This window comes from Chlamydotis macqueenii, chromosome 8 (assembly GCF_036417535.1).
Source record: "Chlamydotis macqueenii isolate bChlMac1 chromosome 8, bChlMac1.mat, whole genome shotgun sequence".
Classification (NCBI taxonomy): Eukaryota; Metazoa; Chordata; class Aves; order Otidiformes; family Otididae; genus Chlamydotis; species Chlamydotis macqueenii.
Window position 1 is genome coordinate 14244444 of NC_141563.1, and position 71593 is coordinate 14316036.

Sequence of the window (71593 nt, forward strand, 5' to 3'; positions counted from 1 at the left end):
CCTTTGGCTGTCATGAAACCCCCTCCAGCACACGCCTCTGACAGGACACAGAGAGGAGGTCTGTGTTATTGGTAAAGCCACTGCGTATTGTGGCTGTATGGCTACTGCCATCACAGGTGGCTGTTCTAGCCCCCATATTGTAGTATTTGACAAATACCTTTGTGTCAGCTGGGGGCTGGATTGGGAAACTAATCCCACTTGAAAGAAAAATAAGTATATTTTCCTGAATAAGATTTATTCACTGATCTGTTCACCAACACATTTGCACAGCCATGTAGACTGGAACAGCTCGAGGAGCAGCAAGCCAATGCAGTTAGGTGAGAATGAGTAGTACAGGATGGTAGTGGGAAAACAAGAAAGGCAGTAATACCCAGGGATGGTTTTGCCCCTAAATACTTTAATGAGGAATATCAAAGCAGAGATTCAGAGATTGACTGCTCTAAGGAAGCGAGTCATGTTGGAAAATATGCCTTAATTGATGCATTGCTAAATGCTGCTTAGCATCATTTGTAGCTGGATTACTAGTGATTTTCCTTGGTGGAGGCTGGGTTGTCTTTGTTCTGCTCTCAGAAGCTTCATCAGACATTTGTTGGGAGTTGCAGTACTGCTGAGGACATATGGCAGCCCTTTTGTGTTGGAAACATCCAACTTTCTGATTGTGTGGTGCTGCGTTATAGTGTGCTTACACTGCTGACAGCTGGAATAAACAGCTTGAAAAGGGGAAACCTTATGGATGCAATGTGTGGTCAGTGCAGTCAGTACAAAGCCTCTATCCCCTTGCCGGGTACCTTTGCAACTCAGGAGGCTTGAAGCTGTACCACACCAAGTGCCTGAACTACCAAAGGGCAAACAAGGTTTGAAAGCAGTACCTGTCTCTCCTTGTCCCTTGAGGGCCTGCTCCTCCTCTAGCATGGGACATACTTGTGATATACAACCCTCTTCAGCAGCTTAGCATTCTCCATCCCAGAAGCACTTCAGCTTCTGACCCTGCCCCCCCTCTTCTAGTATTTTGCCCGCTGTAGTGGCCTGAACCACCTTATCTTTTCCAGCTAATGTAAGTCTAAGTTTGTTGATGGGCAGTTTATCTCCTTTTGTTCTTCTGTGTATTTTGTTAGCTAAAGCAAAAAAACTCTTACCCTTCCCTGGCTTACCATTCCTGTGTTCCCAGGCAGCAATTTCTTCCAGCTAGCCTCTCCTGGAGAAATAGTCTGTGCCATTCAAACAGATTAAATTAACTCGGGCAGATTGTAATGCATAGAGAGTGGCTTGCCCTGCCATACACAGTGGCAAATCATGAAGTTGAATCTGTTGCTTTCTCTGTGCTTGCTATAATCACAGTTTATTAGGATACACAGTTTGTGTAGAGGCACATTCATGTTTTGTCTTCTGGCCTTCCTCTTGGGTGCCCCGGACTGAAAAACAAATAGTGAGGGAGAGACAGACAAACAAAATCATCCTGTGAGATATAAAAGAGGGAGATCCTGGATAATATTTGAGTTCCTTTGAAGTGAACGCTGAATAGATTAGGAAAAGTGTAATTGAATTAAAGCGACTCATTTTTGGAGAAGATATACTTTTACCCTGGCTAAGCAATTTCCCAGTTGAGTTTTTTATCACTTTCCAGCACCTGCTCGTTTCAGAGGGCGACACTCCAGGGATTACTCTGAGCCAGTGCCAACAGCCAGCATTTCTCACTCCCCTCTCACACGCCTCCGCCTCCTGCACTGCTCTAGGCACACACCCCGATATAGAATGACAGCACATTGCCACAATTTAAGTGAGGCTGCCTCTGCCTTTTTGGAAGGACAGGTCCTCCAGAGAGCACCAGCCACAGCAACTGTCCACCCTTGCAAAAAAACGCCTTCATCATGGCGTATAAAGCAGCACATTTGGCCTTTAAGTCTCGCTGGCACAAGACAGATGAAGAACTCTGTCGGCACAGTATGTCCTTCGTCTTGCATACAGCGATCCGAAATGACTTCTTTCAGAGTTACCTTTATCTGCTGGAAAAGCTTCCCCTGGGTGAGTAGCTGGTGGGCAGGAGCGTCTGTGTGCGTGTGTGACCGTGCTCTGGAAGGACATATCGTGTTAGACGGTGAAGTGCCGACATGTTAATGACAATAAGTAGTAGTTTTGAGAGGCCCAGCTCGAGAGACTACAGTGCTAGCTGAACCATTTGATAGTCTCTCTCTCAGCTCCCTCTGATTCAGTACCCTGTTGTTTTACCTAAGTACTCCACAGATTGTTAGAGGGGAGCAAGGGAAAGACCACAAGAGTGAACGAAAGTTTGGTGTCTGGCTGATGGTACCTTTTTTTGTCATCATTTAAGTAAAACATGCATTGACCTGTTTGGAACTTGGAAGGACAAATACAAAACTAGCAGAGCTGACAGGCCTTACTTTCTGTTGCCTGATACCTGCTTTATTGTCATTCAGTGTGTCCTTAGCCTTGTCATATGTATGATTTTGGACAAGTGACTGAAAGGTAATGATTTTTTTTTTTTTCAAGAGTCTCTGTAATTCCAATCTCTGCAGCAGGCTGTCTAGCCTACTGTTTGTTATCTGGGAGAAAAATGCTTCCAAAATGTTTATTTATAGACAAATTTCAGTGAAAGCCTCTGGTATAGAATGCCGAGACATTTTTTTTATATGCAGAAAATGAACGTTCCTTTCTTATGAAAATGTGTCACTGAATAAGAACCAAAATTTCTCCAGGGCAGTAGAGCTAAAAAGTAGATTTGACTTGAGTCTGCATTATGTTAGCATGTCAGTTTTTAAGCAGAATTATTCAGCTTCCACTCATTGTTAGAATTGGAGGAGTTTAAAATGGAAAGGATGTGTCTGTGTGACCTGTTAAATGGCTGTTCACAGTGAATTCTTGAGGGCTCCTTCCTAATTGAAAGAGCAGTTTAGACAAGTGGATTGTCTTTCCTGATTGTGTGAAACTATACAGACCTCTGCTCAAAATGCTAGAGTCCTGTAAAAAGAAAAAGAATTTCCATGTCATCTTAGTATTTTGATATGGCTTTTTACATACAGCAATATCTGCAGCTATCTAAAATGAGAGATGGAAGATAAATACTCCTGTCCCTAATGGTAGGTAGCTATGAAGGATAGAAAGGCAGGAAAGATAGAAAGGGAGGAAAGTTAATCATGGGTCAATGTAATCTCAAGAAGTCTGAAAATGTTATTCTTTCATTTGTTGTGAAAATAAACACAACATATTAGAAACTGAGCAGGATTTCCTACAATGTAACTGTTAGTGTAAGTACTAATAGATCATTTTAAGGCTAGAGGCTACCATTATGAACATCTAGCTTAGGATTTCACATAAAAATTCTTGCAGCATGCTTATAACTTAGGACTGGCTCACACTATATATTTATGAAGACAAAAATACCTTGGGTTAAGGGCTGCAAATGGCTGAGAATCCATCAGTCCGTCATTAATCTGTTTCCAGGCATAATTGCTTCACTCTTCTAAAGCTATATTTTATTTTGTGTCTGAATTTTATTTGAATTTCCATTCCCAGCCAACAAGCTTCAAAAAATGTTCCTAACAGACTGAAGATCCCCTCTGCCAGGTTTTTCATTACCTGAATCATTAAAACTTCACTAAAGAGCTTTCAAGCTTATTGCCAGCATATCCAAATTAGTTTGGCTCCACAGAAGAGGTACTGTGAGTCCAGCCTTCATGTGAAGATGCAGTGTGTCTGTTACTCCGTGGTTATTGTCGTGGAGTAAAAGTGTACATAAGGACAGGTGCTGTGGAGTAGCTTGTGCCCTGTGTATACACATCCAAGAAACTTCACAACATGCTAGGATGTCACGGTCTGGATGGGTGGACGATCAGATGGGTAAAAAGTGGCTGCGTGATTGAGCTTACAAAGTCATGGTCGGATCTCGAAGTCAGTGGAGTACCATGAGGGTCTGTCCTGGGACCTATCCTCTTTAACATCTTTATCAATAACCTGGAGGAGGTGAAGGACTGCTTGCTCATCACATTTGCAGATTGCAGCCGACTGGCAGGACTTATCCACAAGTTTTAGGTCAGGACTGCCATCCAGACGCACCTAAGTAGGCTGGAGGAAAGAGACAGTGAGAACTGAGTGAAACTCAAGTTCAGTGAAATTCAAAGGCAAATGCACCTGGAAAGGCAGAACCCCTGGCAACAACAACATGGGCTGGGCAGTGGCTCGCTGGGGAGCAACCCTGGTAGGGTTTTGGTAGACAGCAACTGAACATGAACCAGCAGTGTGTCCTGGCAGCAAAGAATACCAGCAGCATCCTGGGCTGTATTAACAAAAGCATAGGTAATTGTTTGAGGGAGGTGATTCTCCTCTTTTACGCAGCAGTCATTAGACCACATGTGTGGAGTCTTAAACTCCCAATGCAGGAAATGACTTGGAGGGAGTTAGTTGACCTCCAGGGTGGTGAGGGAACTGGAGTACATGCCCTGTGAAGACAGACCAAAGAAATGGGGCATGTTCAGCCAGAAGAGACAGCTTCAAGGAGACCAAATATCAGCCTGCCATTATGTACAAGAAGATCATGAGGAAGATGGAGCTGAGCTCTGCACAGTGGTGTGAGGCAGGAGGACAAGACACAGTGGCCATAAATGGAAACAAAAGAAATTCAGACTGGATGTAAGGGAAAACTCTTCCCTGTGAGGACGATCAGGCATTGGAACAGCTTGCCCAGGGAGATTGTACAGTTCTGCATCACTGGAGGCTTTCAAAACCGATTTGAATAAAGTCCCATTGAATCTCATCTGACCTCATGTCTGTCCCTGGTTTGAGCAGAAGTTTGGGCTAGAGACCTCCTTAGGTCCCTTCCAACCTAGACTGTCCTGTGATCCAGTGCTCTCTGGTGGAGAGGACAGAATGTGGCAGGTCTGAACATCTCTGCAGAATGACATTTTCCAATTCAGTTCAGAGTGGAACTGAGCAGAAATGAACCGAACTTCTCAAGCTTCAAGACTAGATCCAGATATCTCTGTATAAACAGTACTAAAGAACTAAAGCAACGCTAAGACTGTGACCTAGCAGGGTAGTTAAGCGTGTACTTAACCCTAAGCATGAATAATAACACTGAAATCAACCTTTACATTGAGACTTGCAGTGCAGCCCAGGGTCAGCAAGGTAGAAAGTTTACTTCAAGCGATGCTAACTCTACACTCCCCCCACTCCATTGCTAGGTTCAGAGGTGGAGCACTTAGGCATGTTTACCTATGAGCTGCGTGTATCTGGTATCACAGCCTGTTAAGAGAAACATGTCACTTTTACAGACCAGGGTAACATTTATAAATAAAAGACATGAGTAACTTTAGGACCTGATCCAACAATGTACTTAAATGTGTGTGAATGCCCTTAAGACCAGTGGACTTTAATGGAGCTATTCAGATGCTGGAAATTATGCGTGTGTTTACATGGGCTGCGGGACTCAGTGCCAGTGGGGTGAGATCTGCAGCAGAAAACTCAGATGATCAGTCCATAGAGACAAATATTCCCCTATGTGAGGCACGTGTCTGTAAGTAAAATCTGCTTTGGGGATAGGCTGATGTTCATCCTCTATAAAACAGAATTTAAATGGTTCTTGGACCACAGTAGAGAAGTGAATTCTACCCTGCACCCAGATAACTATTTTTTCAACTGATGCACAAAGCAGATGTTGCATTTAAAAGGGAATACTCAGCCAAACTGGAATTAGTTCAATATCTTGCAGAAAGCAGTTGGAGCCACAAAATAATGTTCACAAATAAAAACTTAAAAAAAATTACTTGCAACATTTACTTCTGCCAGGGAAATTTAGCTGAGTAAACCCTGCAACCAAGAACTGTAAGACAGTCTACTGGAGGTTGAGATTGCACCCAATCTTATGTATTAAGTGGTCCCATTTCTCTAGAGATTTAGATCAGATGCAGTGGGAAATCGAATTTTGAACTGATCCATAAGAAAATAGTAGAGATAATGTTTTGGACTTGGCAGGGCAAAAGGGCTTAGGTAGGTGCTCTCAGCCTAGTCCCGGGGTTGGCATTCAGCTGTAGGTCACCACTCTGCATCCAGACTGTATTTGCAGTGACTGAAAATTATTAATGCCTGTGGAGTGAGGGACTTGCCAGCAGATTCAGCTGAGAGACCAAGTGTGCCATTAAATAAGTTTCTTCTTAACTTTACTAGAAATGCATTTCTAACCTTAAACTTTACAAGTCACCTGCCTTAACACTGAGAAACTTGTCTGTGAAAGACAGCTGCCCCTCTCCTGCAATGTCTGAGAGACTTACAGGCTCCATCATCCTATCCTGCTTATGCCCTACTTTACAAAGTTCATTGAAATCAGGCTATGTATCCATAACAGACTTCACAAGTATTTCATTTCCTGATGCACAAGATATTCCCACATGGGTCATGGAAAGGGAGATGCCTCTGGCTAGACAGGTCCTATGATGAGGGGGAGGCGTACTTGGAGCTGAGCTGCAACACTAACTGCCACCAAGGACATGTGTGCCTCCTTGCACTTCTCTTCTGGGATAGATTCCTGCAAGCTGGCAAACCTCCTTCTCCCTCTGGTCCTGCTGCTGGAGCCTGCATGCCAAGCACAGCTGCGAGGCAGATCAGAGGTGAGGTTGATTGGCTGTGTCTGGAAAATTGGGTTGTGCATTGGGAGAGTTGGCAGTGTTGCAAATTCATGAGAGGGGGGAGTAACACTGAGGGAGCAAGGGGTAGAGATCATCTCTATACATCACACACTGCATGAGTGAGACTGTGGGTCTGCAGGAGATTACTTTGGGTATAGTGCCACCCTTTACGTTAGCCTATGTCCTTGCGTGCCCTCAGGTAGGAGACTTGCATAGAAAGATCTTTGCAAAGTCTGATGCATAGAGAAGACCCCACGGATGTTAACCCCAGAGCAGGTTTTGGATGCCAGCACATAAGGCAGGGCTGTGGGGCTCCAGCTGGCGCCGCAGGAGCTGCAGTCAGCTGGTGTATGCATGCAAGTCCCAGCCGGCATTCTGCAAGCCCAATACTGGTTCTGAGTGAGAAATCTGAGAGCACACACTACAGATCTGATGTCCTGAAAAGCATATCGTCCCCATCTGTTGCCTCAGGTCAGGCTCATATTTTGAGTAGGACTCTGAATATTTGTTGTTCGTGCTGCCAGCTGCCTGCAACACCCTCTCCTAGTGTGCAGACAGCCCATAAATGCCTTTCCCATAAGTTTAGCAAAACAGGATAAATCACTGTCCTTTGACAGGTCCATTAAACAAGCCCTAGAAATCATCCCTGGATTCTTATATGGAAGATCTTGCAAAGCCAACATGCAGGGATTCAGTTCTGTTCACCAGACAGGCTGGCATCTGAAATGGAGAAAAAAGAGACACAGAGAAAAAAAGATGGTGCCAGTCCCAGGGAAAGATGGAGATCATTCACTGGAAGAATCACAGCCACTGAGGGAGTCTTTTTCCCAGGCTCTGGGAGCCGCCCTGTCCAAGTTGTGCTGGGGATTGGCTGCTGCCCCCTTCGTATTAATTTTTTCAGCTAACTGGTTTCTTCTGAGTATGTGAATATAATCAGTGGAGTGTGTAAAACTCCCAGATTTGACCCTTGCTGGGCTCAGTGCTTCTTGTGGTATAAATTTCTTAGGCATAACATAAATGTGTAATGGATTAAAGCTTTAATAGTATCCGTTCAGCAGTTGACTTAAGCAGGTGATGACAGGAGGGGCTGGTAATGCTGCTTTTGTTGGATGAAGAATATGCTGGGCATGCTGCTTATGTGTAACCCAATAGCACTATTCTGTTCCGAGTGGTCCTTGGTGGTAATTATTCCCCATCCTACTTCTTTTGTCCCCCCTTCATTTGCCTCCAGAATGTCATTCTCCTGCTGAGGATGGGCAGGCACACACTTATTCCCTGCTGAGCTTGCTTGCCCTCAATAAATACATTCCAGGCTTATATTCAGGGCCTCTGGCCTAGCTCTCATCCTCTGTGTGGAGGGCATAATTACTGTTCCCCGGCCGGCATAAGCAAGGCATGGCCTGTTCAGACCCTTCCCAGCAGCGACCAGCAGTGCTCCCGTGGATGTTTAAAGATGCAGCGACAAAGCACTGCTCCCTGGCCCTTCTGTGTATGCAGCCAGCAGGGAGCTCTCCCTTTCTGTTGTTATTAACCCAGAAGGTGTTTGCTACTGGATCATTTCCAGTTGCTCAATCATGCTAGGAGTCTGCAGCAGAGCTGGGCTCCCACTGCAAGGTGGTGCTCACAAAGACTTGTTCCCAGTGTGACTTCATCCCTCCTATTGCTTAGCTTTCACAGACAGGCTTGTCGTGTTTTTGTTGGAAGGTCTGTCATACACACAGGAAAATGCCTGGACACCTGTTTGTGTGCATGAGATAGTAAGAGGTGCTGTTTTCCGAGCAAACTGTTTATGGCCTTCCTCAATCCAAACTTCTGAGCCACAAAAAGCCCCTACTTTTGATACACCAATGCACATCGAGTATGGAAAAACCCAGGATGCAGAGAATAGACCTCAGTTTTTTACAGAATAGGGGAAAATAGCCCTTTTCCCAGCAAAGCTCACAAGAGCTGATAAAACAGCTTCAAACTTCTGATTGCTGTTTATTACCAGCAAAATAGCCAAGCAATTAAAAGAAACATCCAAGCCTCTGGCACACAGGAACATTCCGGTATATCACCCACTGATTATCTCACTCCTTGATCTGTGACAGATGAAAATTTAGGACTGTCTCTTCTAAATTGTTTCCCCCCCGTATACTCATTTAGGCCTGAGACTACCATCTGCTCTTCGGTTCAGCTTACTTCAGTGCCACAGACTGAACTGTATCACTAAAAATAAACCAGAGCAAGCACCTCATTCATCCACTCTCTTCTTGGTGCACTCTCCGTGCAGCTGTCAATGGCTATAAAGCATATATGGAAATCTGCAGAACAGTTAGGTTTGTGATAGCGGAAATGATGACCCTGCATAACAATAAACGCCACCCACAGCCTTTCTGGGAGCAAATCAAACCCCTTGCTCTCTTTGGTATGCATGTTCACTTCAAACTTGAAATGATTTTTCACTGACATGAAAACGTAGTGTGATGACAAAAACAATATTTGAGCCTGGGAGGCACTGAATTTGTCCAAGGGGGCTGTATCCCATCAAGGTCTTGCAGGATTAAATCCAAAACCTTTCCTTCCACCTTTGCTTTAGAAACAGAGGTTTTGTGATTTGAAGGCTCAACTTAAGTTTATAGATCTTTGCCATCATGCCTCCAGAGCAGTAAACTAAACTAGAAATATTTGTCATTAGCAGTAAAATAGTGATTTATCTGCTTGCAGTGAAACTTTACGCTTTGACAAGCCAAGTTATCAATGGGGAGATGCAGTTCTACGCCAGGGCCAAACACTTCTACCGGGAGGTGCCAGCCACAGAAGAGGGCATGATGGGAGACTACATTGAGCTCTCCAATACAGACATTGAATCCTCCAGGGAGTTTCTCAGGAAGTTTGTTGGGGTGAGTCATTTAATCCCATCTTCTGCAAGAAACAGTGGTGGTGTGTCATAAATGACATGCACTGTGCCCGGTCACATATATTTTAAATGGCACCATGTGTCATATTCGATATGCAGTCACAGGTAATAACTGACTGTCATTGCGCCTAGTAATGTATTCTGCCAGGTCATGCACCATCATGAATACACATTTTGCCTGGCCTTATGGCATAATTTACCTGGTTTGCATCCTTTTCTTATGCTTCAAAGCTGCAAAGAGGATTGTGCAAGGAGTTCTTATAGCTGTGTTTGAGTGGGAGATTAATTCTCAGTGCAAGACTGAGACCTTTCGTGATAAAATCCTTGCTGGCTTCAGAGGCAGATTTCTCTGTGCAAATTCCTGCAGTCCATTTGGGAAAGTAGCTGAGACTAAATGCCAAGTTTCTGTTTTGCCTATTTATAGATATTTCTGAAAATTCTGCAACAAAACCCAGCCCTCCCCCTCCTCCCCCCAACATTAGAAGTTATAGAATAAGCTATGCTTTAGAAAAAATATTTTTTTCTTGAACATTCGAGTGTCACTGGGGACCTTTGCAGGCAGGTCTCTAAAGGTCTGTACATGTCTTCAAAGGTCTGCTTTGACCTGAGATGCAAAGAGATGCCGAGTGGGATTTTAAAAGCACCTACAATAGCAGTATCACTTTGGCACTTAGGTTTCTGAAAATCCTATCGATGCCTAAATGTGTCTTTGGGAATCTGCAAATCTTTAAAAGTGTGGCTTGATGGTTTTCTGACTGCCCTTACCTCTTCCCAGGGAAAAAGCCCACTAAATTAGCTCAACAACAGTATTAAATGCTAAAGAATCCACAAAACTACAGGAAAACAAATTTCTTAAGTTCCCCTGCTCACAGAATGACTAGTTTTATAAAATGCTACCATAGATCTTTCATTTTCTGCTCAAATGTACAGATTTGGGACAGCCAGATGACCTTTTTTTAGTCATAATGATCTACTGTGGGAAAAAGCTCGATAGGTTAATTAGATGTTGTATATAGAAAAGGGCACATTTTAAATGAATTGGAATGGAAAATGAGTGTGGCTTAACAATAGATAAAAATCCTGTATAGCAGTGAAGGACAACCGGTGGCAGAGTTTGCTGTACCTGATAAAGGGAGGCTTTTGGGACAGTGAGTCATCAAAACACCACCAAACAGCTACATTTTTTTTAAATTTACAATCATTTGTATTAATGCTAATGCAAAAAGGCTTCACAACATCTCAAAGGCTTGCTGGATCAGGCTTTCTGCAGATACAAAATAAGAAAATACAAAGGAAGTTCAGCAAGGCAGCTGAACTCGATGGCAAAATGGCATTTTCAGACAAAATGAAATGCAACTATAAGCCTGAAGCCAGCTCAAGGCATATTCCGTAAATTTTATTTAAGTCTCGTTTTAAGGACATCTGTGGAATTTAAGTGGTGCATAAGCGTGTACTCAGGGGAAGATTTCATGCTTCCTAGACATTGTATAGATTCAGTTTCCTGAACGGCAGGTTTGTATCACACTGTTATGCCTTCTCATCTCCAAGACCCAAAAAGGAAAGAAGCACAGTCTGTAGCAGTTTCACATGCCAAAGAGAAATCATACCCAGTGCATCAGGTGTGATGACAGACACAAAATACTCCAGAGTAGAGTTCCTACTCCTATTATTAGCCAGGGATAGAAAGGATACTCTGAATGGCCCAGATCAAACAAGAAAAAGAAAAAAAAAGGAACAGAAAGAAATCTGCACATTTTGCTGGTGCTGATTCAGTTTGTCCTCTGTTGAGATACAGTCAATTGATTATGTTACTTATGGTTCATTTTCCTTTCTTACTATTGCATTTTGAATCCTACTCAACCAGATACAGATATTTACTGGCTTTCTGTAGTAGTGATTTCACTGTAAATCTAATTTGAGTTATGTCTTCCCAAGTTTATGGCTCTATGAATAATTTTGGTTTTTCCAGTAAGGTGATCTAGATGGAAAAAGGCAATTTGCTTCATCCTAATATAAACTATACTTTCTTTTTTAAAGAGAATCAGAAAATAGGAAAATAAGTTTCAAGTCAACTTAACATATTTTAGTTATTTTTTTCTATTGTTTTACCCTCTGAAAAAATTTGCCCTTTGTTTTCAAGATATAAGTCAGTTCCAAAATGAAAAATACTGCTTAGAAATGAAAAGTTGACAAGTTTTTTTTTTCCTTGAAAGTTGTGAAAAAGAAGTATCTTGACATTTTCAACATTCTTTCCCATGTTTTTTGGCTATAACTGTTCTCTAGATTTGAAATATCAATTTCACAGAGAGTTTTATTCCTCCAAAACTTTATTTTCTGGCAAAACTAGTGCTCTTAAAAAAAAAAACAGTTGCCCAGTTCCACTCAAATTACCCCTCTTGAGTCAGTTTGGCTGGTGTGGAAATGCCACACAGTGACATTTCCCTTACATGACTGATGTTGCATACCTTCATGTATGGCATTTCTTAGCATGATTCTTAGCACCACTGTAAACTGAGCTACAGATTTCTTTACCACCAGAGAATTTATCTTGCCTGGGCACATGGAAGGAATTACAGAAAGGACTAAGGACCTCACTTATATTTTAGCCTGTCTCCTCCCCAGGCAAGTCAAACTGAGTTAGAAGTGCCACTGTGCTCAAGTTAAGAGGTTTTATGTGTGTGTGGGCAGAACTCAAACCAAGAGCAACATTACTTGAGCCAACAGTGCTGTACAGACAAGCTATAGGCTGTCTTAGGTGCAGTCAGACTTGAAGGGTTATCAGCAGAGCTACAGCACTGCATATTTATGGCAATGCATTAACGCCGGTTAAAGCCTTGACGTCCACATAGACACAGTGTTTTCAAGTGCCTAATCCGAAGGTAATGTGTAAAAAAGGAGATAAAAAAAACCAAGAAACCATTAATTCAGGAACAGTAGTGAGCTATAGGTGTGTGAAATAATACAGATGGAGACTGTATTAACTTTATAGTTTCCTTTCTGCCCTAAACCCTTTCTCCCTTTCTTGCCCTCAGTTCACTTGCCTGATTGGTTACTTGCTGAATGAAATGCTTCACAAAAGTGATTTTTCTCTTGTTTAATCAGGGGGATTGAGGAGATGTTGTTGAAAACCTGGTTTTATTTTATTTTTTAATTTAGAAAGAAAACCACTGTGATTTTTATCTATTTTTTGAACTCTGATTTCTTTTTATCATACGTATCTACACTGCCTTCCTGCTCTTCCAAGAGCTGAAGTAGTAGCACCAGGAATATATTCCACAGCTCTTTTATCCCTAAGGAAATCTGTAAGTGCCCTGCTTAGCTTTACAGAAGAATTTTTGGGTGTATATGTGTACTACATGATAGCAATTCTGAGTAATGGGAAGCAGGTAATCAGAGGAGCAGTCAGTCTTAAATTTTTAAGCCTGTTCTGGCCTAAAATTTTCACTTATACTATTTTTTTAAATAAGGAGTCTGATTTTTGACTCAATTAGGCTTTTGGGAAAATGATTGCCTTCCAAAGAAAATGTTACTACCTTGTCAAAGCTCTGAGCACTCCTAAACTGAAAATATATTAGCTGAACATGGAATTATGTCAACATTTTCATTACAAACGGAGCCATGGTGCTTCGCAGTGCTTCTCAACTGACTGCCTGATGCTCTTGCTCCCTTTCAGCAAAGTGTGGGATCAAGCTTCATCTCCCATGATTGTTCCCTTTCCTTCTTCTCGATGGCAAATGGAGATGTGTCATCAGAGGTCCTTGCTGTGACGCATCATGGGAGATGAATTCCCTGTTTCGAGTGAGGTACTGTGACTATAGGTTCTCTGAAACACAAATGTCAAAGAAGTTATATGATTCTTTGTCAAATTCTCTCAGTCGTTTTGGTAAATCATCTCAGTTTTCTCACCAGCTTCCTCAAAGATTTTTACTTAATGACATCAGTGTAGGCCTGTATGTATCTGCCAGCAAACAATATGGAAATCTACCTTGTAAAGATCCAAGACACATTTCCTTCTCCTTTCATGAACTCCTTGTTGCAGCTTAGTCTGGTCCTCAGTAGAAGCCACATGCTCCTAAGTGCAGCCTGTGAATGAAGAATGGCTCACATTTTCTGGCTAACTACAAACAGGTAGTCTCCAGAGTCCAATAGGGTTGAAGGCTTGTGGACTCTTGCGCACGTTGGGAGATTAATCTTCCTAGGTATACAAATTGGGACCAGCAGCCCTGGAGACTAGTGAGAGCCCTTGAGGTCCTTGTGCTCTTTCTACACTTACTCCACGTAACCAGATGCTCAGCTGGGCTATTCATAGTCATGTCATTGACAGTGCTGTCCTTTGACCTTAATAATCTACTGAATTACCCACTGAAGCAAGGCCAAAAAAAGCGGTGAGTTACGTGATTTATGCTTGGTCATTACAGAGGAGGTCTCCCAATAAGCAGGAAGAGCAAGACTCTTCCTGAGCTTATTTCCTTTAAGAGCAGTGAAGTTGCAGCAGGGACTTTGGCCCATAGCTTTCACTTCAACACTCAATTCCAGGGGACAGGGAAAGGTGTTTACATTTGTTTTTAATATATTTGTTTAACAGATAACTTTGGCCAGGGGAGCTCCAATCCCACAGTCAGTGCATGTACAGACTTAAAATTTCTGTTTTACAGAACAGCAGCAGGCTCTTAAGAGCCTTTTTATAGCTAGAATGGAAGCTTTAGGGGTGAAATACAGCTTTCATTATAAAGCTCCTTTACAGTGACTCGTTATTTTCTTATAGACATATCCTTTGTGCCTCATTTTTTCATGTCTGATCTCTGTCCAGAGATTATATTTATGAAGAAAAAAAGAAGTTAAGCAAAATCTACTCAATCATCTTTCTTGTCTCTGTACCTGAAAAAAATTCTGTATATGCTCCAGTCCAAACTTTTAGAGTTCTCATAAGTTGCCTCCAACTCCAAGATCCTCATTCAAACACAGCTTGTTTTGAAAACTGCACTCTGATCTCAAGGGTGCTGTGTATCTGCAGAGATGTCCATGGGCACCTTGGGAGTTCTGTGCTGCAGAAGTTACGTCTTGCATGCAGTATTTGGTATATGCTTACTTTTTATTAGGCCTTCACAGCGCTCGGAGTGAGGCTTATCTAGCCATGTTGTTGGCTGTGAGGTGTGACTGTTTGACAGATGAAGATGCAAGGACTTTACAAAGACCAGTGGATCCTCTGAGAAAGCTAGGTACTTGTGAAAGTTTATGTCTCTTATACCAAGCAAGAACTTACTGTATAGCAATAACTGCAGGGCTGGAATGAAGAAATCCCATCAACAGTAGCCCAGGAACATAGCAGCCCAGCTTGGCTCACACTTAGGTACCCAAACCTTCATTGATGCTGTCTCAGGTTCTTATCAGTCTTGCAACAGCCCTGCACAAGTAAGGAGAGAAGACACTAGCCTTGGTAGATTAATGACCATAGCTGATAACACAGTTGCTATGATGTTTCAGGTGGTATTTTTCACATTTCAGATTCTTTTCTTGTATCTCACAGGGAGCAGGGAAAGCTGGCACCAACCGCGCCCTGGACTGCGGCTCTGGGATAGGTCGTATCAGCAAGCATGTCCTGTTACCAGTTTTCAAGAGCGTGGAACTGGTGGATATGATGGAGAATTTCCTGGCTGAGGTCCCGAACTACCTGCAGGGCAAGGAGGACAGAGTAGAGATGTATTATTGCAAAAGCCTCCAGGAATTCACTCCAGCCCCACAAAGATATGATGTCATCTGGATTCAGTGGGTTTCAGGTTAGTTTTGCATGATTCGTCCAGCCCAGCATGTCAGACAACTACACAGCCTGTGCTAAAGTTTATGTTAAAAGAATGGTGCAGCTGTAAAAGGAGGTTCTCAGACCTTCCAGACTGCTTCCTAAAATCTCACAAGAGACTTGTGAGAGTTTCCCCAGCACATGCACAGTGGGTACAAATCAAGTTGGTTTTTTTCAGGTCACATACTGGAGGAAGGTACATGTTCTTGGAGAGCAGCTTGCATGCTAAGGTGCAGCTGAGGAGCAGGCCTTTTATATGGGTTTTCTTGAACATAAATCCTCCTTTGTAGTTGCCAGTGCTGCAGATACATGAGTTTGGCCCTGCCTGTGAGCAGGGATTTCTGAATCTGATGATTATCCAGACTTGGGAATATTTCAGGATACAATCTGAAAAAAGACACAGTGAAATCACCAATACCTATAAACCGGATCATTCTTATACATGCACTGATGCTTATCAAACAGGTTCACTTTAGCTATGTTCCACAGTACCTCCTCATATTAAAAATATTTACTTCTTCTCCTTCAGCTACCCCAGTGAATGCCCTGCAGCATTAAGAGCAGCAGACTGGCAATCAGATAATGTGGGCTGTGTTCCTCATAAAATAAAAAAAGTTCTTAGTTTTTATTTTTTTCTAGGAAACCTGCTGCAGTGCCTAACTATCCTTTCAGAAAGAAGATTTTCTCCTAATCTGTGAACCGAAGTGTCCATGGTGCAGTTTCAGCTGGCAGAAATAATTTTCTAAAGCAGATGAGGAGGCCTAAACAACTCCTCCTCCAAAAACATGGAAATAGTTTATTGCTAGGCAAAAAAAAAAAAAAATAATAAAGGTAGAGAGAGATAGCACAGGAGATTATTTTATTCAGGAGTATTTATTTGTCCTCTACACATAGTCTTAAAAAGTAATGAAACTGGGCTTCTTGGAACAGGTCTTTATAGCTATACAAGCAAATTGCTTCAGAACAGTATCATTTTCCTTTGTATTTTTGCTCTTCTTGAATAACCAGTCATTGCAGTATGTGTGGCTTCTACCTCATCTTTTGAGCAAATCCGAGTCAACATGAGACTGAATGAGCTAAGACTTCTTTGAGGCTGTGCTGATCGACTATGTGGCTGCTAACGAAGGGAGCATATGGCTTTTCTTTAGCATAGACACAGATCTGAATCTTCTTCCTCCATCAATTTCAATGAAATACATAGTTATCTTAAGTATTAATCAAACTTATATCCCTATCTTGAATTTGGCTGAAGTCTGCCAATAAGCTCAATGCTTTTTGGCGGAGCAAGGGCAGGGCTGTCTGGTAGAGAGCAACACTGTGAAGATCTTATTTTCTTGGGAAACTAGGCTAAAATCTAAGATCACAGAACCTTGAGTTCCAAATTAGGTGTTCAAAAGCATCAATGAATCTTGCCAATGCAATTTTGAGACGTCTTATGTATGCATAAGTATATGAGCCCAGGCAGCTATTTTATTGAAAAAAAAAGAAGTTTGTATTTCATATAGAAATTACTATTTTTCCTTCAACTTGAAAGGTATTAAGTTTAGATTTTGAGGCTTTTTTTCTTTTTCTTTTTTTTTCCTAGGGAGTTGTTAAAAAACCTGACTTGCTATGTCAAAATGTGGTTTTGAAATGACAACTTCCATCAAGAAAACTAAATATTTTGACTAGAAAATACAAACAATGATTTTTTTTTCAAGTTTTTCATTCAGTTTCTGACCACCTGTCCTTGTTAATTAATTTTAGATGTTTCACATGTTCTCATTTTGCTCTTCTCTGAGCCCTACACTACTGATCTCAACAAAACAGAAGTATTGGTTTTTGAGAAGGAAGGGTAAAAAACACAATCTAAATAACATATTGAAAAAAGCACTATTTTTAAATGTATATGGTATATGCAAAAATCACAAGAGTATGAGGTAATATGATATTTGGCGATTTGGAAGGTCTTGCATTCCTCACTGGGTCTTTAATCCAGAACTCCATTGATGGGTACATAATGTTATGCAAAGCTATGGAGGTTTGCAGCATTAACAGACAGAAGGAACCGCCAGATTATCTAGTTTGACCTCCTCCCTATCACAAGCTGTTAATATTCATTCCTTTACCCTTGTACTAAGCCAGTAGTTTGTGTTCAATTAAAACCTATCTTGGGAAAGTCAACCACGCTTGATTTGAAGACTTCCAAGAGATGGTAAACACCACTTCTGTTGGTAGTTTCCAGTGGGTAATTACTTACACTGTTAAACAGTTGTCGTTTATTTCCAATATGAATTTGTTTGGCTCCAGTTTCCTGCCACTGATTCTTATTATGACTTTAACCACCAGATTAAAGAACCCTTCAGCACCCAGTATTTTCTCCACTATTCCCATTGACTTCTGTCCACATCTGTTGCTGCTACTAGTATGCATCCTAAATATTGATTTGAGTTTGTAACTGTTGATCTTATTGATTTGCCCAAGATTTCATAATTAAATCTGGCAAGACTAGAACTTCTCCTGCAATAAATAGGGTATGGAGCCTCAGATCAAGGCACCATTCTGATGTGTACAGGGGGAGTCTGTCTGAATGGTTAATAGTGATCTGTTTTACATCTTTTCATCTGTAGGATGTCTAACAGATAAAGATCTCCTGGAATTTCTCATCCGATGCCAGAATGGCTTGAAGGATAATGGTGTTATCATTCTCAAGGACAATGTAGCCAGGGAGGGCTGTATCCTGGATTGTCTGGATAGTAGTGTGATCCGAGACCTGAACATCCTCCACAGCCTCATAGAAATGAGTGGACTCACCATCCTACGAGAGGAGAGGCAGGAGGGATTCCCTGAGCAGTGTGTCCCTGTCTGGATGTTGGCAATGCGGAAAAGCCCTAACCATTCCCGATTGCATAGTGAGACTGCAGAGACTGGACTGTGGATGAACCGCAAGACTGGGAAGGAGAAAAGCATCTGCTAGAATCCGCCTAACCGTGCACTGCCACTATGACAAGTCTGGGGCAGCAACTCCTAGAGAGGATCAGAGAGAATTACAAATGAGCAAGTTTCTCTAGGGAATAGTCTGCTTCTAAATCCTGCCTGCTACATCATTCTCTCTGTTTTTAAAAGCCTTTTTAACAGCTCCTTGTTAGATCTCTCTTTCTTTAAGGAGTCATAATGGACAAAACTCAACTAATAGAAAATAATTAGGTCTGAATTTTCTGTAGTATTTTGGAGTGTTCTGTATTGGGTGTTAACAAATAAGCCTGGTTTTACTATGGCACTTAAATCGTCTTGGAATTTAAGAAGGATTTGTCAGATCACGGAAGCAGGAAATTCAAATAACTTCTGGAAAACCTAACCAAAATTTTGACTGTCATCACTACTTTAAAATATTTAAACCAAAAATGTAAGGAAAGTTTTATCCATTTGTTGGTATCAGCTATGCAGTTTATTTATTTATTTATTTATTTATTTTGCATTTCTGTCAGTTTGGACAATAAGACAACCTGGTTAATTTTCCATTTTTAGGAACTATTTTATCTTCCTGATATTTCTGCCATGGAACAATAGTGGTGCACAAGGGTTTTCACGCCCCAGAGGAAAACTTAGATGACAAATATATGCATGTTTGCATTGAAATCTTGTGAAAAGACTGCCCCACGAACTACACTCTGGAAAATATTTTTTAAAAATGTTCACAGTAAAAACCACTTGAAAGCTTCTCTTTATTATTCGTACCACTGTAAATTTCTTTCTTTCCCACATTCAGAACAAGTCTGGCACCATATGCAGAGCTAATGGGATTTCATGGGGTGTTAATAGTCAGACTGTAAGAAGGACTAATACAGTATTGTATTAATTAACAACTGTACTAAACTACAGAGGGTGTTATTGTAAACCGAAAGCATCTATGATTTATATTCAAACAGCAGCTGTATAAGCCTGGATTTGAAAATACTAACACACATACCATCTCCTTAAGGCTCACAGAAATTACACATTGAGCTTCTTGTCCCCTTCATATAGGCACAGAAAGTGCTGTGGAAGAACAGAAGTTCATTTTGCCAGAAAAATCAGAATTTGAAATTCTGCTTCATCTTGAATCAGGGCAAGAAGGGAGAAGTTTGAAATTCTTTGTGAAGGAAAAGCACACAACCGTAGACTTTTCCAAGTTGATTAAATTTTTTCATTCAGCCAAAATCAAATGTTTGTTTTGAATTTGACTTTTAAAATAATTTGCACTTCAAATATTAAATACGGTAAAAAGCAAATACAATATGGCTTGTTCAAAATTTTATAAATTAATGATGACGATAAAATGGACTGTTCTGACTCTGTCTGAATTTTTATCATGTTTTATTCCCCTGAAATACAATTCTGGCAAAACTTACCAGACTTTTTAAAGATTTGCATTATGACAAACCTCCATGTTCTGATGGAAGAGAATTCTATAAAACATCCTCCACATGACTGTAGGCACAATTGTCTGTGTCAAATACTGTCAACTGTGTTAGATTAAATCACATAGAAGCCTGAAGATAGTGAGATCAGGGAACCTCTCAGCTGGATTTTAGTACTCTTTGCCATCCTTTGATAACAAATCTCCAGTTTTGGTTTTAATTGCTTAACTCATCTTCTCTAGCAATATGGTTGCATATGTTGAGAATTTCCAATTTATGGCAGAGGGCTTCCTGCCATCAAATCTTATCAAGCAATTGTTCTCTTAATGTGCCATCGCTAATGGTAGCATTAAGGAAAACAACACTGGTGATTTGGTGAATACTCTGGCGTGTCATATAACCTAGAAACCTATGGTTCCCATGACACAGATGCCTCTGGAATGTTTTGGCTAATTCTTCCATTCTAATCAACTGGTAATGGACATAAATTTAGTATGTAACATTGTTAAAAACCCTAGGTGAACACTTACATTCTGGAATTGTCCCCAGAACTAAGTGCCTCAAATTCCCTTTAAGCCACTAGAAAGCTTTCATTCTGCTGAGGCTGCTAAAAGCTGGTGTGGTCCTTGCGTGCATATGAGTATGTGCAGGTATCTGAAGGAAACTCAGTCATTTGTTTTATGGGAAAGAGGCATCAATCCTATAGTTAATAACACTCGTTAACAATGACAGGATAATATTTAAAAGGCCTTTGCATGGATTACAAATTAATTCGTTCTTCACCATTTTTTCTTCCAGCCAGAGATGTCTGCCATGGTGCAGAATACTTTGGGACAACTGGAGATCGTAGTACAATCATGTTTGTGCCAGGCATATCTGAATGGTGTTGGTCACTACAATGGTGAGAGAACAGCACTGGTGAAATAGGGAAGTAAACAATTTTATACAAATCTTAAACAGCTGCCACATCTCACAGGGCAGAATATATCAGCTGTTCACTTACACACTAAAGTGGGTGTAGTTCAGTAATGAGAGATGTGGTTCCAAGGTGAATATAGAATGTGAAGTGGTTTAGGATGAAAGGTAGAATATAAACGAATGGTGCTGTTATCAGTGAAATATATTTTTCAGGGTAAAAATGTTCTTCCCATATTTTGCACATCTTTCCTCTTTGAATTTCCAGAATACATATACAAAAACATATAATGAAAATTCGTTCCCTTAACTATGTGAGAACAGAGACAAGTAAAATCTTAATTTAGTAGAAAAACCCATATTTCATGGTTCCTGCATTCCTGGAAATTAATGTTTCATGGATATGTTGCCTCCACAGTAAAATATTAAAGCTTTTCTGGTGACATAATGAACCTCAAGAGTAAAGAAACACAAGCCCTCCAGAGGCTTAAATGAATGAGATTGCTGCAGACTGAATAATATTTTGGTTTCCTCCTTTTCCAAGGTGTATTTTAATTCAAAAACTGCCAGTCAACCAGTGTAGGCTATCCATTAAATGTTCATGTATTTGGGTAAGGGCCATTCTTGGCTTAAAAGTGCAGAGCTCTCTGGACTTTACCATAGTATGTAATAATAATAATGAATCAGAAATTTCAAACATAAGATCTTGCTTAGAAATCATCTATGTTTCAGTTGCTCTTTGGCATTCAAAGACTGGATAATCAACTCAGTTGCTCTACTTCAACTTTCAGGTTATTTAAACCGTGGATTTAAAGAAGTCCTTAGCTCATCGGATTGCAGTGGGAGTTTGAATCCCATTTGTTTGGTCCTCATTTAGGACTCGTCCCTTATCTCAACAATACCAGAAATTTAATCCAAGATCAAGACCTTGGCTGAGGCAAGGTTCACAGAACATTCAGGGTCCTTCAAGCTCCATTCAACACCAACAGGTAATGAGTGAAATACCCAATTAGTCTTTCAATCAGATGTTTCTCCCTGGCAACCACTACTCAAGTAATCACTTAGCCAAAGTGCAGTAAAGCCCACTTCTGCCATGTCACCACCAAAGCTCTTGGGTTATGCCTGGTGCCTCCATATCAGGTCCAGTGTTTCTATTCTGTGTTACTGAAGGCCATGTGTTATCTTTATTGTATGAATGCGAAGTACCTCACAAAAGAGATCCTCAAGCCCTTACAGAAGCCCCTAAATGCTACTGCAACCCAAACAAAATGTAAGGAAGCAATTATTGCAGCAGTCTGAACAGCAATCCCAACTGTGCAGCTCCAGCAACCATCAAAGCTCAAGCTGTTCATGTTCCGAAGGCAACTCAGACATTACAAATGTCCTTTTATTCCTAATTGGAAGAGAAAGTCATCATTTTGAAACATATTCCTGAATTGATGTTCTAAGATGTTTTGTTTCTGAAATATTTAAATGATCATATAAATATTTTTAGTTTTAATTTCTTGTTTGGATATTTACATAATCTAGTCTAAACTGACATGTTATGTGAGATGATAATATAATACATTATATAGTATTATAATAGTTGAAGTGAAACATTAGTTTCCTATAGAATACTCTTAGTCAAATCAGTACATTCCTTGTCCCCAGATGTAGTGAAACAAGTCAGCAGTTTCCAGAGGAAACAGCCATTTCAAGAGGAACGGTCTTGTCAAGAAGTGTTTGCCCAAGCTCTTTTTCTCCAGATATATCCCATCCATTCAGGAAGCTTGCAGTGTGCCTCATCTAAGGAGCAGCCACTTGAGGCTCTTTGACAGACAGGAAGAAGAAACTGGCACCTCTAAAGCAATTCAGACCACCTCAGAGCTGAACTGGCTTGACATAAGAGAGTCTCCCCTCTCCCTGGTGGTTGTACAGTGGGAATGAAAGTGCATCCTTGTTCTAACCAGTTCAGCATCTTCATTGTTAACATCAGTCAGAAGTGCAGTGTGATCTGAGGAGCTGTGACTGTCAAAATCAGAAAAAAAGCATGGACTTGGATAACCAAACACCCATTAAAAATCAGAGTCACGGTAGAGGGGCACTACATTAATGGGAGCAATATATCACAGCATAACACCAACTGACAAAAGCTTTGCCAGTTATTCCATTGAGTGCCCTGAGTACCCTTATGCCATTCACTTGTTTTTTTCCGCTCTCTTAATCCAGGCTCCCCAGAGCATTTACAACAGCATATAGACAGTAGGCCTGTCCAGAGGAACTTGACTGTTATGTGTGATTAAAACCAGTTGTGTTGCATCCCATCCCTCTTCTCTTCCTTTGATGCTTCTTCCAACTTGCCAAGAAAATCCCTCCTCCACTTGCCAAAAATGATTTGTTCTCTGTGGACATCACCGCATCTCACTGAAGTAAAACAGATTACCTTTGATTTTAAGAGGAGGTAATTCTGTTTATCTGAGAGCAATAACAACACGCTGTATTTCAAACATACAGGTTAATACCTGTCTCTTTCAATTGATGTCAAGTAGGCACTCCAGACCTTTGTAATTAACAAAGCTCACGTTCTCATCATCACCATAAATAATATTTGTATGACACTATACATCCCTAGATCTTGAAGCCTGCATTATCTTTGTGTTTGGGATAAGGAAACTGAGGCACAGAAGGGTAATCTGGGCTACATTACAACTTTACATAAGTGGGAGCTGTGAGTGATTAACACCTCCACAAATCAGGCCACTACAGGAACTACAGACTGTTTTGCAGGCAGACATAAACTTACTGTGCTTGTGCTTGGAACAGATTGAAACAGCATGGTTGTGGTTAGCCTGCTTATTAGGCCAACTTGGTATGTCCTGCAAAAAGAGGGCTCAGGCTGAACATTGTGCTCGTGAACATAAACAGCTTCTGTTCCTTTCAAAGCATTGGAAGAACAATCTGGGTATGCCTGCAGCAAAAATAAAGACAGAAAACTGGTAGAAAGTCTCTTTCCTGTATCTCTCTTCCAAAAGTGTTGAATTTGCAGGTATTTCAGCCTGTTCTGGTATTTTCAGGCACCTGAGACTAAGGTTTTTGGAGGCATTTGAAGATGTAGAAGTCCTGAAAGTGCACTGTGGCTTAGCAGATACCTGTTGGTGGCTGTGAATGCCTGTAAGTCTCTGAAGATTTGGCTTGTAGGAACCTCAGCTTCACACAAGACTACATTTTCAGAATTATCTAGGAGACCAAATTTGCAAGCATTTAAGTGCCTGTCAGTGGAGGTAGTCATCTAGAGGAATTTCTAAGTTTAGCATCAGCATGTCTTTGAAAACCCTTCAGGGATATGTAGGCATCTTAGGTACAAATAATCTCACTCGATTTGAGACACCTAAATATAGATGTCTCATCTAAGATAATTGTCTCTTTGCAGTCAGTGGAGAAAAACTGGCTCATGCAGAAGACATTCATGGCACGCCCATGCATTCATCCCATTCTGGACAGATGTATTAGACAGCCAAGCAATAGCAAAGTCCTTCTGAAAGCTCCATTCAACTTTACCACTTTACAGTAACTGAACTGATTTCTGGGTACATTATGTCTGATTGTTCCCCTGTCCCTAACCTCTGACAGTGCCCTGTGAATGTAACATCCTGATTCAGAGACTGTCTTTTCCAGATCTGTAGCAGAGATTCCCAAACAGTGGCACACATGCCACAAGTGCTGACAAATCTCTACAAAGTGGTATGCAACATTTTCTGAGCAGCCTTCTCTGCAGACATGCAGCCTGACACTGCTGGGAACAGCTTCAGTTCTTGCTGCCACTGCTGCTGGGACAATACACCAATGTGGAAGTCCTCCCACATTCCTCCAATAACAGAATAACAAACACATCATTGTCAACTCTGGAAAGTCAAGAATCACAGATTTATCTTCCAAATCTTTGTTTCGAAGATTTCTCTCTGTGTGTACACACACGGTTAACAGTTTTACAGATGTATGCGCATACATGTGGAAAATATGCAGTTTGTGTTAGCCAAGGTGACCTGTGGTCCTTGGAATATGTGTGGCTTGCCAGCTTTTCACAAGGCATCTGCTGCAGTGAAACAGGGGCCGCTGTGTAATCTAGATCCCCGACCACACAAAGAAATGGTACAGCACTGTTTGCCAAAGCAACTGTTGCTGGATCAGCATTGGATGTCATCTGCTTAACCTGGCTCCATCCCAGGACTCCATGGCAGGATCCCTTGCGTGACACCTGGCATGTCTCACTTGTAAAACCCACTCAGATCTGCCCTAGCCTCTTTGAATTATGTTGCTTGTATCTTAAGCCTCTCAGTCATGTGAGGATTTTGTAATGTAGTACATAGGATCAGGTAAGATGCCCTAATGACCTTGTGGCTCCCTTCTCTATGGCTGCATGTAATCACAGGGCACAGCAGGTGTGAGATGCTTCTCACCTAATTTGGACATCTGAGAGACACTTGTCTGAAGTTAAGGTAATTGTCAAGACTTCCCATGATTTAACTGGGAAGAGATCAGCTCCTCCCAGAAAGTTTCTTCCCTCCTGCAATGGTTATCCTGTATACTCAACCGTAGAAGGAGCCGACAGGACTGTCTTAGGATAAGACAGGTCATTCTTAGGTATTTAAGTGAGATGAGATGAATTCCAGCTCCAGTGTATGGGAATTCATAGACCCCACTGTGAGACCAGTGGTCAGTGCATTCAAGTCTCTTCTTTCTCCCACAGATGCGGAACTTGGATCTGCAGCCCCAGCTGTAAAAACCTTACAACTCTGAAAGTCTCTACTGAGGACCAAAGTGAAAGTTGTCTGAAATTACTCCATGCTGGACCGTTTAGCATTTTCCTTTTCAGAAAGTACAGGCACGAATACTCCTGAAAACTCAGTGAAGTACAAAATTGCACTGATGTTTGGCTTGTACCTCCCCCGGCTAGACGTGGTAAGTTTCCTCAGGGATGCTTTTTGCACTCTGGATTGACCGGTTTACCAATGAGCCAGGGCTGACCCTCTGTTGGGTCTTACTAAGTAACACATTAGTTTTATTTATGGATCAGTTCATGTGTGCATTGCTAAATAAACAAGTGGCTTCTGCTAAAATCAGGGTGCCATTGGCAAACTCTTAAAAATCCAACCCATAAAATAAACAGACTCCAGGAGTTACCTGTGACTCCTGCCACTGCAGCAACTTCAAGGTAACAAGAAGTCAATAAACCCCCACCAACAAAATCCCCACTGGGATCCAGCAACTGAGACTCTGAAGCCGCAGTCATCAAGAGAAACTAAGCGATTCAGTAAAACATTAAAGTTCCCAGAGGAACCATATTTGGGCTGCCTTGATTTTGTGAGAGAGGCAGCCCTGACCACTTACCAAAGGCAAAACATAGACCATTGAAGAGGCTCCTGCTTGGATAGTGTCTGTAGAGCCACTCTGCTGTCTGACTAGCTCCCTGCCTGTGATTAGGTTGTGTATCATCCTTGGCTGTCTAGATGCTGTCTGAGCACATGAGTACGTTCTCACCCTACGCTAAGTCATTTCACTGCTCAGGTAGGGTTCAGTCCCTGTCATTCTGTTCTCCTCCATCTTGTAGATCCCCAAGCTAATGTCTGATAGTGCCTTCAGTTTGCAGCATGCAGTAATTCTGATTTCAGCGGGCAAAGCAAACTCTGTCTTTGCCCTAATATAGCTGAGATCAGTAACTAATTATCTCTTTTTCTGGACTCTTTCAGCACAGGTAGCTTTGTCCTGTCTCCCCCAACAGACTGCAGGAAGGAGAGAAATGCCGCGTCACAAAAGATGGCTGAGCACATCATTGTGGTGATCCAAACCAGCCATGCAACAGCCAGGACAGGTGCACATATCAAACAGAAAGAATTTAGGAACCAGTGGACTGCTTTCCATCGATGCCTTCTCAGGTAGATGGATCTACTCACAGTCAGGTTTTTATGGCCTCCAGCATCTCAGCATCAGAGCATGTTGTAATAATTAGTAGCTTGATCCTTTCTACTCCAGTGTCAGTGGGGAGGGACTAGGTAGCTTCACTGCATGTATGGGAACCCCAGAAAGCAGAGTTACATTCATCTCATTTCACTTCAGCTGTTTAGTCCAACTGGTTATTACAACTGCCTAATAATCAGGGAAGCAAGCATTTAACAAAGCAGCTTACAGCACCTCTGCAAGACTTCTCAGTCCCTCTGATGCTAGTGGATAAATCTGACATTAGGAATATCATACCACTGAGCCATTTTCTCTCTTATTTGTGTAAACTGAAGAGATTTGTGTTTCCAGTGTGGTAAACAAAGATTTCAGAATTCCTTCCTCCTCCCAAATAACTTTCCCTGAAATTAACATGGTAAACAGAACCCTCACTCTCAAAAAAAAGCCTTTCTGCTTGGTGTTGTTTTTGTAACTGATCCTCTCCTGGAAAACAAGCAACTCAAATTTCTGCTAAAAATAATCCAAGAGAACTTCTTAACAATAACATTACAAGTAGTCTTGTACTCTGCTCCACTGGGTTCTGTGACAGAAGAGTGGACACACCCATTGATGAATCATGTATGATAAAGAAGTACTAGGGCAGCTGGCGGCACCCAGAGAGAGGCATAGAGTGCCTGGCTCCCCTTTAGCTTTGTCCCCTGCTTGTTCAGACAAGAGTGGACAGAGCAGCATCTAGCACCTGGGACCTGGAGACAGAAAGAAGCTGTGGCCTTGTGCTGGGCATGTGTGAGTTGCAAAGGTGGTGGCACGAAAGGAGAGGGATGTTTGACATAGAAAGCAGGAGACTCGACAGGCTGGAATATTTTCATCCTCAAACACCCCCTTGTGAGAATAATTTTCAAATAATGGCATTTTACGAAATAATAATATTGTGTTTGTAGTTAACACCTTCTAAGGCTTAATGGCACCATGAAGGTTAGAAAGTTGTTCTTTCAAAAAGAAAATTATCACATAACTAGAGAATGTAGAAGTGGATCTGACTTGCCTTTGCAGATTGTGTCCTTCCTTTCTGTCCCACAACAATGAGTGTACACAAATAGCCTGATGTACCCATAGGAGCACAGTGGCAGAAATCAATGATCAAGACAAAGGTCATGAGTAAGAAGGAGGCAGAATAGTAGACAGAGGAAAAAAAACCCAGGGATTGTGCAACTCCTTTTGACTGGAGAAGAAAGTTTGACAAGAGACTTAATGCCTGTCACATAGTCTAGGAATATGTGTTGGAACTGTGCCGTCTAAATGTCTTTATTTAAGGTTTGGCCTAAAAGCACAAAGCAGCTTACAGCACTTTCATTCATAGGTCTCAAAGGGTGCAGCGCAGAGAGAAGCATATGGTGCTCCCTGCTGTAGAGGGAAAACAATGACCCGGAGCATCATATCACTGAGTAGCCGAAGTTAGGATTCCCACCTCAATCAATCCTGTCTCCAGACAAAGGTGCCACTTCCCTATGAGTGCAACATGTAAGGTTTTCACAGGCTGGGGCTTGGTTTTCTTTGGCATGCCACGTACCTTTTCTTCATAAGGGAGCTGAGAACGACAACTAGCAACCAGCCCTCGGCCAGGGCCTCGCTGCTGCTAGAAGCAGAGCAGAGCCTGCAAGAAGAGTATCTTGGTACGGTAGGACAGGAGTTTCAGCCAGGACGGCTGAGGTGAAAATCCTGCACAAATCATATGAGACACCCTTGCAGCTCAAGTCATCTATCAGTTAATCCTCCCTTTGGCAATCTGCCCACTTACCCCTTCCATCAAAGGAGCTTGGATTACAACAGCTGCTGTCTTAATGAGTGAGACTCTGAAGGAAGTTGGTTTCTCCAGGACAAAAAAATAAAGTACTTTGCACTCTTTGGATCACCTTGCCTCTTAAGGGAACTAAGCATTTAACAAACTGTTACTGAGCCTCAGGGGGAGGCAAGTACTAACACGGGGAGCTGGGCACACAGATGAGTTGGGGCCAAGAGAAGCTAAGTGCCTTGTCTCATGCTGCATGACCTAAACTGGGCACAGAATCTGCATGTCCCACCTTGCAGGTTTTTGAGCAGATTGTGAGGCCAAGTCCCTGGCCATTCACTGTCACTACAGACCTAGTGGTGTTTTTTGGCAGAGGAAAGGTGTTAACTCACATTTCCTGGATGCACTTCAACTTGACTGACTATATTCTTGCTTTTTTAAATTCCTGCCCCACCCAACCAACCAATTTTGACTGCTGATTCTCCCAATTGCTTGTTGCTGTTGGTTGTGCAAGGGCCCCTCTTTCACCCTGGAGCTCACTACATTGTGTTGCTTAAATGATCTCAGGTTGTGAGGCTATCTCCCTGTTCTAGAGAAGGATGTTTGCAAGATGAGTTCCTTCTCTTCCTTACCAACCCTTGGAAGTGTGGATGTCACAAGAAGGATGGTGGAGTAGCGTGGTCTCATGTGCTGTTGCAGAGCTGATGTGCTTAGAGAGCACTTTGCAGTTTCTCAGTTCCTCCCACTGCTCTTTCTCCTGTAACTATCGGAACAAACTGCCCATGCCCCTCTAATCAAAGAAATGTGAAGTTAGCAAGAGGCCCCAAGTACATTTCCTGGCAAGAAGACAAAAGTAAGTCTACTGAGAAGTTTATGCAAAGAGACTATTTCTAGTATATACAGTTCTGTCTTGTTCTCAGATGCCCATACCAAAGCAATTACCGTACAGGAGATGCTGACTGGCTGGAAGAACCTGTTCATTCTGGGTCTGTAATGGAGTCTGTGAGGAGCTCAGCTTCCTGGTGTGGAAGAAGGTAAGTGTGTCTGAGGAAGGGAGGCTGGGACATGTTTGGAAGGGTAACCTTTCTGGGCTGGGAGCCTACTTTTTAATTTATTTGGTGGTCCAGGAAAATTCACCACATCACATTCTTCAGCTCCTATTTCCACTGAGGCAATTACATCAACCCGGAGTCTTAGGTAGCTAACAGGGATGCAGCTGTATAAAGCGCAGGCTGGCCACTTCACGATGGCAGCAATGCGATTTGTCCTTAAGACAAACAAAGTTGCACAGGAGAGGCAGAAGTCTGGGTCCAGCCAGGGAAATGCAGATCCAAGGCCAACTCTGAACTTTGAGCCAGCTCACAGATTGTTTTTTCCATGTCTGCTTTTACCCCACCCTTGAGCTTCTCACATCAGATCCAGAGACACATGTGGCCTCTATGTTCCTGTAAGCACAACAGCTGCTGTTTCTAGGTTCCTAGGAGAAATGCCCAGGATGAGTGTCAGGGCTTTCCAAGTGATAACTCCAGTGGTCTGAGAAGCATTTTGATGGTCTGGAGTTGCATCTTGGCTTCTTGACAGCACTGTAATTTCCAAAATAAGGATGAGAGATTAAGGCTTGCAGGAGTTGGGGCAAAGACTGGGACACAGGGTTGTGGCAAAGTGCTGAGAGCTGAGGAAGGTGGAAGGGGAGAGCCCTAGAATGTGGGGTTTCCACAGCAGAGAGTCAGTGGCTCTCCCGCTCACATACTCACTTTTTGGTGTCATCTCACGTGCTAGTGTGAACAGAGGAGAAAACTTAATGTCAGCGGGGTCACAGCCCCTTGCTATAGCGTGCCTGGGTTCAGACACTCGGTATTCAAAGGGACATTGGGGTTTTTACTCACAGAGTGTCACAGCACCTCTGAGAGGTGTCCAAGTACTTTACCACTGTTTTTCTCACAGTAGTGGTAAAGCAGTGAGGGGAATCACATTTCACAGCCAGAGAGTGTGGTAGTGTCAAAGCCAGAAGGAGAAAACTGAGGGCTGCCTGGTGCTCTGCTCACTGCCTTCTTCTCCGGACCCTGCTGCCTTCTCTGAAGAACACTGAATTCTGCTTCTGAACTCCATGTCTCACGTTTCTAGTCTATCTTTACATGAAAATCTTAACAGCAGTTTTAAACTGGCATAATTGGTTTTGATAAAATGCATCTCTAAGCTTTTGCAGGCAGGGATTCTGTTTCCAAAAGCTGAACTCTTCCTCCTGCAATGCAATGCAACCATACTCTAAGAGAGTTAATAAATCCATGCATGCCCTTTAAAAGAAGAAATCAGGAGGATTTTTTAGACATTTTTAGGCAAAGGTTCCTTTTTTTTTATGCAGCCTCCTTGGTAACCAGTTAAAACAAATTCCTTCAGACTGTAAACTAGAGATAATGGAGTTCGCCTTTAATCTCGGTCGCTGCAGATCAAGTTACCTCTTAGAAATTACTTATCCTGGCCAAGCAAATGAATTGGAATTGATGTTCTTAATTGTTTTCTAAATTGCTGTTCCCCACTCCCTTCCTCCCCTTCTCTCCACACAGCTGTTTTGCATCAGAGTCTAGTCTAATGGGTACTGTCACTCACACGAGGGGGTGAAGTCATGTGGTCATAAAAGAGAAAGATTGGGGGAAGAGAGGGAAATACCACCCAGTGCATTATCTGGCTGTGACACACACAAATTGAATAGAAATAATTCCTCCTAGGGGGCTAGTCCCAACAATGGACACAGTTTGGTCTTGGGCTAGAAAAATGTGGAGACCTGCTCCGTTCTCTGATACTCTTTTCTCTCTCGCGGAGGAGGAAGATGATTAAAGTGCTAGTTTGGGACACAGGAAACCTGAGTTGAAACTGCTGACTCTGCTGCAACCTCCTTTGTCTGGTTTTGTGCAAGTTGCTTTGTTTATGCCTTAGTGGCTGCATTTGTAATACATAAATAATAAATTTCCCTTCCTTTCTCCTCAGGGCAACAATGGTCTTTCATTAGCCGTATCTTACAAAACAGCTTAACCTGCTCTCCATCTCCAAAAAATGCTTCAGTACTCCCCATGTTTAGGTGTATTAGTCTCCAGCTCACTTGGAACTTGCATTGCAAAATCTTTGGGCTCTGGGAGCATCGGGCCAGGAATTAACACCAGAATCCCATTCTTCCACATCCTCTAACATGGGGACAGATCTCAAATCTTAAGCAGGAAACATCTTCTGAGGATATCTTGCTCATGTAAAAATCATTCCTGCAGGTGAAATTTATCCAAATAGTTTCACCAACCTCTGTGTTCTGCCACTATGTTCCCTCCCAACCTATAAATGACCAATAATCCCAGTTTTGCTGCCAGCAGTTTTCTAGAACTCGTCTGTTTCCTTTCAGAACCTGTACTTCCATAGACTGGCAAGTGTTTTCTGCTCATCTGTCCATTCAGAATAGAACCTAAAAGAGCAGAGGATGTCCTCTTCTTAACCTTTCCCAGAAGGTCTTTCTTTGCAAAGGTCTATCTTGCCCATCACTTCTTGTTACACTGTCAAGTTAGTTCTCTGAAGGAGACCAGGGAAACTGAGAGTTTGCTGCCCACATAAAATCCTGAAGTGCCTGCTGGAAAAGCAGTACACTCTTGAATACCCGTTTGTAATATTTGAGAACACTATGTAGAATAACTCCAAGAAAAAATCACAGGAAAGAAGGAGATTTATACAAAAAGAGTTTATAAAATCAGACTAAGTGCTGGAAGTGGTGAGGAAAGCAGACACTATCTTAAGTGTGGAGACTATTTCCCTCCTTTTCAGTAAGGAGAACATGGATTGCCTGGGCTCACTGCAGCACTACACACAACTGTCAGGTACCAGATCACTGTTGGCACTAGCAAAATCATGTGCATTTATTCTGCAAATGCTAACCTGCAGGAGCTGTACACTTAGCATTCTTCCTAAATGGAAAGAAACTCTAACACTGGCCTGCCCTTAAAGATACAGCCACTCTGTTTTAAGCAGCCTTGTTTCTAAGGAAGTGTGATGATGATTCATATTAGCATCACAGTGCAAATATCCTTACGTCCCTGGAGAAAGGAGAAGGAAAAGAAAATATCTGTGTGACAAACCTTAATTACATGAATGGGAGGTGACCTGATGTGGTTACGGAGAAAATGGTGTGAGAATTCGGAAGAGATGGATTTTCCTTTGCTTTGCTCTTCTGCAATTAGTAGTCTCAGAAACAGGTAGAGCCAAGAGCTGGGAACTGTCCTGGAAGGAAGAAAATCAAATGTACAGGTGCTGGGTGTTGTGAGTGAGGGTTCTCAAAAGCATGAATGTGAGTTAGGAGCACAACTATGTTTGTTGTCTGAATCAGATGCTCTTAAGAGTCTAAATCTGGGATTCATTCAGCTGTCTAATAGACAAGGTGCCCAGTCCAAAGCTAGTTTTCAGAGATCTCTCAGAACTCAGTGTAGTGAGAGAGGCAATTCATGAGGCTGATACATCCTGCCCGTAACAGGCACTATGCTGGAAGGCTAGTTGCCTGTATCAGCCATCACAGAGGAGCAATCCTTTACCTGGTTCTGTCAAAACTTCAGGAAGGAAATCTGACCTTCTCATCACAGCTTCCTTTTATCACAGGAGGATTTTTCTAGCTGTCAGATCTATAAGCTGAGCTCCTCCTCTTTTTGTTCTTACCACATTACCAGTAAGGAAGAATCTGCACCCAGCATTTTGCTGAAGAGGGGCCAGGAAGAAGGGAACCCAATGTGCTTTTTCTGTAGCAGTGTGTGCTAATAGCAGGAAGGAGAAATCATTTATATCAATGAAGGAAACAGATGTGACCCATAGATGGTGCTACCCTTGCTGACTCTAGGTGCTTGCTGACTCCTTGAATAGCCCCATTCAAATCAATGTAACACTTGCTCAGTGTTAATGAAGACGTCGGAATCTGGCCCACGAGGAATAAATGGATTGAGCAAGAAGGGGCTCTTTTATAACCTCTTTCAAGAACATGTTTGGAGGCCTACATTTACAGCTGGTTCCTATCTCAAAGCCAGGCCAAACCAAGCCCCGCTCACCAGAAGATGCAAGCATGCCCAGACTTTTGGAAGTTCAGCTCCAGTTCCAAACATTAGGCCTGATCCAAAGTCGATAGACTCCCACTGACCTAAACAGACATTTGGACTGAGCCTCTGTGACTTGAGCCCATCCTGACACAAACCAATAAACCGTACACCAATACTACTGGGGTGTCTGGGCCCATGTCTGTAAGAATATGATTCCTTTTCTTTTTTTTCCTCTTACTTTTGTATATTTTTTTTAGGGAAGGGATTGGTCTCAAGGAGGCATAAGCTCCCTTCTTTTCCATCCCTGATTGAGTATCAAACTCCTCCACTGAGATTTCTCCGTGGAGACATTGGGTTTTCCTGGCAGGCAGGGTTGCAAACTACTCAGCGGAATGTCTACAGCTCTGCAGCTCCGGAGGAGCCAGGAGGCTGGGCATTCCAGCCAAGGGAAATACTGCTGTCGTCCCAAGAACACTTTCATGGAGACTGAGGTGCATACTGGATTAGAGGCAGCTAAGCTAGGTTCTTGAGTTTTTTTGTTGGTTTCCTTTTTCCCCCTCAAAAATCTAAAGAACAGGGAAGAGAAATCCACAGATGAGAAATCTGGGGATCCTTGTGGATGTTGCAAAATGTGGTTTGTTAATGGATCTTTTTACTTCTGGCTTGTTCAACACATGCGCGCACATACACACATACAGAGAATAACTTGGCAAGCTTGTGTTTTCGTGGCACAGCACCAGGAAATGGGAGTTCCCCTCCCAACAGAGAAGATCAGGGCAATGAGGCAAAGGTGGGGAATCAGACCCAGCCTGAGTCTCAGTGGAGCTCTGGCCTGGACAACTCTTACACAAATAATCTCCAGGAGCTCTGAACCCGTGCTTCATTGTGGACACAGACAGTGCTGTAGAAAAAACAGATTGAAATTGCTTCTCTTTCATGGCATCTGTAGTGTAAAAACGGTTTTCGTCCAAGACATTTGTGGTCGGAAAATCCTGACACCTCATAAATTATCTTAGAAGCGCAACAAAGCTTCAAAAAGATGAAATTCAATGCTGAGGTCAGCAGGAATTTTTTTTTTGCATCTTCTGCAGTGGAGAAGCGTTTTCAGTCTCAGGAAAACCACCACAAAAAGAGGCAGCAAGAAGCGAGTATTTCTTGGCATGAGAGCCTCAGTGCTCAGGGGAGTAAGGCGTCTTCTATTATTTATTTTTGGCCACCTCTGTGTTCACACATCATCAGAACATGATCCAAGTGACCAGGGGCAGCCTGATAGCGAGGTGGCTGCTGCAGTTAGGTGACACTTCCAGGTCCACCCAAACACTCAGGCTAATTACCCTTGCATAGTGCTGGGGGCTACATGGGTTGAGCACCTTCCAGAAGTGAGGTGGGTGCGGGATAGGGGTGAAGTACTGCAAAACCACAGTAGGCTTCAGTGTGCATTTGCAGACAGCGTGGAACAGTGTTGCGAGAAATGGTATTTGGTCTCTATCAGCTCGTACCCACAAGCAGTCAGTTGGCATTTTTTAAAGCTGTTTTCCTGTTCCTCTTGACTACAAATGCAAACCCACTGCTGGAGGTCTGGCTGCCCTGCTGCGTGAGGCTAAGCAGGCTGCTTAATCCCACACACCTTCCCATAACTATGGCTAGTCTGAACGAGGACAACCGCCTGACATTTTCTCTTGCTCTCTTCTTGGATATTTTTTCTTTGCTATATAGAGGAGAGTTTCCATCTTCCAGAGAAGAACAAGGTGGAGAAAGAGGACCCTGAGGGTGATGTCACACACAGCCTTTTTTAGCACAAGAACCTCTGCAGGTTTTTAGCTACCATGTGTGGATATTGGGGTGGCAACCAACTCTCCTCTGCAGCATGTTAAACCCCGTGTTGCTCAAAACAGAGGGAAATTGAGGTGGTGCTTGAAAGGGGAACAAACACCTGGTGTCCCTGTAGTTCCCCTGTTGTGTGTGGCAGGAAGGACGTAGCCAAAGCCAGTTAGTTCAGGAAAGAAGGGCTTTTTTTTGTGAGGTGAAAAGTGGCAGAGATGTTTCTAAGAAGGCAGAGACTCTTGTGTCTGTCAGGAAGAAATAATCTGTCCTGTAGCAGGGCCTGTTGCCGCTCCTGCCAGCCTGCTGCCATCCCAATCCGTGCCTGGCCTTGCCCTGCAGTGCTCATGGCAGGAGGGCTGCTGCGCTGCACAGTGCTGGAGCTGAGCCTGCAGCCTGGTGAGGGCTGCCTGGGAAAGGCAATGCCCAGGATGTGACAGCCAGCAGGGTCCCAATGCAGGGGGGATGCTGCCAATGTAAAGCCAGTTTTGCAGGCGGGGACAATCCCCCCTGGGACAGACAGTGGGGTTTAGGTTTGTTATTTATCCACTTTACTGAGCAATCATCAAAATGGATGCATTTTAGTCTGTAGCATTGCCTGTTGCTTTTACATATCTTATTTTGGAGAGTGAAGTTACAGTGTAAGGTATGAACTGCTTTCCATTCCTGTGGGTGTACAAAACTTTCAGATTTAAAACTTCTCTCCATATGTTCAGCCCTCTGAGTCCCTAGCAGGATCTGACCTCCCTGCCCACTTAGTAAATCAATGGTTTCTAAGGCATGTAGAACTGATTTTATGGCAGCAAGATGCATTTCACTAGATTTATGTTATTAAACTGGAGGGGGGGGAAGCCTCCTTTTATTTGGGGCAGTCCTTGAGTTTTACAGGCTTGTTTGAGTAAGTAATTATTTTGGTAATGCTGGGGCCTCCTTTATTGAATCGTAAATGCATCCTGAACAGCTCTCAGAATAACAAGCAGACCTTTCCCTGAAAGTCTATGGATTGCCCTGATTAGCAAATCTGAACATTAGCAGTTTACTCTCCGATTAGCTTTGCTGCTGAGGGCTGCCTTGGTTCAGATCTGTGGGGCTACTCACAAGATTAAGCGTGTATGTAAATGTTTGCAGGATCAGTGCCACAAAGGAAAAAAAAAAACAACCCAAAAGCCGTTTCTTTGGAAACATCCTCTCTGACCATGTTAGGAAAAAGGATCAGATAATTGGGATCTTTATGATGCTTATTATAAAAAATGTTCTGGAACTAGTTCAAGCACCAATCAGAAACCACATTGTTCCACTAAATCACTTTCAGATGCCATTTCAGATACAGAATACAATTACTCCTGGTTTAAAAATATAAATGTTCCCTTCATAAAACACACACACACACACACACACACACACACACACACAAGTATTTTAATTTCTTTTATTTTTATCTGTCTTGGCTGGAGTTCAGGCCTTTTGCAGATGATCTGTCAACAGATTTTGTACCATTTCTTTCTGCCAGGCGTTGTGCAGAGCCCATTGCACAGTGCAGAAGAACTTTGTGGTGTGGACATTAGGACTTTACATACAAAAGAACTCTTGCACAAGCTGGGGGGATGGAGGCCCAGGCTTGGATGTGTATGTACTTAAGAAATCAACTCAAAGCAAAACCTGGAACAAAGATTCTGCCCGAATGTTGCATTAAAAACCCACCCGAGGTGCCTGGAGGGGTTCCTGGCCTGCCATTTTTTGTTATTGGATAGCTATGGGTTTTGTGAAGCGCTCCCTTCCCTATGCGGTGGCTGCCGCCCACGTGCTCTCCTTGTTGTTAGGAGAGCATGGAGGCCATCTGCGATGAGCTCAAACTGCGAGTCTGGCCCTGTTCGTAATCAGGGGACCCACCCACCGTCCGTGCTGTTTATGTGCGAGCACATGCTGAGGTGCAGGCAAACGAGGAGGTGTGAAAAAGCTGGAGCGGGAAAAAACTATTGCACTGTGGGCTGGATGGGCTGGGCACCCTATGCTCGCCTGGGGTTGGCACAGCGTGAGGCTGCTGCCCTAACACAGCCCCTGGTTAAGATGTTTAGTTTTGGCAGACACATGCAATGTCCTTCCTTCTGAGTCAACAAACAGACAGGCACCTCTGGAGAATTTCTGAGCCTCTCTGTAAGGTGTGACTTATTTCCTAGGAGGGAGCATCTCTGCAGAGAGGTGTGGAGGGAGCCAGAATAACTCGACAGGTAACCCCGGGGCTTTGGTAGGCACTAAGCTGGTTGGAAAGGGTCCCAGTCTGCCCAGCAGCAGCCCTGGGACAGGCTCCTGAGCCTTGTGCTTTCATGGTGTAGCTGCTGGGCTGCACAGAGGACTTTCCCATCGTGCCAGAGAGCCATGCTGCCTCTGAGTTGGGACTGTCTGGGACATTTCTAACGGAAAGCTTTCCTTGTTGTCAGGAAATCGTCCTTCGTCATTGCTGAAATCCTTCTCGAGAGTGGTTCTGTTTTGGTGAGCCCAGCCCCAGCCACGAGTCTGCGGGAGCGCAGCCTGCTCTCCTGCCAGCCGGCTCTGTTGTTTTGCAGGGCTTGGGGCCCCTGTGCTGCCTTCAATCCTGCTGTGGGATGGGAAGCCCACAGACACCCGGAGTGTTGCCCCAGAATCCAGACAAACCCCCCAGAGATGCCAGACCCCCAACAACCTGGCAAGAAGCCCTGGGAACCTGGGATCAAAACAGGGATAACGAGGCTTAGCTTTCTACCCCAAGGCTAGGGATGCTTGAGGATGCTGCCGTCTTTCAGACACTCCGCAGGCCGTCCTTTTTTTTTTTAGTTTTTCTGGGGCGAGCAGAGGGATTATTCGGCATCAGGGCAACGTGAGAATCTTGAGGGCTGCATTTTGGAAAAATTTATATGGAAACATTTTCATATTTTCCAAAACAAAAGATACTAAGGGATTTGTTACTAAAAGAAAATTCCTGCACTAGTTTTGCAAAGGCTGGGATTTCTGAGTTTCCTTAGCGCCGCTCATGACTTCTTTAGGAGGTCTTTAGTCCTGACATTGAGAGGAACGGCCTTTGAACTCAGTGGTAGCTTAAATACAATGTGTGAAATCCTGGCCAGTGGACTCCCAATGACTGGCACCAGCAAGTGAGATCAGGAACTTGGGCATGGTGCGTTAGCTGACATTGCTTGGGCCTCGTGGTGGAGCAAGCTCTGAACCAAACTCATGGCTGGGATGGCCAAAGACCGCTTTGCTCCTGTGTCTCCAAGGGCTGGGAAACAAAGTTTGAATGGAGAACAAAGCCATTTTTGAAGATTGGATGTTTAGGCTGATGTATGAGTTGAAGAAGCATTTTATAGCAGTCTGTAGTAAATCTGAGAGAGGGGATTTTCAGAAGCACAGGCTGTTCTTCCTACTGCCAGTGATTGATTTTGGAGTGGGAGCAGAGTGAGGCTGATGCAAGGTGACTGTGGAAATTTGACCCTCGGTGCTTAGGATTTTTAGTGTTTCTAGCCAGAAGGCTGGAGCCCTGCTGAGATGTGATTACTTCTGTGACCTTTCATTGTTAAAATAGAGTCATAGAGCCTCATTCAAAGGCCAGGACCGAGGACCCCCCTGTACCTTGCTGCATCCCTAAAGAACGTCCCAGAGATTTTCGATCCAACTGGGCAATACCCTACGCAGGCCAAGAACAGCTCACAGTTGCCTTCAATGAGTATTTTTTAATTATTGCATATTAGTGTCATTAATCACTTTGTTTTTCAGCAAGATGGTTATGGCCTTCGCTGCAGCATGCTGATTTCTATTTAAAAGAGAGGTTCCTGACAAATGTTTCACAAGCCCTGTGTTACAATGTGCTTCTTACCTCAGGGATGCAAGCTTGCTCTGCAAACAGGAAACATTTTTCATGGATGTGATGGAGGAAATGTTACAGATCCTGATGTTGCCTACTAGAGAGGTACTATCAGGTTTGGGGCTATTCATGAGGCACTAGTCATTGGTAGTGTCTGATTATTCAAACCTCTTAGGTTTTCTGTTTTTCAAGATTATATTCCTAGCCCTTCTGATTGCAGAAAAATTTCTAGCACAATGGGACTTTCAGCTGTACCTGAAAGTCTAAAAAAACCTAGAAAACTAGCAAAACCATGTTACATTTCTTGTTCTTTTCTCTCTTTTTCTTTCTTCTCTTCTTCTCTTTCTTTTCGTGCCTGCCTTCTGATTCAATACTGAGGTTTGGCAGCATAGAAAACTGCAGTGGGAAGAGAGCCAAGATTGTTTGTGCAGATGGGTTTAAGCTATGGTATCAAAGGTGCAGCTCCAGCCTCGGATCCGAATGTGACTAGAATCCAGTTTCCAATCGCTCTGATGGTGGGGCTTGAGTTCTTCTGCACAACAAAGAAAGCTTAATTCCTATGTGGAGGTGTGGAAAACCAAGTGTCAGTAGTTATTAGCAGCAGCAGGACAAGTGCAGTGTTTCTAGGTATGCGTCTCTTCTGGGGCTCACTTCTCATTCCACGGTAACACTGAAAATGCCAGAGGAAGCAGAAGCAGCAGGAGCAGAGGTAATGGGCTCAGAATGGTGCCAGAATGCCATGGGTGAGTTTCCTTGCAAGCTCCCCATGGAGAGGGCCCGTCAACATACACCAACAGAGCCATATTTCATTTGCACATAAGAACCCAGGATTGTCCTGGGAGGCTGCGTAAGAAATGAGGCTCCATGGTTGGTGCGAAACCAATAACAAATACTGTGTTCCCTCCTAGCAAGAGATCAGAGCACAGCGGGGTGCCTGCAGCAGAGAAAAGCTGAGACAAGCGCAGAACAGCAAGGATGTTTGTTAGTTCTTCAGTGTATCTCTTACCAAGCGTAACTAACCTCACCACCATCAATAGGGATTATGACCATGGAATGAACCCAGCTCCAGGACCTACTGGACATTTTTCATTGGAAGATTTTTAAACAAGACATGGTTTTTTTAAATGCAAACATTAAAAAGTACCTATTTTGAGGTTTTTTTTTTCTGGAGAAAAGAAAAGGAAACATTTTTATAATGCGAAAAAGTTCTGTTTCCACAGTTTTTGAGTGTTTTAAAATTTCATATTTTCCAATATGAAATGTATCTATTTATATTTTTGATGGTTTCAGAAAACCAGTGTCAAAGTGAAACACGTGCTTATATATCTATCAATATAGTTTGACTATGAGAAGTTTATTTTCAAAATATTACCTTATCACCAAAATAAAATGTTTTTATCCACTCTTAAAGAGCAAATGAATTCAAAATAATGGATGAAGCTCAGGAGATAGAAGACCAGAAAGAAGAGGAAGGCAGGTGGCAATGAAAAGAACCAGAGGAGAAGGCTTTAGGAAGAAAATGGGGCATTCAGTAAAGAACCATCAAGGTTAAAAATGGAGAAAAGCAAGATGAAGCTGCTTGCAGGATAGATTCCCTGATGTGGAGAAGTCCTGCAGAGAAGGATGACTCTGGATAGTCCACAGGTCTTGACTCACGTTCAAGAGATTGTGCAAGAATAGTGATGACAAGGAGGATGGCGATGCACTGAACACTCTGTTGCTTTGTTTGGCTCTATAAGTTTTATGCAACCTACCATAAAAAGTAACAGTGCTAAAAAATTTTGTGAAGCCTGCGTGTCACGGGCTTTGACTGTCATGTGTCACTGAAGAGATTCCTAACTTAGAGTTCCTACAAGGCTGCAGGGGTGGGGATATGTGCACTTGGATGAGTAGCATGAGCAAGACAGAGGCCTGGAGGTCTGGTTGCTGTGGGGAGGTATGAGAGCTCCTGGGTTCAGGATGTGCAGGGAGGGCCCCTGAAGGAGGCAGTGCTGTAGGCTCAGGAAACCTAAGGAGCACTGTTCCTGTGCACTGCTGGGAGCCTGGAGATCATCCAGAATAGGGGCAGAGCCGAGCTTGCAGCACAAGAACTTCTCCAAAGCCAAATACCAGAGTGGAGCCGACAAAAGAGGAGGATGAAGATGACGCACTTTACTCCCAGCACCTCTCCATCACTGGCAGGCAAACCTGTCCCCAAGGGCAAATTCTGCAGAGCCAGCTGCAGCCGTCCCCTTCTGCAAAACACACACGCAGTGTGTGGTTTCAGAGGCTTGCAGGGGTCTTGAAAACCACCTCTTGGGCGTGCTCCAATCTTGAGTAAACACTTCAAGGACACTACCGAGGTCCCCTGCTTCTCAGGCAGCATGAGCCAAAGCGATAAAAATTGAAATTAAAACCCCAAAAAAAAGACAGAGGAAAGAGGGAGAAAATGCTGTAAGACCCAAAGGGCTAAGGATGTGGGTACTGCTGGGCTTAATTGTCTTCTTCCTTGCTGTCCAAGGAGGAATCTTGCTGGGACAGTGTTGCTGTCTTTTGGATTGTTACTGGTTGGGGTTTTTTTTAAAAACATTTTTTTCCTTCCCCAGAGCAAACAGGCAAATGACGTAAAGCAAATAGAATTGCGGTTCTGAAGCCGGGAAAGTCGGAGATGATCCCAGGCTGCAAAATCCAGATCTGGGTTTTGAACTCCCTGTGTAGCACAAGGCCATGGAGGTCTTCAGCTGGGCTAATTCTGCCGCTTGGAAGACAGGGCAAACGGCCAAGTTCAGAGTCAGGTTCAGGTTTGGATTCTGAAACAAACTTCGCTTATCGAACATTCAGGGTCAGTCCTGGAGGCTCAGGAGGGAAGAACCAATTCCAGCTCTTCTCCTCTAACAAGTCTTGGATTTACTGTAGCAATTCATCTGGGCCCCTAATGAGGAAAGCTGTCTTCTTTGTGATGACAGTTAAATATGTGCTCAGGCTCATTCCTCAATCAAAGGTTTCCATTATATTAGGTTTAAATTATTTCTGTACTGTGAGTGCACCCTGATTTCACAAACCTTGCAGGTTATTCTGGTTTGGAACATGTGGAGAACTTCTAAAGACTGTTGAACTAAAGCAGGTAGATGTCTTCTCACAATCTGCAACCTTGTTTCCATTATCAGCCTTGAATCCACACTATTGACTTGTTCTACAGGGACATGAGGGGCTGGAAATATCTGGGAAGGACACATAAAACAAAAGCCTTGAGCTCCAATACTCACTGCAAATCTGTGATTGCTCCTTGGTTTGAAAGCTGGAATTCTCCCCAAACTCATGGGCTGACTGGACTGTCCATCGGTTGATTGGAAAGGAAGCAGTTATGATTTGATCAATATTTCAAGCAAAGCAGTGAGGTCAATTAAAAGTGAACTCTGACAACATGTTCGCATGGTTGGTTAGCAGCAAAAGAGATTGCTTCAAGCTCTGAAGCCAGGAGAAAGCATTACAAGTCAATCATGCCTCCTCATCCTCATGGCCTCCACAGGCACAAAGTTGAAGGGCAGTTCAAGGAGACGGAGCTGGTACGCACAAAATTACCCCAGAGTCTGTGATTGACTCAGGTCGGTGAAAGAGGAGTAAAGGGAGTGCAGTTACGGGGTCCACGAAGCATGCAGGGATTTCAGACACTGGGATTTTTCGCGACATTTATTGGAACAGACAGGCTAAGAGCGCTGAGGGATAAAGGATCCCAAATCAAACAGCCTAATTGGTCTCAAATGGAGTGACTAAGGAACTCTCTCCATTCCAAAATGGGTCAAATTGCATTTTAGAAGGAGATCTGTGAAATTTGAGTGGGAGGCCTGGACAGAAAAATGAATGGATGAACTCATAATTGACATGGATTCCATTATGGCTAATACCTGTGTCAGAGCTGCCACCGAATACGGCCTGCAAATCCAGTCTGGGGGAATTCCCTTTAGAGATGTGACCCAGGTGAAGCAGACTATTTGCCATGAGCCTGTAGGAACTGAGACTTTAATTGCAAACATATGGCTGGGTAACTTTCCAGCAAGTGAAAACGGGGGGATAGATAGAGACCTGCTCTGAAACAGATGATCCAGAAGGGCTTTCACTATCTCTGTTCCTCATAGTGGGTTTCTGTGCTCCCATATCACTTTATGCTGAGCAGAAAATTGTAAAGAAAGAAACATGATGTCAAAATATAACATTGGCACAAAATGCCCAGTGATTTTAGGAAGAATAAGGGTGAAATTAACTTCCCTGTGATTTTACTTCGACATAGTTCACTGTTTGTATCTTCTAAAAGGCAGCGATCTGATCTTCAGCTTGCTCCTGTCCTTGGAGAAGATGGAAGGTGTCTTGTACAGTTTTGCTTGGGGTCAGTTCCAATCTGAGAAGATGGCCTGAAAGGCCACGATTATTACCCATTTGTGATGGGGCCCAGTATGGCTGCTTAAATTGCCCATCCTGGTGTTTAGTAAGCAGGGTAACTGCACTGCAGCAAGGAGGACCAGGGCACCAGCTCCTGGATCTGATTCCTTCCAGGGCTGAGAGGGAACACCTCTGCCCCCACATCCAGGATCAGGATCAACAGGGTGTGTGAGCACAGGCAGACCTACAAGGTAGCTGAGGCAAAGACCAAGGGCAAGGCCTCGAGTTTAAAGGCAGCTCCCACGTGAAGTGTGGAAGGGCACCCAGTTTCACACTGGTTTTCACAGCAGTCTGACCCCAGCTTGCAGTTGCACGGCCTGTAGCACAAGCAGCCAAACCCCAAGGAAAGGGGAGAGGCTGCAGAGCTTTTTGGTGCATTCAGGGCCTTGGCAATGCAGGCTGTGGATTTCGTCTTGTCTGTTATCTCTTCTGACTGTCCTGAAGGTTTTCCATGCTCTGCAGAATACCTTTAACACTAGGAAGTCCATGTGTGTTTGTGCTTTCCTCTGGGTCCTGGAAGTATGTCCTTATGCTTAATGAGGGGTGTAGAACTATTGTCGTGGGTGACTGGGAAAGAGTGAAGGGGAACGTGTGCTGGCATTGATCACAAGAACAGAAGGGATGAGCTGAAGGGAGTTTTCTTTTCTGAAAGTGTTTTTGTTTGTCAAGTGACCTTGACAGGACAAGAACTTAACAAAACAAGAGCTACCTTGTGGTAGCTAGACAGGAATGCAGCTGGATCAGTTGAGTTTTATTGGGTTTTGTTAGGTCTTCTGGGTCCTGGCTTGGAAGAGGCAGCTCCTTGGTGTCATAGATGGCCAGTCCGTGCGGAACTTGGGCCTTTTCAGTGCTGGAGTCATTCAGCTCCTGAGTGTTGGAGGCTCAAGTTCTTGAGTGATTTGAGCAAAGCCTGTACTTGCTGTGGAAAAGGGATTTCTCCTTCCTTGACCAGGCATCCAAGTAAGGCAGGCAGCACCTTGAATGTCAGCTGGGAGCCTGGCTTTTGGAAGAGAACCAAAGATGAATTTGAACAAATATGACAACCCGCGAGTGCTGGTTTTGTGTCCGTAACTACACTCTTCCATTGACCTAAATATTAAGGTTTGAAGAGGCAAAGATTGTAAGTAACTTACAGCCTAATTATTGCTTTGTGATTACTGCTTTAGCAGTTCACACAGGCCAAAGTACCAGTTTTGGTCAGGATAATTTTTTAAGAGCAGCGTCTGGAACATCTGTGGCAAAGGCTCTGGTTATGCCGAGTAGTCCTGAGAATGAAACCAAGAAAAGTTGGGTCTGCAAAAACTGAGACATTTAAGAGTAAATATTCCCTAAACCAGTGACCAGATGTCTGCAAAGGAAGATTTATGCAAAATGGGAAGGGAAGTTTCATAACAGCACTCTGTAATAAAATAACAACAGTGACGTATGCACACATGTACACACACACTCATTCCAGATAAGATCAAATATCCAGCACTCCAGAGATGAAACACTTTTCTATTTATTTTTCTCCTTCTGACTATGAAATACAATTTTTCTTGGACTGACAGTTCCAGGCAGAAATGCTGTAGAGAATTCTTTCAGCCACTGCTGGGGGTGAGCTCTCTCCTTTGCCTGTACCAATGAATCTACTCCAGGCCTTTCCTGCCTGTAACTCTTCTTGCGTATCCCAGTCCTCCTGCCCTGCTTACTCTAATCATCCCTTTCCAGGACACTGGAATGCCTCTCAACTTAGACGTTCTGTTGTCAGTGATTTTAGCAGATAACATAGAGGTAGGAATTGGAGAAGAGCCATTGGAGCAAGAGTGGGATCTGTTGGAAGGGAGAAAATGCAGAAAGGAGAGAGAAAAGGAGGTAAAAATATATAAGTGGAACGGAGAAGTGAAAAGGGGAAGGTAGAGAAGGAAAGGATAGAAGAAGCAAGGATCCCAAAGAATGACAAATTACTCCTCTGAGCCATGTTATATACTGCATAATTTATAGTAAATTGAAATATTGTTAACCTATAAAGGCTGTATTGTTCTCTTTTTCTCTTGGCCAACTACTGCTGACGTAAGCAGGAACTCTGCTCTGGGCTGAAGAAGTTGAGAGCATAGCAAGCAAGCCTGGCGCCCAGACTCAAGCTGGAAGTGGGATTTGGCCTCTGCTCAGAAAGACTTTGAGGACTCAGACTTAGAGGAACCCAGGGAATGTGAGGCTGTTGGGCAAGCTTCAGATAGGAGCTTTTAGACAGTGTTTCTTCCACAAAAGCTAATAAAAATACATCCTTAAATCTCTTCCAGGGAGACGTCAGAGCTCTCCTGTAGAGTTAACATGCCCAACGCAGAGACCAGCTTAGTCATTATAGGATAAGGCATAGGGGTTTAAGTCCTCCTAGGAGTTCATATATCTTGCAAGGTTACTAAAGGAGGTGCTGCTTACTCCATGATATGTATAAATGTATGTGTGTGGATATATATATATATATGTATGTGTGTATCACTGTGTATAAGCTTATGCAGCTATCTGTTTTCTCCCAATAATTCAGTAATTCTGCCTTCGGCTTTGCTGTCTCCAGGATCCTGGCCAGCTGGAGCAGGAAAGGCTGCCAAGTCCATCAGGTTGATGGAGCCAACAGGCTGCTCCACCTGACTGTCTGGAAGCATTCTTTTGCTCTCTTGAGAGGTTCTCAGCGCGTCTTCATTTCCTCTGAAAGAAGGTTCACTGATGACTGCCAGCATCTATGTCAGGTCTTCTTTCCGTGGGTGCTGCGGCTGTGAACCTCAGAGACCCATGGCCCTCCTTAGCACTATTTAGCTATCTCCCAGCTGTACAAGCCCTGAAAATTTCCAAAACATAGCTAATGAAGCAGATGAAAAGACACAGGCTCTTGGCTAGTGCTATAGCTGCTTTATAGGGATAGAAGGCATGATCTTCTCAAGAACTCTTTATATCTCACAACTTAGTGAAGACAGTAACAAACCATGTTTTTCTGCTCTTTTAAAGGAGAACTTTGTCAACAACTGAGAAGATCCTGAAGAATCCCGAAGAGGTAAGAAGGGGACAGCTGAAATTTATGTTATTAAGTTTCTGTGCTAATCTCAGAAGGATTGTGCTGAGAAAGTAAATCCTTTGCAAATGCTCATGAATGTCTGGTATTCAGGTGCCCTGCAGGAGAGATGCAGAGACACAGAAAAGATTTTCACCACTTGATCTCAGCATGTGGCTCTCATCTGGTGCTATGTTTTACCTGCTCCTTGCCTGGGACAGTGTTCAGAACAAGTGGGCTTTTCAAAAGTGATCTGTATAGGGGAAAGCAAGAATATTCCTCTTCCCCTCCCCTGCCCAGGCTAAACATATTCCTCCAACTGCACCTCCCCTTCTGGGTCCTCCTCCCAAGTACAGGTGAAGGATCGTTGTTCACAAGACTTGGAAGCAGAGACCTGCACATTGCTTGCATTTACAGTTCTGTTATCCGTCTGTAGTCATGCCCTGCTCTTGCACTGCCTAATGGATAGTGTCTCTTCCTGTGGCTCATTTTACACCTGACAGTGCTACCCTAAGCGTGTACACAGCAGTGAGGTAGAGCCCCGAAACGGGAGACAGGGACAGCAGAGGAAAAGGAGAGGTGGAAAAAAGCATCAGCAACAAGCCCAGGAAGTTCAATGAATGCATCAGCAGTACCATTAGTGTGTGGTTGTGAAATGTGTAATATGTAGCAGAGAGCAGCCTTACCAGTTCTGTCTGACTCAAACAGGAGGTCTCTTTTATCCAGCATTACCATGTGAGATGTTCACCCTGCCGAGGAAATCTGTCACTTTTTGTTCAGCTCACTGTAGCTTCTCGTAGATAGAAAAGACATGCAGCTCCATACTCTTTCTCTCTTCCTTAACACAGAGGTTCCCAAACCATGGCAAAGATCCCTGTCAACCTTTTTTATGTTTTTTTGGAGCACTTACTTTTATTGTTCAACTTTGAATAGAGAGTTTTTAAGAATAGCTGCTTGTCCAGACCAACTACAAACTTTTATAACCTCACCAGCCATCCGTGGATCGACAGTGGGAAGTGCTATTTAGCCAAAAAGATGCCAATTTTATTATTTTCTCTTTTATTTTTAAAATATAACAAGAGTTCTGGTGAAGAAGAACTGTACGTAAAAAGGAGCTGAGGACTGATGAAGAAGCAAATGGGAGATCTTTTTCTGCTTACATGGAAAGGGAGAAAAAATAAAACGGCTGCTTGCGGAAACATGGAAAGTCTCCAGTATAATGAATAATAAGAAGAATTTCAAATATATATTCTGAAATCTGAACAGTTTTTATATGCAAATACTATCTCAGAAGGTAGTGGAAAAAAAACCAGGTTTCCTAAAATTGGCTGGGAAACAGAATTTGCAGTTCTGGAAGACTTGCAATTTCCATAGGAACAAGATGAGATGAAGTAGAAAGACTTAACAGAGGTGATTAAAAAGTATTTTGTACTGGAAACAAACTTTCTAGCTGAATGACATAAATTACATTTAAGGGACCAAATGGCTTTCTAGCAAGTTTAAAAAAACCATGCCAGTATCTGTCCTTTGGTACGCGGTGTTAGGAAAGCCTTAGAGAGTGTAGAGCTCAACTGCACAACCTTAGAGGAACGATCTTTGGGGCAGCACCCTGGGTTGGTGTAAATCTAGTTTATGCTACCAGAATTTTGGGGTCCTGTTAATATTCAAATACATGCAAAAACCCCCTGTGCTTCATAAATCAAGAAAGGACCTTCACTATTTTCACTTGTTCTGAGCAGAGGTTGGAGGTGAGTGATGTGGGCAGAACACTTCCCACCCACTATCTGGTATTTGGGAATTTTAATGAGAGAAAGAATTTTGAATGATATCCTGCATGAAAGATTTTGTGTTTTGTTTGGTTATTTTAGCAGTAATAGTTTTGTGGTTTCTGTACTCACCTTCCCAAAGAAAGGAGCTATCACAAACAAGCAAGCTACTTCCTCTGCAGTGCTATTTCTGTTTTGTTTTATTAGTGAGTTAGAAAAAACAGTGTTGATCTACCCTGCAGCTTGATATGTAATGAGATATTTTCATCAAACTCTGTTCTTGATTGAACTCATATTAATCTCAGCAAGATTGATGCAGATATATGTTCTTAAGGGTTTCTGAACAGTCAGATGGGATCTTGCAGTTAGACCTTGCTGGTGCGAGTTCAGTGGACACCACTGCAGGGACAGAGATCTTTCTATAGAAAATTAATTGCAGGATTGGGGCACAAGAGTAAATGCATTTGGCCTGACGCACAATTAATTAATGCATAGCTAAAGCTTGCTTATATGTGTTGGTCCTTCTTCCATTGAAGCTGATGGCGAAACTCCTGTGGAGTTCAGCAAAGTGGGATGGAATCTATACAGAAATTATTTTTCCCAGAACAACTTTGCAATAACCAGTGGATTTGCAAACTCCTCACTCTGACACATTGAAATAATTTGGGACTTTCAGTCCATTTTGCTTTAATTGGACTTACGCTACATCTGAGTCTTTCTAAGAGGGTTGCTGTGCCTAAACTATGTGCAGGCATGTTTGCACTCTCTGAGGGAATATGGAGGTTAAACAAGAAGGTGAGGTTATGTTAGCAAGGATATTTTCTTTTTATACTGCTTCCAAAGGTGACCCTGTTTTGGGCTCACCACTCTGGCTTGACCGCTCTGTGCCTCTCCATACCAAATCACGCTGGGATTTGATGATAAAGCACATCCTCCTTCCAGGAGCCAAGCCAACCCCTACATCCTAACTCACTGGTGTTCTGGTACCTTAGGCACTTTGTGGTCAGAAGGCAGACTGCAAATGCGGGTGTTAGCCATGGTGACGCTGGAATGTCCAAACCCTCTGTAGGAAGACAAGAAATTTCTTACAGAGCTGCTGATGCCCATTTGATTCCCAGTTCCTTTGTTTTTGTGTTTCTCAGGCTGTGCCAGCTGAGATAGCTCTTAGCTGGATACCAGCACTTGCAGGGCCTGATTTGGTTCATGTCTTCTATGAAAGTTTTCCATCTCTGACCAAGGTATTTCAGGTCAGGGTAAAAAATGTGAGTAAATCAGAGCTGGCATCTATCCCAGACATATCAATTCCCTTAATTCCCTTTTTCCTGTGGCTTTGGGACAATCAAAATAGGGAATGTTTCCATTGCTTTACCTTTATGAAAGTACAATATGTGAATGCCATATCCTGAGTGCATCTAGTGTGTTTCCTTACCTTGGTTGTTACCAACTGCACAGCTTTCTCTGGCAACTGTGAAATGGAGCACTGCAGCAGAGTAAATCTTTTTGCAGGGCTTGCTTCCAGGGGAGATCAAAACTCCCAATGTGACAGTTAATGAAACAAGGAGAAAGAAGATGGAAGCTATCCATCCCAGCTAGCCAACACTAACAGAGGCTGAAGGCAACTGGAGGTGCCAAGGTGTCTGCTTGCAAAATTTGGAGAGAGCTGTGGGGGTCGTAGAGAGGGCTGCACCAAGGACAGTTTTCCTGGCAGGAAAAGCCGCTTACGATAACAGAGAAGCAGTGGAGACAACTCATCCTCTCCAGGAGGACACGTACTGTCTTTTTTAAGCTACAGAACAAGCTGGCGTTATTCTGCATCCCTTGGGCAATGGTACTTTGCCGTGGAGCTGACCTGGGTGGAGTACATGGAGCATGGCGTGGATCCAGGGGTATAAAGTGCACAATAATTGCGAGGACAGGACGGCATGAACTGAGCAGTGCAGAGCACCTGGGCCCTAGGGGAGACAACCAGTGCCCTTCGGTGGGCAACGTAAAGCAGTAAAGACAAAATGTGGCAGTCTGCTGCAGCGTAAGCCATAAAGCAGAGCAGAGAGCAAGGGCCTCGGGTAACGAGCCTATTTATCTCTAAAGCAGTGTTTCTCAGACTGTGATCCATGGGCCTTTGGTGGTCTATAAAACATCCAGTGGTGGCTCATGAAACAATAGCAAACCCTCTCTCCTCCCCTCCAACAGCCACAGAAGCAAGCATGCAAACAAAATGGGGGAAAATAAAAGCTACTATATATTAACTTTCAAATTTTAGTGTATTGTTTATTTGATTTGATATATGAAAAATATACAAGTTGGTCTTTGGATTATTATTTTTTTCTGAATAAAGGTTAATCCTTGGACTTGAGAAGTTTAAGAAATGTGGCTCTGAGGGTGCTATTTTTGGAGCCAATTACAACAGCATTGAAATGTTGAAAGATTCCTTTTGTTTGTTGAAAGATTAGGCTGAAGCCCTTCAGTCTATAAAAGAATAATAAACCATAGTGGGATAAAATCCTTCACTGCAATGAGGATACAAAAGCCACCTCGGAGTGGTATGTGGCCTGGACAGAGGCACAGGGCTGGCAGAGCTGGCACTGGCAATTACTAGAGCTAGCAGTGCCCAGAAAAAAAACGATGCTGAGCTCTTGCTTTATTCAAGTTATACAATCTCATCCTCAACCTCCTGCCATCATCTAGAGCTGATTTGATAGCATTTGCAAAATGCTATGCGTTTACACAGTGTGCCCAGTCCCTCTTGGTACCCTTCAGTCTTGTACAATCTACTCTGAAACGAGTTGTTAGAGTGGAAGGACTGGCAAATTCATGTCCTGTGAAATCTTGGAGACAAAACTACCTCAGACTGACCTTTTCTTCCTTGCCAGCATTGTCATCTGGGATGTTTCTGTTTTGGGGACCAAGCAGTGCACAGCTTGCAGCTGTGTAGAGTTTGCTTTTCAGAGAATCCCACTCTGACGGGTATAGTTTCTGGGTTATTTGTAAACCACCTTGAGATTCATCAGTAGTGAGGATTGTGGAGCTGTGCCTGCCTCCGATTTCGTGCAAATTAGCTGCAAGTGCAGCTTCCTGGAGGGTATGGCTGAGCTAAGCACCTTTCTAAAGGAATGGCAGCTTTGAAGAGAGGTAGGCAGTCCAAGATATAGAGATTAGATGAGAAAATAAAGCTGCAGGTAAAGACCAGGCATGCCTTTGTGTTTTACGCCTGAAACAACACAAATTCAGCAGTGGGAATGGCAAAAAGTACCTCAGTGTGAGGGGTAGGGGGGTGTGTGACTCAAACAGCAGGTGACAACGGTGTCATGGGTTCTGGGCTGAGCGCCACGTGTGCCCGCAGTCACAAGGAGCAAGAACTTCACAGCCACTGAATCAGTAGAGGTGCTACCCTCAGACATCCGCCCGAGGCCTGATGGGCAGCAGTGGGTCACGTCCCCAGTCGCGCTGCTGCTTGTGGACGTTTTGCCCAGCCTTTTCCCTCCTGAGCTGAGTACCGATCCTGCCGCCGCAGCCCGTGCTCGTGGCATGCTGCGTTACCTGTCACACTGGCGTACGAACGGAGCACTAACAGAGCGTGATAAAAATCACATGGCGCCTTTTACCGTTGTCTTAGCCAAATTTCAGTGTGATTAATGACATGATTCGTGTCTAAGCTTCCCCTTGCTCACCACCATTTTAATTCCTTTCATTTCTTTTCTGGCTGATGTGTTATGTTCAGCAGCACTGTTCTCATCTGTTAAACACCACTGTTTCATCCCAGAAGGTGCCCCCTCTCCATAGCAAATGAGGTGATTCCCCTGTGTCTCTTATTTCTTCCCAGGGACGTGGTGAGGATAAATGAGAAAGCATTCACAAAGCGCTTTGTGATTCCTGAGTAGAGGGTTTATACAAGGGTGAAGTGTTGCCCTTAGTACACCTTGTGCTGGCGAGCAGAAGGTCAGACCGCAGCTGTATCCACCTTTTGGGCTGTAAGCGGGTACAATGTGCTATGAGCACAGAAAGGGAAAGCTGTCTTCATTCCCCAGCCATGACCTGAACCAGAATTATCTCACATATCCTTGGCAGCAAAGCTTGGCTTGCTGTGCCGACGGGGGTGAATCTCAGGGTGATGGACAGCTGGGGTCCATGGCATGTTCAGGTCTTACGAAATCAGTCTCACTGGGCTTTGCAAGTTGGAAGGAGATCTGCCCACCCTTGGTGCCATGAGTTTGACGGCAGAGCAGAGAGGCCTTTGGGGAATGGGGGAGGAAAAAGAAGAACTCCAAACTGATTTCTGCCCCAGGTGTCAATTCCAGCAGAAATGGAAAACAAGCCTAATCAGAAAGATCCCTCAAACTGAAAAACCCAATGTGCTGCAGGCATGGCCAGCTCCTGCTTACGTGGTGTCTCTGCCTTTTACTGGGTTTAGTTCATCAGGCTTCCACTGAGTTGGCGACATTGACTTGGCAAGCAGTGTAGACCCCTGGGCAGGACTAAGGTGAGGGATTGCTGGCTCTCAGCACCGAGAGCTGCCCTGAGCAGAGAGTTGCTCCCCAGGCTTGTGCAGCTGCTCCTGGACTGCTCTGGGGTGGCTGTCAGGAGGGCAGCCCAGAAGGGGATCCGTTCCCGTGTCTGTGTGACTCAGGTAACCCTTGGCAGACCCAGAGGAAGCTCTGACTCCTGCCCTGACAGGCTTAGGGTCAGGATAACAACGATACGATGTGCCTAAACTAATTTGGTTAAGTTTTGAAACTCAGCCTCCAGTTCACACTGAAGCAGAGCTGTAAAAGCCAGCGGGTCTGTGAAATCGATGAAGCCAGCTTTTCCTACGTCTACCTCCCGGTGTCTAATAAAAGTGAGGTTATTCACCTTCCCTTCGCTTGGGCCCCCAGTTTGGATCTCTGTCCCCCGTAAGGGTATTTTATTGTCGTTTACTGCTTCTGACATGTCTGCCCCTTTGAGTTTCAAACCTTACCAACCAGCTCAAAACCAATAAGGAAACCCACGTAGAAAGTGAGCCCATCAGTGGTGCTTCCTTGGGAAACTGGCCTGAAAACCCATCCAGCCCCCTTCCACCTGCCCCGTTTTGGCTTCATTTCGGCTTGGCATTGAAGCCCCTTGGTGAGCAGCAGCTCCCAGGAGCAGCAGAGACCGGCTCCACTGTGTACGGTCATCTCGAGCTGCCAGGCAGCCCAGCACAGGGCTGCTGGCTCCAGCCAGCTCGGTGTTTGCCCCAGCTATCTGGTGTTTGGAAGGCTGTTTTGGGCAGCCGTTCCCACCTGAGGTAGCCATCTCGCATCCCCTTCTTGCCACCAAGCTGATGACGCACTTGGGCTAACCAAGTAATGTTTGGATGGCTGAAGTTTTGTGGATGGGTCCTACTTCTATCAGGTTGTACAGGTGGTGCTCCAGGGGCAGCACCAGAGGAGGTACTTATTTAATTCTGACCTTTCAGATTTGGAGGATTTGGGATTTTGAAGTGGTCTGATGAATCAGAGCAGGCCACCTCTCCTCTGTGTGCCAGCTCAGCACAAAAGCACAGGACAACACACACACAGAGGCAAGGACAGGGCAGTCTGATTACCCTCTTGATGACGGCAAAGCACAGTCCTCCCTGGGTGACGGAGTCGATCATCTTGGTAAAGGAGAAGAGCAGTGGCCAGGGAGACGCGGGTTGAGTCGGACACTTTGCCGGGGGCTGGGAAATTGGGGTCGAAGGCAGGGGTTTCCAGGACTCAAATTAATTGCAGGGAGGGGGCTTTCATGGAAGGAGGAGAGGTCAGTTATGCTGGATAATGCCTTGGCTTCAACTTTTCTAGGAAGCTGTGGCCCAGAAGACTTATTTTCCCTGCCAAGCAAGAGCCAGTACAATGACACCCTTCCCCTAGGCCTCCACCCTCTGTAATGCAATAATTGAAAAGCAAGATTTTTTTTTTTTTTTCTGTGCCACGCATTAACGCTGCAGCTGCCAGAGCAGCATTACTGGGCTGGATCTGTGCTGCCACAGCAGCGTCACGGGGAATGTGCCTGCAGCCTCAGCTCTGCTCCCCACTCTGGGGATGCGGAGTCGAGTCAACGGGGCAGTGCCGTGCTGGTCCCCAAAAACCACTGCTGTGCTGGAGGCAGCAGCAAAGGGTGGGAGCTGCCTCTCCGCAGCTCACATCCCTGTCCCCTGAGCTCATCGCTGCTGAGCTCTGCGCTTGCACAGAAGGGCCTCTGCCTTTTCCACCACGCTCTTTCCTCCTTCGTCGCCTTCTATGTCCTTTTTATCACTGCAGTGGGTCTAGGCTGCGCGGATCAGACTGGGAATCTGCTCAGAATTAAAACCACTCCATGGAGGCTGCAGCTCAGCCTGCGACAGAGACAGGCTTGCAGGGCGGTGAAGTTTGAATTTCTCTTTTACGGGACTTCCAAAAGTGCGAGCCAAGCCCAGCTCCCAATAACCAGCCAGGAGCTCCTGACAAAGATGGAAGATCCACCCGCAAGGACTGAAGCCCTGGTGGGGGGCTCCTCGGAAAAGCCCACTTTGTATTTGCTGATCCCCATGTTTGATTTCAAAGCAAGCTCCCCTCCAAGGCGCTCTCTGGGCATGTGAAAATAACCAAAAGACTTGTAGCTATGGCAAAGCACTACATGACTACTGTGTGAGCCCTACACAAACAAACCAGATTCATCTCTGACCGCTACCCCTGCAGAGAGCTCCTCAAAACATCTCTGGGCTCGCACCAGTGCCTCCGAGGCAAAGCAGCTGCAATTGTTCACCCTGCGCCTGGAGATCCCCGGGCAGTGGCTGCCCGTTGCTGCCCATTTTGTCGTGTGCTATCTGTCATGCTGGAAGGATGGGCAGTGATGTTGTCGCAGGCGTCCCCGGTGTGTCACAGCCACTAGGACTCCTTCCATGCGGCTTCTTGGGTCCCACTGCAGGATGGGCGAGGGTGGGAGCCAGCTCCGCAGCTGCTCGTGGCAAGTGATGCTACTTTCATCATCAAAGCAGGACCTCTGGCAGCATGTGTGGGGATTAGCGTCAGATCCTCCGCTTGGACCAGGACCTTCCAGGCCTCCCAGCTCCTTCCTGTCACCTTCAGTGGCCGTGTTTGCCCAAGCTGTGCTGCCACTTCTCCAAAACAAAGCAGAGTAGCCGTAGGCTTCCTGGGCACGGCCACCGAGATGCACTAGGGGATGAGGACCCCGTGCCTCGTCTTAGAGCGAGACGAGCCAGCGGTGCGAAAGGGTTAAGCCGTGTTGTTGATTGTCACATGGTGCTGGGAATGCAAAGGGAGTGAGAGGCTGGGGAGCCCTGCGGCAGAGGCACATCTTGAGTGCACATGTGGCCTCTACCACAAACACTTCAAAGTGCTTCCCTCAGACTGACGGAACAGCCTGACGCCGACTGTAAATGCCCTTGACACGCAGAGTGGAAAATATCAAATGCTTCGGCGTTCCCCCCGAAATGCAGCCTGTTTTCGCTGGGGAAGGCCTTAATGAACCTGCGCGGGAGAGGAGGAGGGCGGACAGGAGGTGTTAGGAGTGGTTCTCATTTAGCCCGTGTACAAGTATGCGCCAGCCCGGGCAACTGGACTTAATCTGAGGCAAATCCAAGTGCTCGAGGACATTTTAAGAGAGGCTGGGACATCAGCTCCAGCCGGCTCGGTGTCAAGACCCCGCTGTGCCTTCCCCCTCGCCCCCTCGCCTGCCCCAAACTGCACTAGGAGGATCAAAAGGTTTTCAGGGTGGAGGTTTCTTCCTTTCCTTGGGGAACCCCCACCTCCTCCAGCCCTGTGCTGCCTCTGCTCCACCACTCACACCCCTGAAATGTTCACCTTGATCACCAGTAGCATCAGGGAGTCACTAGGGGCCCTTTGCCATAACCCTGCCTGGGGGCAGAATCTGCCCTCGGTCACCCGTGACACACCAGGACATGCAATCCTGGTTGGGGATGCTCATGGTGGGGTTTCATGTCATATCTGCCCGTTGAGGGATGCCTGCCAGGTCACTGCTCTGTGGTAGGGCGGGCAGGCAGCCTCCAGCCATGGTCTGTGCCCATCCCATGAGACATGACGCTGACTTGTGACGGAGGACACCAGCTTCGTGGCTGCATGAGGGACCTGTAGAGTCACAAAACCTAGGGAAAGGGCAGCAGCTATAGTGTTTGGTTCCCAAAACAACCGATGCTGCCCACAGGTTGTGCCTTCTCCTGGCCAAGGAAGGAGACGGGCAGAGAGCATGCCATGAAGGAGGGATGGCCAAGCTGGCCATCCAAGTTGAGCAAGTAAGTCTCTCCAGCCTACCCCTGCAGGGCCTCAATGTGCAAACACCATGTTTGCAGTCACACTGCAACAAGATGGAGGACGACCTATTTCAACTGATGGATCTGGCCGCTGTGGCTGGGTAGATGTTGTCAGCCAGCGGTGCAAAGGAGCAGAGGAACCTGCCCCAAAATTCTGAGGCTTTTTCCCCAGGAAGAGGGCAGATCAGGGACCCCGATCCAGGGAGAAAGCACCATGTTCTCCTTGCTGCATGGAAACCTGCGGGCACAGGGCAAGGCACTGCCTGCGCTGGTGGAGAAGACATGAGGTACTAAAGTGTGGCTCTTACAGGCAGCTCTTGACCCTGAAACAGCATCAGAAAGACACAAACAGTCTCCTATGGCCCCTTTTGAGCACGGTCCCCACAGAGTCAGAGTATGACAGTGAGTGATGGCCGATGAAGCAAACGTATGCAGACAGACACAAATCTTCTGCCCAGCAAGATGCAGAAAAGGGGACAGAAAGACGACGGGCCTGTGTGCGGTCTCCTTGGCTCCAGCGCAACACACACCATCAAGAGACTGAACGGGGCTCTGATGACTGTAGGCAGGGATCCATTGGTTATGACACATTTGGCATGAATGAAATTGCCTCATAAAATACTTCTCAGATCAGCAAGAACTTGAGGGATCTCAGGAGGGAACTGAAGGAGAAGAAAGTTCAGACAACTGGCGGCAAGATCCCTCCTCACGTCTTGGAAGCAAAAACACAGGGGCAGGAGACCACCGAGGGGAAGAAGGTGTAAAGGGGAGGTAAAATGAAGCTGGTTTAGTTCTTGGAGCGTCGAGTTCGCTTTCTGAGGGAGCATGTGAGCTGGACCACCTCCATCTCCCTGGGAGATCAACCAATATTCTGGATAACAAATGAGGTAGAGCAGTTACGAAGGCTTTAATGGAACATCTTTGGGGAACAATATTAAGAGGGTAAACAGAAGACGTAGGCGCCACCATAAACTGCTGGCTCCTGGCAGCACCAATGTTAAAAAGCAAACCTAGAAGCCTAGGCAGTAAACAACAGGAGGTAGGAAGAGCCACCGAAGGCAAAAAAAAAGAATGGCTTGGGATTTCTGAAACCTCATGGGAGGGTTTACCCACGAGCAGGCTGTTGGCTGTACCCTCTGTTTGGGAAAGATGCTGTTGCCTTCTTTAGTGTTGTTGGTTTTTCAGAAGGGCAGGAGGTGGGGTGCCCACTCTCCGATGAATAATGAGAGGGGACTCCAAGGGCGACTCGGCTCAGCCGCTGTGCACTCAGCCTGCTGACTCCAAACCATGCCGGGGAACACGAGGGGTCGGTGCCCAAGATGATGGGAGCCCGCTCCTGGGGAGCCGGCCGTGAGGGAGATTGGGTCTGGCGCTGGTGAACCCCCGGGCGGTGCTGGAGCTGGTGGGGGATGGCAGGCTGGCACAGCCGGGGTCCTCCTATGCCGGTTCCCGTGCTGACAGATAAAGATAGATTGATCGCTGAGTTGCAGATTGATGACTGCTGTCAGCTGGTGGCCTGCCTCGCCAGCCAGGGAAGGGAAGCAGACTCCATGCCCTGTCCTTTTAAAGGCTTTTGGCCTCAGGATATGATTTATTGTTAGAAAACAAAGGATGTTTAAGAAAAAAAAGCCAACACAAAATAAAACATCTCAATTGATGAAAGCTGTCTTTGGTCCCCAGTGGCTTTTCCCCCTCTTCTTGAGCCTGGGAGCAGAGGAGGGATACATTCCCCCCAACAAATATACCCAAAACCCGCTTCCTCTGCCTTTTAGGTATGCAATTCTCCAGTCTCATGATGGGCAGGGACTCCATAACCTATTCCCAGGCTGCCTTCCTGCCAGCGAGCATGACTTTATGTGCAAACACAGAAAAGCTCTGACCAGTGCTATTTATATGTGATGAGGGACCGGATTTTTAAAAGCACAGAGGTGCCCGGCTCTAGCCCCCGGTTCTGGAAAAAGAACAACTTCCCTGGGCTGAAAATAATTAGGGGTAAAATTAAGGAGTGGAAGGAATAATTTAAACAAAATTGAATGGATGATAGTCGACGAGTGCTTAAGGCTGTTTTGTGAGATGCTGTAGGATAACCGCTGTTCTGGAAGCCTGAACGCTGCTCTGCGTAAGCAAGCCCAGCTCAGAGAGGATGTGGAAGCAGCAGTATTGTAGGTTTAGTGTGTATATATATGTACTTAGATAAATAGCATTATGGGCATAAATACGTGGCACATGCATGTTAATGGTTGATGTTAATGGTAAATAAAAAAGGAGGAATCTGACAGCGGTGAGTAGAAATCAGTAAGAACAGGCAGACACCTGGGAAGACAAGATAAAGGCAGGAGTGAAAAATCTCTGGCGACTGCAGTTAATGATAATAATAAGTTGTTTAAAAGTATCAAGAAAAGCCAAATCCTATAATGAGATCCCAGACAATAATGGGAAAATATTTAGCCTGTGTGGAGAAGAGACAAAGTCATTTGTTCAACATTTATTTTTCTCTTTGGAGAGAAGTAGGATGACACATTCATACTTTGCAGAGATAATGAAACACTTTGTATTCTCCCAGTGATGAAGCCGACTGTTGAACAGCAGTGATTACAGTTAGACATTCTGCAGGATCAGATAACTTGCATCAAAGGATAAACAAATTGGCTCGAGAGCTCTCTGAACCATTAGTGACGATCTTTAAACAAAGCTGGGAACTCTGGGGAAGTTCCAGAGGACTAGGGGAAAAATCTAACACCGGACTAATAAGGCAGTAAATAAGATGGGCCGTGAAAACAAGCAGTGTTTGGCAGGACGTGGATCCAGAAAGACTGATCGTAAGAAAAACCTTTATGGAACACAGTCCATACGGACACACAGTACGTTGCATAATTAACGTAAATCAGCTGTGGTTTGCAGAAAATAGAGCTGTTTTAGTGTTTGTGATGGAATAATGGCCTTAATTGACAAGGTGGCATCGTCCACTTAGGTTTTTGCGTGGTGCTTGGCTCACATCTGCATGGCATCCCAAGGAAAAAAAAACAAAAAAAAGAGAAAAAAATCATCCCTGCACAAAACCAGTGCAGTGGGGATTGGTTTTATGGCTCTATAGCTGAGTGAGTTGGAAATTTGGAAATGTTGTCTGGTAGGACTGTTCCTTATGGGACCTTGCAGGGGTCTGATTAATAGGAGGGATTGATCATTGCCAGAGAAATGGGCAGACAGTCAGAAGAGGGGTAAAGCTCTACGTGGCCAGAAAGGTTACCCAAGCTCTGTCTATCCTGACCAGTCCTTGTGTCTTGGTCTACAGCTCTTGCAGGGCAGGGAGCTATTGCGATGCGCCAGCATTCCCATGTGGGTTTCCTCTGTCTGTGAACTGAAGCTCCAGGGTTGCTGGTACATACCCAATCTGGAGCTGGGACACAGCCAAAGCATGCCTCCAGATCTAAGATTTGGGAAGCATTCTGGGATAACCTCATCTAGAGGCAGCTTGAGTCCCTTGGCCAGGAGGACTCCCCTCACCAGTATGTACTTTAACCCAGCCGCACGTGGGGGCTTCCGTAGCTTGAAGGTTTGGCCACCTGGCACCATGGCAAGTCAGTTCAGATCCTCAGAGCAAGGTATCTCCCTGCAACTGTCTCGGGCTCACGAGCAACGGGACCCATCAGCCAGAGCAAAGGTGCGTGTGATAGCAAGAGCTGTGCGTCCTTCCCAGAGCTGCCCCGCACACGTGTCAGTTCGAAGCCAGCTGTTCCCAGTCATGCCCATTGATTCTTTCAAGTCATGATAATGATCATCTCCATTTCGGTGCATGTGACAGTCTGTCTATTCCCTTCAGCCAAGTTTCCACAAGAGTGGTATTTACAATCAAATGCTTGCACCCAGACGTAGATGCTGAAATGCCAGGACAAACGCTTATGGAAGCTGAGAGCCCTGTTATTCCAGCTATGCTGTTTTCAGCCTACTATGTTTTTTGGAATCCTAAATCTTTTTCTTGAGCACTAAAGACCTCCTTTAGAAATTTCTAATCTGTATGTAATTGCTGAGTGCGTGCTCCATAACTCAGGAATGTGAACGACTATGTTTGGCTGAAAAATGATTGTCCTCAGGAAGGGCACAGATCTATCATGCTAAAGGAAGGGAACAACTCACAGCATGACATATAGAAATGACACCTCAGGGCTTCAAATTTGTTCCCCGTCAATGCAGAGGAAGAAAACTGACCTAGACACTGTTGAGGTTGACAGCTCTTAAATCTGATCTGCTCTAAAGGGAAGACATGACCCTGTTCCTGTGCGCTGTAAGGCTGCAGCTGTTTTACCCATTGGCTTTTCCTACTCTCTGGCCACCTCGCAACCTCTCCAGCAGAGTGATGAAGTATTCCTCTCTGTGCATCCACTGTCAAATGTAGACTTCAACTAGGACCTTCCAGGCCGAAACCAAGCCCTGAGGAGGGGGCTGTTGCCAGAGGATGCCATCCCTTCTCGGGACCCGGCTGCTCTCTTCTGAGCAGGAGCGACTCTCCAGTGCTGAGGCTTTCCTGCCCGGCAATCACGGAGGTGTGCCAAAGCCCCTCTGTTCACCACTAAGCCTTCGTAAGAGGTCTGGCTGAGCTGGACTTATTCAAAGCCCTCACTCCCACCCTTGCTCAGCCTTCTTCAAGGCAGGCACATTTCTTCCCTTTCGATTTTCCTGGAGCTCCAAGCTGGGTTTTTTGGGGTTGGTTTGTCTGCTGTTGCTTGCTTTTGCCATTTTCTCCTTCTTTGTTTCACATCGTCAGGCAATTCTAATTTCAGACTCTGGCTCCTGCAGCCAAAACTGGGCTCTCACTCTGCTCAGAGTCGCACCGAGGGCTCTTACCCAGATGCCCCAGGGGGCTCTTGCCAGTGGTCCATATGATGCTTACAGATCCACGGGAGCAAGACCTGGCTGACGGTCCCGCAGGGCCCCACGGTTACTGCGGGCACGAAGGCTACCTGGATCACACTTCAGCTGCAGCTGCCGGAATAACCACGGGGTTTTTTTGTTTTACTGGCGGAGCCAAAGCCTTGAAGAAGAAAAGGTCCTGCCAAGCCAGGAGAACACATCCATCTTCCCGGTGAAGCAAACAAAAATGAGTTTCAGGTTAATCGATCTGCCCCAAACGAAGCATTTTGGTTTGGCCTTCCTCACTTCCCCATCTCCTCCTCCATTCTCCCATTGCGACTGTTTAGATTTAGGATCTGCTGGATTCAACCCAAAGCCACAGAGGGGTCCAGTCCACTTGAATTAGTACTTCCCAGCAGACAAAATCCGTATCTGAAAACTTGTGTGTGCTTTTACATTCAATAATTTTCCCTATCATTAATTCCTTCCTTTGACCTTGGTCCAAATACTTGAGCTCTGCGGGACCTTTGTTTATTTGCGTAAGATGCTCTTCTCTTTCAGCGCTGATTGTTTGTCAAGGCAAGGACTATATTTAAGCCGTACCCTGTGTTTACGCAGTTGGCCGATGTGTTGTTGTGAAACCATTGACTGAGGCCTGTTAGAAGATGGAGAGTGCTCAGCGCAGATGGACTTTGTGCTTCATTCCTCTGCCAAACTCCAATCAGCCTCTGCTATTTCGGAGGCTCGTGATCTGACCGACTTCGGGCGCTGTCACGGGGATGGAGAAAGGCCCGTCTTCTCACTCAAGAGACACTTCTTGCCAAGCCTGGAGGCAGTGCTGCTTCTCAGTAAAATGGTTGTAATAATGTTTTAACATGGGCAAAAGAAAAAATAAAGAAATAAAAGACCTCCCTAAACCTTGTTCAAAGGGCTGGTGGAAATGGAGTCATGGAATTTTTTGAAAAATACAAAACAAAACACATCCTGAGGCAGAAACCCAGCATGGAAAATTGGAACCTGGTTAAAGTCTGGCAAAATTGTAAGTGGAGAAACTTCTGTTCTCTTCTGTTCTATTCTGATCCTAAAAAGCTGCCTGATGTCTCCTCTCTGCTGGGAGAAGAGACTAGGTGCATGGTGGGTACTCCACCTTGGTGGGCAACTGGTAGGTGTTTGCCTTCATCACGGGGATGATAATACAAGAGCCCTGGAGAACAGAAGAGCATGAGATGTTCACCAGGGGTCAGAGGCCTCGTGGATGAAGTGGGAAATAGGAAATGCAAAGTCCCAGCTCTGGTTCAGCCACTGATCCCATGGTACCAAGGGAAATGTCAGAATTCACCTTTCCGTATTCCCTCCTGACTGTGCTTTGGGTGTGAACGAAGCAAAGGACCTTCCTGCCTTCCTGGGGCTGGTTTGCAGAGATGGTGGGCAGATGGGAGGAGAGGGGGTTTCAAGCATGGCCACAGCCCTGTATGCCTCTGTGTTTCCATCCAAAATAAGCACCCTGTCCCGCTGCACATCAAGAAGGAAGGGTGGGGGTGAGATACTATGTTAGGCTGGTGGCAGAGGAGATCTACTTAGTAAAGCCAGGAGGAAATATGTTTTGTATCTACAGGTAAATGGAGGGACCAAATAATTTTTCCTGTTGGGATCTCTGTCCGGACATTGCTGTGTGCTCAAGGTGAGCGGGGAGGGCTGTGAGTCATGCAGTGCTGGCACTGTCAGGACCGCCTGTATGCCCCAGGCCAGCCTGGCCACGTCCTGCTTTCTCCATCTGGGACATCCCCAACTGGTGACTCAGAGACCCTCAGGAATGTGTGTCTGAGCCGTTTCCCCTTGGCCAGCCGGAGAGCCTCCTCTCACTGCGAGTCATCCTTGTGAGGCCGAATCCTGCCCCTTCCTCCACCACTGGTGGACCTCAGCAGCTCTGCTTCAGGCACGTCCACATGTAGCATCCCTGTGCTTGCTGTCCCCATGGCCATATCCGGAGCTCCTGGCTTGTCCTACACAGACCCTGTCATGGCTGGGCTGCTCTATCGCCCTGATGAAATGAGACTTCTGCTCTGGCTGTCCCAAACCTGACTAGAAAAGACTAGTGAGAAACAGCAAGCTGCACGTGGCCATGGGATATCTCAGCACTTCAAGACAAGAAGCAATGGGACCCCCAAAACTGCCTGGACTGGGGAAGGTGGGGCAACAGACAGCATGGCTTCTGCTGATGGATGCACAACTAGGTCGGAGAAACTGGTTAGTAGGACAATCTATCGCTGCAAAGGGCCAAAATGAATCCAGCTGGGGTTCATATAAAACTTGGTGGGTGCCTTTTCATATACCATTTGTGTTCCTGCCTTGGTTTCAGATAAATCCAGATTGGAGCCAGCACGTTGCCATTTCAGCTGCTCCAAATGCTGTGGCATGTGAAGATGAAAATGAACTATCAGTCTCCTGGCTGTTCAGGCCCCGGGAATAGCTAGCTTTTGGGGAAAAAAAAAGTTAGGAGTCTTACTTACAGTCTTGCCTTTTTGTAGGTCCCAAGGTCCAGCTCCACAAAAGTATGTTAGAAGTCCATCTCCTGTGGGAGCCTTTGTGGACTCCCTTGTTCCTGGAATGAGCTCCTGCTTCTTTTTTTTTTGTTTGCTTAGGACATTTATTCAGCATTGGCCCAGCTGGGGACAAGGCCCTTTTTTGGTGCTTTCTTGACAAAAACATTTTTTATTCTCAGGTACTCCCTGGATGCTGGTATGAAGACAGCGGAGTCTGACTGCAGACATACCAGAAGCAGTCTGCTCTACCTGGTCTGGACGGAAAGGGGACAGACTGCCAGCTAGAGCGCCTGGACGGACACGCTGTGGTTAGAGTAGTCTTGATTTTTAGATGGCAACAGTATTAAATGTGTGTAAAGCAGACAGACTGGTGCTAAAGTACTTACTGGGAACATTAATAAACCATGGACCACCCTTCCTCATCATATGATGTGGTTCTGTCTATAGGCAAGATATGTAAAAACAATTTAAAATTAATTTAGCTTTTAAACCTTTTAAAAACATATAAAAACCTCAGCCTTTTGATATAGGATTGGGCTGTTTTTCCAAGCGGGAAAACGTTCACATCAGGATTGATTTAATTTTTTTTTCCTCCCTTTTAAATCATAAACAGTCCCGGTACAAGAAACAGTAGCTGTTATTGATTAAAAGTTCATTTGCCCTGTCTTTGCTGATGATTGATATTTGGGAAGGAGGGATAGAAGAAGGGAAGGGTGTTGTATTTTGGAGAGAAAAAGAAAATGTGTCACATGTTACCTGCATCTTAGAATAATGTTATTGTTGGAAGGTGTATGGGTTGCAAGGAATAATAATTGTTTTAAGGTTCAGTAGATCCTGGTCCTTTTTTTGCGTGTGTGCATGTGTTTTAATGTGTCGGACGCACCCTCTTTAAATAGCAGTGTGATGCAGGAGGGAAGCAAGGCAATTGCATTTCCAAATGGGATTTTTATGGCCCGTTGAAGGAAAGCAGCTACCCACTGAATAACACCACACAGTTTCCAGTGGCAGATTGTAAAGGCTTCCTTTCGCGAGCACGTGTGCCGCGCTGCTGAGCAGGCGGCGAGCGTTGGAGGTGTCACAGCACCGCGGGATGTTCAGGAGCTGGCGAGTTTGCCCCGACACCTCTGAATTTTTATTGGGCCCTGAAACCCCAAAATCACGTGTGAGAAACTGAGGCAACAAGCTGGGGGTGCAGGATACAACTTCTGATCTGCCCAGGGCTGAGATGGGCCTTGGCAGGGGTCATGTCCTTGATTCCTTGTCCCAGGGCTGGTGGGCATGGGTGCACCCATTGCTCTGGCTGCTGCTCTGAGTGTGCTAAGCTGGTAGCCCGCGGGTTTTATAAAATCTCTGACTCTCCGGAAATCTCTGGTTTCAGATGATTTACATGGAAACCACACCAGGATGTTGGAGGTAGAAGACTCATTCGCTCTAGGGCCTTCAAAGGACTTAGACTCAATGGGGCACGAAAGGCATTTCTGGGTCAAAACATTTTCCAGGCAAAAAAGATGGATTCAGAGAAGGTGAAATTCTGTGAATTCATCTCCATTCCCCAAATTGTTGAATTGGGGAAGAGGGGGAAAAGGGAAACATTTTTGCTTAGACATTTTCAAAGCAGAACAGTTCTAAGGTTTTTTTTTCTTGGCCCAGTCTTTGGATTCAGGACCTCCTTCAGTTTCAATAAAAAAAAATAAAATTCTAAAAAAAATATTTAAAACATCTGTCAAAACAGCAACTTCTCAGTAGAACCGAAACCTGCTTTTTCCAAGACTTTATAATTTGCTGAAAGTATTTGTGGCAAAATTTCTTCCCAGCTCATTCCCAGTGCAAAATGCCTGTGAACTGTCAGGGCATGAGCGTGCCGTGATTTGCGGAGCTCTTGGGTGCCTTTTCCCAGCACTGCTCTGAAGATCCTTCAATGTGTGAAGAAACCATGGCTAAAAAAAAAACCCAAAACCAACCGATAGATTTCCCAATAAAGGAGCACCAGGGTTGCGTCACATGCACTTTCAGACTGATTTAATGAAAGTTTATTGATTATAAATGGAGATGTGGTGCAATGGGAAGGTGGGACTTGTATCCATCAGCTTGACTTGCTTAAAAGTTCATGAATTTATGGAGACGTTGCCATCTCGAGTGTCCCTGCCCATCCTGGGGTTCGTGTTTAGGTGCAATGGGGTGACTTGCTGCTCTCCCCGTGGCAGTAGCGAGCAGATCCCTGCAGGGTGGCTGATTTTTGGGGAGACGGCTCTGACAGCCCTGTCACACGTTACCCACTGAATGTACCCTTCATGAGCACTGATTTACACCTCGGCACAACAAAAGTTGACCATATGCTCATTACAAACAATGAGTAACCCAAAGGGAGGCTTTCACCTAAAAGGGCAGAGTTCAGCGTATCTTCACCTCAGCCTAAGGTAACTTTGTCTTAAGCTGATTCATTACATGTTCTCTATAAAGGATTATGTCCATAAGGCAGAAGCATCTGGCATTTTATTGCATTTCCCTATGTTTTGAATTGATTTGAAAGGAGAAGGGGAAAGGCGCTCCTCTGTCTGACACGTGTGGATGTTTTGTGGCCTGCTACCTGTGTAAGAGCAGGCTTCTATACATCCTCTTGATTTTACTGCTGGCTTTTCCATAAATGACATGTCCTGCCTACTATTCCCTTACCCAGGAACCTCATCCTGCTCTTCTGAAGCAGTTTAGGCAATGAGAAGCAGAAGCCCACCTGAGCCACAGATCTGGAGCCAGGGTCCCTCCAGGAACCAGGTCTGCCCTCACGCCAGTGGTATTGGACGAGGGGGCAGATAAAATCAGTTATTGGCAGCTGATAAAATTGGTTGAAATTTTCTCTGCCAATTTTATCTGCCGTTAAAATGGTTTATTGACAGCAACGCAGCCACGCTCCTTCACGGGAGCGGAGATTTGGCCACGTCAGCTCACAAGCCTGAACCTCTTCCAGTTTAGATGATGCAAAATCCCAGCCGACAGGGGTCCAGGGTCTGGGATTTTTCAAAGTAGGGCAAGTTGGATCGAAAGAGCTTGGGAAGACCCCTCCCCTTCAGCTCATGAACAACTTAATTACCATTAACTCTTTGCTTGGCATTATCCCCAGCGCCTTTCATCCTACAACACCAGGACTGCGTCCACACTGCAGCATCCCTTTGCATCCAGGATTGCATCCCTCATGTCCAGGTTTGCATCCTTCGGAGCAAAGCAAGGACGAAAGATCCCACCCAGCAGAGAGGTCTCAGTCCTACAGGCAGGCACGGGACCTGGGCAGGGGTGACAGGGGACAAGTGACATAGGAAAGCCACCTCCTCTGCAGGGCATCGTCCCATCGCTGCCGTGCGCCGAAGGGGCTGGTGCTAACCCTGAGCTGCTGGCACATCACCCCCCGGCTCCCTCCCTTCTCCCTCTCTGGAGGAGATGGAGTTTCAGGCTTTGCAGTGCACGCACCCATGCCAAATCCCCTCTCCAAAGCAGGCGTTCCTAATCATGCATAAATACGGCGGTGGATATAGCCGTCTGTGTTGCTCCAGAGAGAGCCTTTGATCCTGGATTGAGAGCTCATGTTTCAGGTGTTTGGTACAAAATAGAAGTACAAAATAGAAACTCCAAATTGCCTTGTAATTTTTAAGAGGCAGATCAGGAAGACACTGCTCGCTGGATGGGGAACAGATGTCTCTCCACCCACTTCGCCGCTGTCCAGAGCCGGGACGCAGCGCAGCTCCCATTCCCATGGGCGCTGGCGAGCAGAGATGGTGGGGGTTTGGGGAACGTGTCTCAGAGCTGTATGGGTCTGGTCTGGGGATGGGGCAAGTCCATCCATCTGTCTGTCCAAGCACCAGCTTCGGCTCAGAGCTAGCCCTACTCTCCCGCTCCTTTTCACCGATGGTTTTTTTCGGGACTGCAGCCTGTCGGCAGCATGGCAGGCCCTTGTCCCAGGGGCTTCACCAGAGGATTGAGTCCACCTGGGGAGTAAATCAACTCCCTGTGAAGAAGGTGGGGTTGGCAGCGGGATGGTTCCTGGGCCAGGCACAAGGCAGAGGCTGATGGAGCCACCTGAAGGATGCTATAAAAGGGGAGGGAGGAAGGGCTTGCCCTAATTTAGTGGTAGGAGCTGGGGAAGGATGGGGTAAGGAGGGCAGCAGCCAGCCTCCCTGGGGAGAGGAACACCTAGTTTTGGGAATATGTGGGTTGTTTCCAGTGTTACCTTGTGGGCTTTGCCCTTCTGGAAGAGGATGTGGAGTTTAGAGATGCTCTTGTCCGAAAGCCCCCTCTGTCAGCCAGGGAGGATGCAGGAGGGGCACCCCACGGCAGGGGAGGTCCAACGGTGCCTTCAGGATACAGGTATGTGAAGTGGGTGTGCACTGAAGAGGACAGCGGGCTGCGTTAGAGGCAGAAAGCGTAGGGGGTGATGTGCCTGGACCCTGTTATTGCTTGGTGTTTGTGTCACGTGCCAGCAGCGGTGGCACAGCCTGGTGACTGGACGGTGCCCCGGAGCTGAGCCTGCTGAGTCCCCTGGGGTGGCTGGGTGCTCCAGCAAGCATGGTGCCCAATTCCCCTGGCTTTGATGCCTCGGCTGGATCTCCAAACCACTTGAAAGGCACCGGGGCTGGTGCTCATCGCTGCCTGAGTCAGCGGAGCAGGCAAGCAGGAGCCTTGAGGTTAGGGCAGAGCCTGTGAGTCACGGCTGCTGGAGCTGCTGGGGCAGCAGCTGTGTGCCAAGATGATTTTTGACAGAAAAGAGCAAAAACTGCACTTGGCATTGAGAGAAAACCTGAGCAGGTCCAGGCCAAGAGGCTGCTTAGGGGATGGGGACAGTTGTGTTCTCACCTGAAGGCTGACCAAAGGAGGTCTCAGTACCCAGACAGTCCTGATCTGTCTTGGTGTTGATGTAGGAAAGGGCTTTCTCCTCATCTTCCTCCCCACTGAGCTGCTGCCTTGGGCGGGAGGATGCGTGGGGACCTGCTCTATCCCCAGGGCAGGCCTGTCCCTAGGCAGAGTAAGCCAATGCTTTGGAGAGAAATGGGCTATGGGGGAAGATTTTTTTCAGCAATAGTGGTTGTTTTCTTCCCTGTGCCTGAAGCTCTTGGCTCTGCTGTGGGAAAATCTGGTAACACCACAAGACACAACATGCACTGAGTAACTGGCCTCACTGGTGCCAGGGCTGATGCTGTGGAGGGGTGTGAAGGTCCGCGTGGAGGTGGTTCAGGGCCGAGCAGTGAGCAAAGGTCTTCTGTTCTGAGGTTGGATTGTGGATTGGATGAAGGGAGAAACCAACTCCTGGGACTGGTGTTTGCTCTGAGAGAGCTGGCAGCCATCAGCACTGGGGGCCCTGGATGGGTTGTAAGGATGTGTTGGGAAGCCAGCAGTGGAGGGTTGGTCCTAAAATATCCCTGACTATATCAGAAGTGTTTCAGATGGCGATTCCCAAGCTAGGCTGAAGAGGAGCACCATCAGCCTTGTCCTCAGTGTGGTACCCACTGCTTGGTGTGCTGGAGAACTTGAGTCCATCTTGCTGGACCATGGCACAGTCCTCTTCATCACCCCAGGGAGACCCTCTATACCTACTGCTCTGCAACTCCCCTCAAAGAGAGATGTCATGTTGTCTGCAGCCCCCAGAGCATGGGATGGATCTGCTCATGCTTTGGCCTTCAGCATCTGTGACTTATGCTCTGGGCAGGAGGCCTGTCACTGAGAGCACAGCTTGGCCACGATCCCTCGGCTGGGAGCAGACAGAGTGTCTCAGCCATGCCGAGTCTGACCTCAAGCTGGCGGATGCCAGTTCCAGCCCCGTGTTTGTGAGACTTCAGTGCCGTGTTCCCCTAAATCCTCACGAGTGTGGGGAGGGGGTGTGGAATGTGATGGGACAGCTGCTGTGAATTAGTCCCCTCTGCTAAATTGCCTCTGAGCCCTTCCCCCTCCCCGAAAGGCAAGCTGCAAACCCCTCCAAGTTTATGATCTGTGAGTTCATGCAGCCTCCATTAATTTTATGAGTAGATTTTCCTATATCTACTCTCATATATCAGCCACGGGAGCAGGAGGTGGTGGTGGCGGGGGAGCATGACGTAAGCCTGCTCTGACACACATCACTGCTGGGAGGGAGGGCATGTGAGCACCCAGCCTTGATGTGAGCATTGGTCCTGCCTGCACACATCTTCCCACCTTTTCCCACTGATGCAGGGAAGCTTTGGGGCTCCCCATCCAGAAGGGGACACTTCTGAGGGCCCTGTGGAGAAGAGCAGCCCAGTCTGAGAAGAGCCCACCACCTGATGCTGCAGGGTGAGGGTTGTCCTCTCTGGTGTCCTATCCTGCAGGATGGGGGACTACGGAAACCTCCATCCCCAATCAAATCAGAATGCAGAATGGGAAAAGACCATAAATCACTTGGGAAAGCAATAAAGTTGGGAACTCAAAAGGCTCCAAGTCCCAGAGCACAAATTGCGGAGCTAAGCCTCCTTTGAGCAGGGCCAGCTTCTAGACAACAGAAGTGGTGTGACTTGTCCTCTCCTGATGCTGCTTTAAAAAAAACCAATGTGTGCTAGGAAGCTGGGATGATGAACTGGGTCTGGGGTGCCTGCGGGAGCCAGGTGGGTGGCACAGGCTGGTTTACCTTTGGAAAAAACTTGGGATCCTTCCCCAGAGGCTTGAAGGTGGCTGAGGCTCTGCCTGTGACCAGTGTGAGCCACCAGCTGTGACGGTGCTGGTGTGAGCAAGGGTCCACAGGACCCCACCGAGGAGAGGGGTATGGTGTTGCCAACCTGAAGGCTAGGGAAGGAAAGGGCTGAAGGGGGCTGAGCAGGCATTTGACGCGTTAAGGTTAAAGCTCCAGAATAATGGGGATAATGAGAAGGGGCTGGAGAAAAGCACATTTTCTGCTTTAATTCACCCAGCCTAGGTGCCTCTTGCATACAAGGAGTGTTAACCATCCATCCCCAGAGCCCTGGGGGAAATGGGTTGCGTGGGCAGAAGGAAAGAGGGAAGTAAACCCCCAGACCTCCCTATAAACTTGTGGGGTAATTGGCAGCATTGCACTTGCTATGAAACCCAAGAAGGAGCTAAGCCTTCAGACAGGGGAGAGCTCTGGGAGAAGGGAGCCCGTTGGAAACCCTGGTTGTATTTCAGGCTTGGGTTCTCCTTTGCTTTCCCTTGGGGACCAGCTGCTTGTGTGGCTTCAGCCCAGGTGGGACTTCCTCCCCCTTCCTGGGGAGGACACAGGTGTGGGGACCCCTGATGTGGGTCCTGTGCCATGGGAACTGCCAAAAAGCCCTTGTCTGGAGCTTTGATTCCTCAAATCATTCTGTGTCCGAGTAGGCTAATCCATCAGTAAACGCAGTTTTAAGGAGGTTTTTTTGGCAGTATGTTATGCTTGCTGGGCTGTGGCACAGGGGCTGTCTCACCATGGGGTGAGCTGGGGCTGGGCTATGCAGTGGGGCAGGTTATGGGGCTGAATCCACAGGGTCAGGAGAAGGCTCTGCAGGACTTGCCCGTGCCAGCTCCAAGGTGGTGGAGAGCCTTCTCCATGCTGCTGGAGTGGAGGGTGCGCAGCTGGGACAAGGCTGGCTCTGTCCTGGGGCTGCCAGACACTCTTTTTCCAGCAGCGCTTTGTTTCCATTGATTACCAGGGTCACTTTTGGGGACTTTTTTTATGATCTG

At 45.4% G+C, this 71593-nt stretch overlaps 1 protein-coding gene across 1 annotated transcript; it reads left to right on the forward strand.

Annotated features, from left to right (window-relative positions):
* The first annotated feature begins 1840 nt into the window (after window positions 1-1840).
* NTMT2 (N-terminal Xaa-Pro-Lys N-methyltransferase 2) lies at window positions 1841-19700 on the forward strand. Its single transcript, XM_010122305.2, has 4 exons — window positions 1841-2022; window positions 9342-9517; window positions 15062-15311; window positions 17941-19700. Exons 1-4 carry the CDS (start codon window positions 1869-1871, stop codon window positions 18285-18287), a joined length of 927 nt encoding a protein of 308 aa, XP_010120607.2. The 5' UTR covers window positions 1841-1868; the 3' UTR covers window positions 18288-19700.
* The last annotated feature ends 51893 nt before the right edge of the window (window positions 19701-71593 follow it).

Coding starts and splice junctions, on each gene's coding strand:
- NTMT2 (XM_010122305.2), top strand. CDS start 1,869: ATGGCGTATAAAGCAGCACATTTGGCCTTTAAGTCTCGCTGGCACAAG. Junction 9,518..15,061: donor TTCTCAGGAAGTTTGTTGGG/GTGAGTCATTTA, acceptor TGTATCTCACAG/GGAGCAGGGAAAGCTGGCAC. Junction 15,312..17,940: donor CTGGATTCAGTGGGTTTCAG/GTTAGTTTTGCA, acceptor TTTCATCTGTAG/GATGTCTAACAGATAAAGAT.